This window comes from Pteropus medius, unplaced genomic scaffold (assembly GCF_902729225.1).
Source record: "Pteropus medius unplaced genomic scaffold, Ma_sr-lr_union100, whole genome shotgun sequence".
Lineage (NCBI taxonomy): Eukaryota > Metazoa > Chordata > Mammalia > Chiroptera > Pteropodidae > Pteropus > Pteropus medius.
Window position 1 is genome coordinate 7,111,835 of NW_024342471.1, and position 68,970 is coordinate 7,180,804.

At 50.2% G+C, this 68,970-nt stretch overlaps 4 protein-coding genes across 5 annotated transcripts in view; all 4 read left to right on the plus strand.

Annotated features, from left to right (window-relative positions):
* BPIFB2 (BPI fold containing family B member 2) overlaps nucleotides 1-10,556 on the plus strand; it is a 16,775-nt gene extending 6,219 nt beyond the window's left edge. Inside the window, exons 5-15 of the mRNA XM_039863682.1 lie at nucleotides 140-194; nucleotides 1,583-1,643; nucleotides 5,374-5,465; nucleotides 5,706-5,891; nucleotides 6,117-6,170; nucleotides 6,677-6,847; nucleotides 7,365-7,432; nucleotides 7,610-7,655; nucleotides 8,406-8,469; nucleotides 8,810-8,886; nucleotides 10,515-10,556. Coding sequence (XP_039719616.1) covers nucleotides 140-194; nucleotides 1,583-1,643; nucleotides 5,374-5,465; nucleotides 5,706-5,891; nucleotides 6,117-6,170; nucleotides 6,677-6,847; nucleotides 7,365-7,432; nucleotides 7,610-7,655; nucleotides 8,406-8,469; nucleotides 8,810-8,886; nucleotides 10,515-10,556 — 916 coding nt within the window. The remainder of the gene's footprint in view (nucleotides 1-139; nucleotides 195-1,582; nucleotides 1,644-5,373; nucleotides 5,466-5,705; nucleotides 5,892-6,116; nucleotides 6,171-6,676; nucleotides 6,848-7,364; nucleotides 7,433-7,609; nucleotides 7,656-8,405; nucleotides 8,470-8,809; nucleotides 8,887-10,514) is intronic.
* A 6,561-nt stretch (nucleotides 10,557-17,117) lies between these two features.
* On the plus strand, nucleotides 17,118-29,069 carry BPIFB6 (BPI fold containing family B member 6). The gene is made up of 15 exons (XM_039863683.1): nucleotides 17,118-17,217; nucleotides 18,480-18,579; nucleotides 19,650-19,754; nucleotides 20,198-20,347; nucleotides 20,507-20,570; nucleotides 20,958-21,018; nucleotides 21,820-21,911; nucleotides 22,726-22,902; nucleotides 24,069-24,122; nucleotides 24,490-24,663; nucleotides 25,395-25,462; nucleotides 26,918-26,963; nucleotides 27,777-27,840; nucleotides 28,254-28,330; nucleotides 28,989-29,069. Exons 1-15 carry the CDS (start codon nucleotides 17,118-17,120, stop codon nucleotides 29,019-29,021), a joined length of 1,365 nt encoding a protein of 454 aa, XP_039719617.1. The 3' UTR covers nucleotides 29,022-29,069.
* A 7,919-nt stretch (nucleotides 29,070-36,988) lies between these two features.
* Nucleotides 36,989-53,806, plus strand: BPIFB3 (BPI fold containing family B member 3). 2 transcript variants are annotated; one of them, XM_039864080.1, is made up of 14 exons: nucleotides 36,989-37,212; nucleotides 39,797-39,901; nucleotides 40,353-40,493; nucleotides 41,973-42,036; nucleotides 43,859-43,919; nucleotides 44,674-44,765; nucleotides 44,904-45,083; nucleotides 46,782-46,835; nucleotides 48,748-48,918; nucleotides 49,836-49,903; nucleotides 51,239-51,281; nucleotides 52,041-52,104; nucleotides 52,627-52,703; nucleotides 53,518-53,806. In XM_039864080.1, exons 1-14 carry the CDS (start codon nucleotides 36,998-37,000, stop codon nucleotides 53,545-53,547), a joined length of 1,365 nt encoding a protein of 454 aa, XP_039720014.1. In that variant the 5' UTR covers nucleotides 36,989-36,997; the 3' UTR covers nucleotides 53,548-53,806. The 2 variants fall into 2 exon arrangements, with proteins under 2 accessions (XP_039720014.1, XP_039720013.1); XM_039864079.1 differs by lacking the exons at nucleotides 52,627-52,703; nucleotides 53,518-53,806 and having other exon boundaries at nucleotides 52,041-52,335.
* A 6,111-nt stretch (nucleotides 53,807-59,917) lies between these two features.
* BPIFB4 (BPI fold containing family B member 4) overlaps nucleotides 59,918-68,970 on the plus strand; it is a 23,508-nt gene continuing 14,455 nt past the window's right edge. The window contains exons 1-8 of the mRNA XM_039864081.1: nucleotides 59,918-60,381; nucleotides 61,356-61,418; nucleotides 61,829-62,348; nucleotides 63,279-63,383; nucleotides 64,202-64,345; nucleotides 66,144-66,207; nucleotides 66,661-66,721; nucleotides 67,835-67,926. Of these exons, the coding sequence (XP_039720015.1) occupies nucleotides 60,276-60,381; nucleotides 61,356-61,418; nucleotides 61,829-62,348; nucleotides 63,279-63,383; nucleotides 64,202-64,345; nucleotides 66,144-66,207; nucleotides 66,661-66,721; nucleotides 67,835-67,926 (1,155 nt within the window). The 5' untranslated portion in view covers nucleotides 59,918-60,275. The remainder of the gene's footprint in view (nucleotides 60,382-61,355; nucleotides 61,419-61,828; nucleotides 62,349-63,278; nucleotides 63,384-64,201; nucleotides 64,346-66,143; nucleotides 66,208-66,660; nucleotides 66,722-67,834; nucleotides 67,927-68,970) is intronic.

Consider the following 68,970-nt stretch of genomic DNA (forward strand, 5'->3'; position numbering starts at 1 on the left):
GATGGCAGGGTGTGAAATGGGAATCACTGACTCCTGCCTGAGAAAAGACTTCTCACCCAGATGGGTGGCTTTGCCAAGAGAGACAGGACCAAATGCACTGACTCAGAGCTAAGGAGCCCTTCTCATGTCTCTTCCTTAGCACGGCCTTGCTGGTCCGGGTGCAGCGTCACATCAAAGCTGTCCTGCGTAACAAGGTAAAGGGCCTCCTGCCGATCTCTCAGGAAGCAGGGCATCACTTACCTCAGCAGGCATGGCGAATGAATGGAGGTTTGCAGGCATGGGGAGATTGGAATGGTTACTGCCTTACTATCTATCTATCTGTCATCTCTCTCTCTTTCTCTTTCTCTTTCTCTCTCTCTCTCTCTCTCTCGTCTATCTATTATCTATTTATTTACTTATTGAATGCCCTTCATGGAACTCCTCCGATTTTCCCATGAGGGCAGGAAAGAAGCTGCTCCAGGCCAGTGACAGGAAGGCCCAAACAAGGGCAGTGTGGGGGGATAACAAGGGAAGGAGGCTCATCCTCTTGGGCAGCCCCAATTCCATGCTAAAGGGTGGGATGGGGGCAGTGCTTTCAGAGGCCGTGTGGCTAGTGAAAAGATGACAAAATGAGAGCGGACAAAGACATGGGCACTGGAGCCGGATGGGGTCCGTGTTCCGGTTCCCCTTCTTTCCAGCTGTGAACTGGACAGGTCGCCTAACTTCCCTGTGCCCCCAATTCTACATCTGCAATGCAGAGAGAGTAAATGTCCTGGTGGGCTGGCTTGAGGGTTGAGCGCATTAAGATCCACAAAGAGTTTAGGACAGTTTGGGCAGGGTGCTGCCATTACTGTTTATATTTTAGCTCTTGTTATTAACTGCCTGTGGTTGACTTGGTGAGAGATGGTGCCCAGAGGCCAGGGTCCTGCTGCCAAGGGGGAACTAGTTCTTCATCTCTACCCCTTCTCACCTCACTGCCACCTCCTTTAAGGGGCAGCAGTAGAGACCAAATGAACCCACTGCATGCCATCCCACACCCCCCCGAGGCAGGCCTTAGCACGCTCATCTTTCAAATGAAAAAACTGAGGCTCCAGAGTGGAAGGCAGTACAACCTGACCTGGCCCTCTCCTCCGCCACCTGGCCTCACCTGGCCCAGCCTCACCAGCTCTTGCCTGGACCAGGCAGTGACCGTCCCCAGCCTTGCAGTCTCTCCTCTGCCACCTCCATCACAGTGACTCTAGCTTAATATGTTTCTCTGGCTGCCACTCTGCTCAGGAGAACTCTAGTCTCCCTTGCCCGGCTTGCCGACCACTGCCTGCCTCTACCTCAGGTAACACTCTTCCACCAGCTGGCCCTCTGGGACCCGATGCAGCCATCACCCAGGCCCAGCTGTGGCCACCTCTGCTGTGTCCCTCAGCCCCTGTTCTTTCCTCAATGCCCATGGATATTAACTTCCCCTCTGACTCCCCAGTGCTCAGAGGAGATGCCCAAAGATGCCCTCTGGGTGATAGATGAAGGAAAGGATCTCAGGCCTTGGTGTCCAGGCTGAGGGAGGCTTCCAGACCCGAGTGCCCCTGACCCAGCCTCCTTTGTCTTGCCGCAGCTGTGCCTGAGCGTCTCTAACCTGGTGCAGAACCTCAACGTCCACCTGGGCACTTTAATTGGTAAGACCTGGGAGCCCAGGGTTGTGGAGGGACCTCTGAGACCTTCACAGGCCCCCAAGACTCTTCAAGACTCAACTCCTGGATGTAGTAGGATGACTAAAAAATTACTGGGAATCTCCATATTCTAGAACCATGTCTTTGAATGAATGTTTGGTGTGTGTGTATGTGTGTGTAAGGAGGAGTATATGTAGTTTGCAGTTGCCTCCTCCTCCACCTGGAGATTCAGAGACTCCCTCCTCCCATGGTTTTGCTCCCACATCTCTCACATTCTTTGCTAGACTCTCCTCCCTCCCCACTTCAGGGCTCTGGCCCTTATATTTCATTTCCTCCTGGACACCTCCTCCTGGAAAGTCCCACAAGCTCCTCCCACTCAACATGTCCTTGACAGAACTCAAGCTCTTCTGCTCCCAAGTGCCCTTGATCCTGTTTCCCTTCTCAGGGGCCACCCACCACCCAGAGTCAAGGCTTCCTCTCCTCTCCACTGTCAGGCTCATCCCACCTCTCATTTATCCAGAAGTCTTACTTATCCAGGGAGTACTGGGAGTGTACTAGCAGAAGGTCACTGTCTAGGCTAATCCCCCAGAAACAGACCTTGAAATGAGGATTTTAGTATAAGTGACTCAAACCGGGAGTGGAGGAGAAGGTCCTGGGGGCCACTGGTTGGGGCGGGGAGCAGTGATAAGGGAAGGAAGATGTGTTAATGGGTAGGTAACTGCTGTGGCTTCTGGGGCTCACTCCCATTGGAGAGCTCTTGGATATAGAAAAGAACATGCCTAACCTTCTCCTCAAGAAGCAGGGCTATACATCCACTGACTCCCATGAGTCATTGGTCACCTCACCACCACTCTACATACCTTGCTCTTCGACGGCAGATGGAGTCCCAGGTGCTTGCAGCCACTATGCACAGTGGCCACAGTGCGTGCTAAACAAGGCTCCATCACAACTTTGTCTTACAACTTGAAATTAAAAGCTATGAAAGTAGGTCAGCTTCATTTCTTTTCAACAGTTTCAATGTGTATCGATATTTGAGAACTACCTGGCAATTACGGGCCCACCCCTAGACTGATAAAAGAATGCATCCTGTGTTGAATTGGGGGATAATATGTTCTCACTGAGCCCTGAGCGTAATGCAGAACTTCCTCTGTTTTTTTCACAAGCCTATTTGGAAGCTTCTCCTGTTTGAAGCACATCTTCTCCTATCGAATGGTCTTGCCTAGGGTTTTAGTGTTTCTCCCACATTGCAGTCATCAACTTTGTGAAATCCAGAGCTGGTGGCTGTTGGCAGCTGCACTTTGCGATCAATTGGCTTTGCCTTTGAGTCAGGGTTTGCCACTAACTCTTGCCCAGCCTGTGACAGGTGTGTGGGGGTTGAGGGGACGAGATTTAGGACCAGCATGCTGGTGTTAAGCCAGGAAAGATGTCTGGCAGGGTCCACGCTTATCCGTGGTGGGTTCCTCGGTGAATATTGTCATATCAAGGTAACTTTGTTTTCCTTGTGCAAACTTCTTCTAACAGTCCTATGAGGTGGCGTTTTTTTATGCCCAGTTTATAGATGAGAAACCAGAGGCTCTGAGTCTAAAATCCTCAGCATGGTGCTAGAGGCACCCATGAACCAGGTCATTCTGGTTTTCTACTTCTCACATGTCCACCCACTGCTCTGCCCACATTTCACAGCCCAGCTCAAAGTCCCCTTGTCTGGGGAACATTCTTTGATTTCCCTCACTCCCATCACTGCCTCAATCTCCATATTACCTTAATAGAAGGCACCAGGAGGTCGAAGAAATTGGACTTGGAATCAAGGGACATGAGGGTAATTCTGGCACTGTTGCTCACCTGCTTTGTGACCTTGGGGGAGTCACCCATCTCTCGGAGCCTAACCATTCCAATCCAAAAATGGGAATCAAAATTTCACTTCTCCATGGATTGCTATAAGACAGCACAGGTTAAGGGCCTGGCATAAAATAGACTCAATAAACATTAGTCTCTCCCATCTTCCTTAGCAGGGTTTTCTCCATCATGATGACTTGTAATTAGGTTCATACCAAAACCAGCCCTTGCCCATGTCTTTGAGGAATTTAAAAAAAAAAAATGAGTAAAGGAAATCTAAGTGTCCAACCCCGGGAGACTGTTTATATGAGTCATGTATACCTAGAGCATGGAATGATAGGAGCCATTAAAAAGCATAGTTTAAAGGGGGCATTAACCTAGCAATATGCCTGGCAAAATACAATATAATAAAAGCTAATATTTACTGTAGTGTTATTAGCTCCATTTTACAGATGAAGAAACTGAGGCATTCCTCCTTGAAAGCCTGTGGTCTTAACTAACGTATAATGTCGCTCTTTAAAGAAAAAAGAGGACACAAAGATATATATATATATATATAGCTTCATTCCAGTTTTACTGAGAGAGTGAGAGAGAAGTTTATCTCTGCATAAGAAAAATACCGAAAAAGAAATAAATTTGAGATTCTGGATTATATTTCTTCTATCTTTAAAAAATGTTCTATATGTTCACAATGAATATGGACTATCATTTAAAGTTTTTAACTGTTTAGTCACTTTAAAAACATAGAGTAATTCACCCTCTGCAGTGTCGACTGTGAGTTTTGACAAGTGCATAAAGTCATGTAATTGCCACCACACTTGATACACAGAACATTGCACCAGCCCCTAGAATCCCTTTGAGCTGCCCCGCTCCACCCTCCCCGATCTTTGACAACCACTGATCATATTACATTGCTTTTACAATCATAAGAAATCCCCCAAATATTAGAGAAAATCAAATTAAATGCAGAAGAGACAGTAGAAAATCAGAAAGAAATCTAAATGGACACATACACACATAGAGGCATTAAAATCTGTGTTATGCAGAGCCTTTGGGAAGGAGCTGTTGGCCTTCCTGACAGTGGGGTTGAGGCTTCACCTGCTTGTTGTCTAGCCTAGCTGTGTCTGGAGATACGGTTCCCGCTAGAGAGTCACACTGTGCAACCTTCTCAATCCGAATGTTCTGAGCCTTGGGGGAACTTGCCTTATAGGCATCGGGCTTTCAGATGCATCTCCCTGAAAGTCCCCTAAGTGTCTTTAGGGGTGCAGGCACTGATGTGCTCTGGCACTGAATGACCCAGGGGGCTGTGCCTTTTGAATTCCTGTAGGAGGCTGTGTGATTAAGTGGAGAGAATGTACCTTTGGAGTTGGATGGACCAGGCAATCCAGGGCACAGCTAAACTCATCAAATGGTGTGTGTGTGTGTGTGTGTGTGTGTGTGTGTGTGTATAAAATGGGCTCTTAACCCTACAGGACTGGTGAGGACTGAACACGACGTTGTAAGTCAAATGTCTGAACCTCAGTATATGTGAACTCCCTTCTTTTCCTGTGGTTCCTTCTTGCCTTTGTCAGGGAGTGTTTGTGCCTAGCGTGACCTTTCTCCTTCTTTCTTATTTGGGGTCTCTAGTCATCTATCGACTGGGAACAGAAACCAAAACTGTTAGGATTGTATCTAAACTAAGAGTCAGATTGTGGGTGGCTGGATTTTAGATGTGTGCACTTTGCAACTTGTTTGCTCACTCATGGGCTTTTTCCTGTTTGTTTTTTGTTTGTTTGTTTGTTTGTTTCTTGGCCTGGGTCTGGTGAACCAATGTATTCAGATAATTGAGTTTTCTGCATAGATGAGGCACTGGTAGACGTTGCTAAGTGTGCCATCTTTTTTTCTTCATTCTGGTTTCGTTTAGGCCTCAACCCTGTGGGTCCTGAGTCCCAGATTCGCTACTTCATGATCAGTGCACCCAATATCACTAATGACTACATTTCTTTGGATATCAGTGTAAGTACCTCCTTGTCAGCCCAGAGCTGAAGACTTGTTGCCTCTGGAGTCCTTGGTGTTCTGGAAAATTCCTAAAGGAGCAGGGGAGTTGATGGTAGAGGAGCTGGAATGACATTCCAGGTGTGAGGTTGGATGTGTGACATCTTGGAGTAGGCAGCATTTCAAAACCCAGGATCTGTGATGGAGCCACCTCCCTACTGAGGCCCCAGTGCTTGTCTCCTTCTCAACCTTCCCCTACAGGCTGTTCTCTTCCTGCTGGGCAAGCCCATCGTCCTGCCTGTGAATGCCACGCGTTTCATGCTGCCAGAGCATGTAGGCACTGACAGTGCCATGGCAACTGTGGGCCTCTCCCAGGACCTGTTTGACTCTGTCCTCCTGCTGCTGCAGAAGGCTGGTACCCTAAACATGGACATCACAGGGCAGCTGGTGAGGGCCAGATCTGCTGCCCGGGGCACGCGGGGCAGGCACACCATGGGCCCTGGCCTGGGGAAATCCTGTAGGGGCTAAATTGTGAATGGGTGGGGTGGCTGGAGTTTTGAGGTCACAGGGGCTGTTGAAAGGGTTAAATGGAGGTTTGGGGGAGGTAAGGGGTGGTCTAACTTGGGGAGCGATTGCCCTAAAACCTATCATGGCGTGTGATGCTGATTTCAGAAGTCAGATGACAATCCGCTGAATACCTCTGTGCTGGGCCAGCTCATCCCCGAGGTTGGTGAAATTTCTGGTAATTCTAGGAGCTGAGACCTGAGATCGGGGTCGGGGGGCTCTCTGGGCTGTGGGATCTCTGCTGGTTCATATCTGTCCCAAGTGGGGTTCAGCATCTACTCTTACATCTGCACCCTTCCATCTCAGGATAGCCCCTCCCACCCAAACATGTTATTTTCTCCTCTCTGTGGAGAAATGCCCAAGCACTGCCCTCCGCTTGGGATGTTCTTTCTGCTTCCTTTCTCTTATCCATCTTCAAGATCAAGTTCAGAGATTACCTCCTAGGGGAGGATCAAACCCCTAGTCTGGTCCAGGAGCATCCCTTTCTCTTAGCACAGGCTGTGCCTGTCTTCATGCCTATTACCCCAGACTGGGCACCCGCAAGGGTAGGGGTCCGGGGTGGTCCCACCTCGGTGGCTTGATCAGCATCAGAAGAATGACAAGTAGAGAGCCCACCCAGCCTTTGCCCCCAGGTGCCCTCCTCTCTTTCTCCCCCTCCGCTTTCCTAGATAACCCACCAGTTCCCCAAGCCCATGCCCGTGGTGCTCAAGGTGCGGCTGGGTGCCACGCCCGTGGTCATTCTCCACACCAACAATGCCACGCTGCAGCTGCAGCCCTTTGTGGAGGTCCTGGCTGTGACATCCAACTCAGCCTTCCAGTCCCTTTTCTCCCTCAATGTGGTGAGTGAGGTGGGCTGGGTAGGGCTGGCTCTGGGAGGGAGGCTGACTTGCAAGGAGACCTTACTTTCTGCTCCACTCTCTTCACCTGCTCTGTCCTATCTGCACTGGCCTAGCTGTTCCTTCATGAGCCAGGACATTCCTGCCTCAGGACTTTTGCACGTGTCATACTTGTGCCTAGGACACCCTTCCCCTGGCTCTTGGCGTGGTTGGCTTCTCCTCATCTTTCAGGTCTCAGCTTAAATGTTGCATCCCTCTTCAGGGAAGCCTTCCAAGACCACCCTGAGAAAGATGGTCCCCATCAGCCCTCTCCATGCCACCACTCTACCCACTACTCTCTGAAAAAATTCTGTTTGGTTGTTGTTCATCTCCCCTACTGGCCTGTACTCCACAAACACCTGAATGAGTAGGGGGATGAGTGGGAGGCTGGGGTCACTGACAGTGCCATGGCAACTGTGGGCCAGCTGAAAGCTCCCACATGGCTTTGTGCCCTTTGACCCTGTTCTCCCCATACACTCAGGCAGTGAACCTCAGCCTCCAGCTCTCCGTGTCCAAGGTGAAGCTTCAGGGGATCACATCTGTGCTGGGGTAAGCAAGGCCTCCTGGACCCAGAAGCCTCAGAGTGTTTCTCTGTGCAATTGGCTTGCCACCACCCTTCATGGTGTCACCTGTCACATTGTCTGTCAGAGGAGCCTGGGGTGTAGGTATGGTATGGGTGGTGATGGGCACTAGGTCCCATGCCTAATCCTCCTGCTTCCATTTCAGGGATGTCAAGCTCACTGTGGCCTCTTCCAATGTGGGCTTCATTGATGTGAGTGTGGGGCTGAGGTCTCCAGAGGTCCCCTCACTGGGCGGGGGAGGCCTTACGCCTGGAGAAGGGGTATGTGTGTGCATGCCTACTTGTGCATGTATGTGCCTATATGTGCCACCATAGTCAGGCTTCTGCCTGGGGTGCTTGGAGACAGTGGTCAGTCAGCGGTCCATCCATTGGACAGTCTGTCTTTCCCAGGCTGTCTGTCCACTGGCCAGCTGGTCAGTCAACCTCACCTTGCCTGTCTGGTGGCTGGTGACTTGTCAGCCCCCAAAATCTCTGAGACCACTGATAATTGGATAAGCCAGCATTAGGCAGTGTTAGCTGCTCCTTTGGTCATGCACGTGGCTGGGCCGCCGTTGTTGGTTGGCCTGTCAGTCAATATGCCCCATCAGTCTATCCAAGGTCAGTCTATCTATCAGTCAGTGCCAACAGGGCAGCTAGCCACTTGACATCAGATGGTCTGCCAGTCACCTGTTGGTCACACTGTGAGTGAGTATCAGTTAGTCAGGTGCTAGTCTCTCAGCCTCCCCTCAGGTGAGTGGATCCTGGATGCCTAATGCTCAGAATACTGACCTGGCCCCAGGGGTAGATGGTCTCTGCTTGAAGGCAGGTCAGGGATGACATGCCTTCCTTCCTTTCTCTGTGCCTCTGCCATCCATGTGTCCATCTGTGTGGCCTGCCTATCTCTCTCGGCCCCTTGCTGGGGCGGGCCTACGGTCACCCATCTCCCTGGTTCCACGGCTGCAGACAGATCAAGTGCATGCACAAATAGGCACCGTGTTTGAGAAGCCTCTGCTGGACCATCTCAATGGTGAGCCCTGCCCTCAACCCCAGTGTGGCCCCTCTTGTCCCCTCCTGTCCCACACCACTCCAGGCTTCAAAGATTAAGAGGGTGACCTTTGGAATCCAGCTGCCTGTGAGCCCGTCTTAGCTCAGCTGTTTAGCAACTGTATGATCGCAGCTAAGTTTTTTTCCCTCCCTAAGCCTCAACTTTCCCTTCTGTAAAGTGAGTGCAATAGTCATGGCTCCCACCTCCTGGGTGTCTGGGACTTGGTGTCATGATGCACATGAGGACTTCAGCACAGGACATGCTCCAGCAGTGCTGGTCACTGCCTCCCAACTGAACTTGGTTTCTCCTTTCCCTCCTGCAGCTCTCTTGGGCATGGGGATTGCCCTCCCCAACGTGGTCAGCCTCTACTATCTCAACGCTGAGATCTTTGTCCATGAGGTGAGAGTCTGTGGGTGTGATCAGAGGGGACTCCTCCACCCTTGGAGGGAGGCTGGGATCAGGGAGATGGGAGCCACTTCTCTCCTGTGTCCCTGCTAGTGCAAACAATGTGGTCTTAGGGTCAGCCAGGCCTGGGGGCACCCCCACTCCTGCCAAGACTACTCCACGAATCCTTAATTGCAATGAGATGCAAAAGTCAGGATATCAAGAGACACTGGTGGGCGGGTTTCACCACCCTTCAGTCCTCATCAAATATCACAACAGGCCACACTCAGGGGCCTTCGGTTGTCCCTTACTTCTGTGCTCTGGAATAGGCATGGTCATATTGGTTTCTGGGCGAGGGTGACAGACGGGTTCCTTCCAGCTTTGTACACAAACCACTGTAGGCTGGATGAGGGAGGGGCCTCCTGACTCTTCTAGAATCACTTTCCCTGATCAGGAATTGTGGGCCCAGGGTGAAATTCAATCATGACCACTGCCCAAAGGTGAGATCCTATAACTTCTTTCTGTTTCATTCAGGACATAAAAAGATATATTCTTCCTAATTCATATAACAAGGTATGCACAGGACAGAAAGCTTAGCCAAGGTCCCTCGAGCCCAACATCAGTGTGTTATTCACACTCCCACCCCAAGTGGGACCCACTGATGTCCTTCTGGGGAGGATGCCCTCGTTGCTTAAGGACCATGGTCCCAAGGCACTTGGGTGATCCACCCCTTTAAGAAGGAATAATAGGCACATGGAGGAGGCAGGGTTATTAGTAGAAATTTCCCTAAGACACCCCCATACAAGCACGGTTAGCGGCTGACCCACCTGGACACAAATCCAGCCAAGTGGGTCTGAAGTCAAAGGTCCCTAGACTAGCACAGTTCAATAGACCTTTCTGTGAGGATGGAACTCTGCACTGTCCAATGCAGTTGCCACTATTGGCCACTGGGCACGTGTGACTATTGGGCACTTGAAATGTGGCCTGTACAACTGAGGAGCTGAATTTTAAATTTTATTTAATTTTAATTAATTGAAATGTAATTAGCCACATGTAGCTAGTGGCTATCATATTGGACCACATAAGAGCTACATTTGGGTAGGAACTTGATCTGGCTTGTTCTCTGCTGGATCGCCAGCACCTGGCATAGGGCTTGGCTCATAGAAAAGGCTTGGTGAAGATTTGCTGAATGAATGAATGAATGAATGAATGAATGAATGAATGATCAGCAGGCTCCCAGGATGTTTCTGCGGTACAATGTAGAGAGCAGAGGACATGGTTGGGGCGGGAAGGGGTGTCTGGCTCTGCTAGGGAGACTTGGACTTGGAGAAGATACACAATGATCTGGACTCCTAATCATAAAATGGCGATGGTACTGACCATGTAGGAAGCACGCATCAACTGCTGGTCCCATGCTGAGGGCTCTACCTGCATGGTCTCACTGCATCCTTATAGTAGTCTTTTGAGGTGGGTGCTGTTAATGACAAATTAGGAAACTGAGCCCAGAGAGGCAAAGGACTGTTCTCAGGACACACGACAAGAGTGACACAGCATGAACTCAGAGCCAGGCTGATGGGGCAGCTGCGGGTCCTACTGGTCGTCATGTGGCTTCTGACCTGCCCATGGCTTTCTTTGCCTTTCAGGGCTACGTGGTGGTATCCAGCAAACTTCTCTATGAGCACTGAGGCGGGACCACTGGGAGAGCTGAGTGGGCCAGCGCACTGCCTGGCATGAGGGCCAGGACCCTTGCGCCTGAAGCCACTTGGAAAACTGAGGCAAAGCCACACTTAATCACTTCCAGCAAGCTGGATGGCCCAACTGGGCTCTTTAATCTTCGCTGTATGCCTGCGTTCCCCTGCCTCACTTCCTCCTACCCCTCCCCTTTCCCCTTCTCTCCCCACTTCTTCCCTCACCCAGCCCCTTCCTCCATTCGCCTCCTAGTGGGGAGCAAATTGCTTCTCCAGGCTTACAGGCCTGTTCTTTCTTGCATTAAACATCATCTCTTGAGCTGCAATTTCCAGCCAGGCCCTGTGAACTTTTTGCATACCTGAGGTCAATCATTCCCTACATGTTGTCCCTGGGTCCTGTCTGTCCCTAGAGCCACCGGAGCTGCCTAGAAGAGGAAGAAGATGTGAATACATCTCTGGTGGCCTTATCTGTTGATCCCATCACCCTCTTGCCCAGGGGAGCTCATATTTTGAGAGATCCCTGGAGAGCGATATAGACAACCTAGAAGTTACAAATGCCATGGTGGCACTTTAGGCATTGTGCCTTACCTGGAGGCATGTCCCATGCCTTTTCCTCTCCACATTGTCACATCTCAGCTTGTTCCCGGAATCTCATAAGAGCCCTGTGAGTCAGGCATGCAGGGTATGGAGTCCCCTTTCACAGATGTGGAGACTAAGGGCCAGACTAAGAAATGTGCCGAGTCTCTGGCAGCAGATCCCTGGGACTGCAACCTTCCTAGAATCCAGACGTAAGGTGTCCAGTTCCCTCTTCTATCACCAGCACCCCAACCTGGGGTTTGTCCTTGGGTCACAAGCCTCAGGTGACAAGGAGTTCCCTGCCTTCTCAAGCAGCTTCTCCATCTTTGGTTTACTCAGATCATGAGCAAGTTTTTTTGTTCGTTTGTTTGAAGGAAGCAGAATCTGCTTCCTGGGCCTATGGCTTCACTGAATATGTCTAATTCCTTTTGCTTCCAAAAGCTCTTCAAACCCAGTGGGTCATATACAACAAGATGGCCTAGGGAAGACTGAGGATGCAAACATTAGCAAAGAAAGCCATGTGATTTTTCTCCTCTCATTTTAAGCTAATCTCTTAGCCAGAGATAGTATTCCTTCCTGCCCAGATATACAAGATTCATGTTCTGTCTATATTTCGCTGGGGAGTAAAATGTGCCTGAATTTACACCGTCAGTAAGCAAAATCTTTGGTAGTGTTTAACACTAGCCTCTCTTGCTATATAGGTTACAGGTTCATCTGTAAAATCCCAATGCAACAGGCTGAGGGGCCTGGAACCTGCCCAGAGTCTTGGTGGTGGGAAGAAGATGGGGTGGTGGTGAGAGAGTAGAAAGGGGCAGACTGTAAAATCCAACCTCATGGTTGTGCTCAGGACGGCATGGCTTTTATTTCATTTGGTTAGTTAACTAATTCATTAATCTTACTTTTATTGCGACTTAATATCAGCTCAGCCCAACGCTAAGTATTTTAGAATATGGGAGACAAAAATTTTAATACATAGACACAGCCTATAAAGGAAGTAATGACCTAGAAAAAGATCATATAGAGTCCGTCCAGTGATGGATCAGTGATCAGCTTCCCCACCTTCCATCTTTATTTCACTCCCTCCTCCACTCTCTCTCTCTCTCCTCCTTCTGTCCAGCCTGCCCTTCCTTCTCCTTCCCTTCTCCTTCCTTCCCTTCCTTCCTTTCTTCCTTCCTTCTTTCCTTCCTTTGCTCTTCCTTCCTTCCTTCAGCTAGCTGCTTCCTTCCTTCCCTCCACTATTCATCTACCTACCTATCAATCCATACACCCACCCATCCATTTGTCCATCCATCCTGTCATTCACACATCCACTCATTTAGCCAATCATTTGCAATTGGCTAGGTCTTTGTTCGTACCCATGATATTACCAGTTCTATAATATATGTTCTTTCAAGATGAGGGGACCGAAACACCTGAATTAAGCTCTGCTCCCACAAAGAAGCTGTGGTCTGCTCACAGGAGCTGGTTTGACTCTCATGGGACACCATTCAGCCATTCAGTTAGGGGCCTGCGGGCTGCGGAGAGGGACAGATGAGGGTAGCAGTCTGGGTCCAATCAGAAGGTTGAAACCACATAGTAGCTTAAATAGGGAACATTTAATATGAAAAATTATTAACTATGGTTAAATTGTAACTATAAGCCAGAAGGAAACTCTGTGATACTCTAGGGCTCAGGGAGAGTACCCAAGGAAAGAAAAACTCACACGGGCTCAGACCTCACTGGAGAGGGTGTTGTTCAGCCTATGGATATCAGAGAAGTTTGCTGGCTTGGCCAGGTCAGAGCTGGCCTGGAGTTGCTGGGCAAATCAAAGGCAGCTGAGACATTCAGAGCCTAGTGCAAGTGTCTTGGAGGGAGAAGGAAGGGAGGAGGGAACACTGGGGACAGGTGGGGTTGTGCTTGCAGATGCGGCTGTTTGGTGTGTGACCAAACAGGGGCACTTACAGAGGAGTGTGATCACTGGATGGGTCAGAGAGGTGGGAGTGTGGTGAGGGCTTTGATTTCTGTTAGGAAAGGGCTGCATGTGGAAAGGCTGTCCCTAGTTTGTGGGTGTCAGGTTGCAGAGGGACCACATTCTGGATCTCTCTGTTTCCTTAAAATAATTTTATTTTTAGAGATCTTCCCACCTATCTGGCCATTGGAACTTGGCTGGGGCCATTTTACTTTGAACTTAGTGGAACAGAAGATGGCATGACTGTCTCTTTCCTGACAGAATTACTATTATTATTCTGCCCCATCATCATAAAGAAGGTAAAACAGTGGCTCAGAGAGATCGAGGGAGTCACCCAAGGTGACACAGCTTGTGAGGACAGCTTGTGAGGACAATGACACATCTTGTGAGGACAGAGGACAGCCCTAGCCACTGTTCAGAACTCTGAACCCACACAAGGGGGTTTCTCTAGCCTCCCCCAACCCCATGTCCTTCATGCCTCCCCTCCCCACTCAATACCCAAGATGGCCTTGTGGGGAGGCAGTGGGGGCCAAGTGATAGGTGACCAGAAACATACCAGGTGGATTTGCTTGTGGAAGGAGGTGAGGCCTGCCTGTCCCTCTGTCTGTCAGGGGCGGATCTGCAGGGATAAAATGATGCTATCTGTAGACCGGCTCCTCTAGCTCAAGGCCAAGATCAAGATGGAGACTGGCTGGGCTGACCTGGGTTCTTTTTTCTCCCTGTCCTAACCCTGGCTTCAGCCCACTGCCCTCAGGCAGGCCGTTGCCTCAAACTCCTGCCACGGTGGCTCCAAATGCACAATGGAAAGAATAGCTTCCTTAGACCTGTGGATCCCCTGTATGGTGGATGAGGAAAACCTCAGTCCTTCAGCGGCCCTCTTAGGACTGTCCATCAGCCTTGAGGTGACCTCAAGGGCCTCATGGAGAGCAGAGCAGAAGCTGGGCACCCCAAGGCCTGGGTTCTAGCCCTACCTCTGTGGTCAACTTACTGTGTGGCCCTGGGGTCACCCTGCCTTCATTACCTTTCAAAGCCCCACCCTCCCACCCCCAGCATTTACCAGTATCTCCTCCAGGAGCATCCCTCTGAGGCTACCCCACTGGACAATTGGCTCCTCATGCCCCTTGTGAATCTCAGAGGGGTCACAAGGCCTGATGGTCCAGCCGATGTCTCCCAGGCCTTCGCGCTTGCTGCTCCCCTCCTGAAACACCTTCCCCTTGCCTTGCAGAGCTGGCTCTGCTCACCCTTAGGTATCAGCTCCAAAATCCCCTGCTCCAGGGGTCTTCTGCTCTGATGATAACCACATTCTCTCCCTGCCCATCCCCCTGGTTTGGTGGCTTCCACTACCCTTTTCTCCCCAAGAATGACCTGGCTTTGTGGTGTTGACTTGCATAGTGCCTGTCTCTCCCTGTAGGCACCAGGAGCCCTCTCAGGATAAGAATCTCAACTGCCTGTTCACTTGTGGGAAGGGGGCAATGTGAGCCTTGATGCCCGCTCCAGTGACCACATCCCTCCCGCCAGTGCGTGTCCTCCTGCAGCCACCTGGGCTCCTTAGCCACCTTCATCCTCTGTGCTATTTACATTGGAACAGACTGAAGTGTCACGTGAGCATTGGGGCTCCTGTTCTTCAGTCCTTTAGATAATTATCTGGGCCTTAATAAACCCTTAATTATCCAAGTAGCTAATCAGGCTCCTGAATATAAGGGCTTCCACATCCCTAGGTCTAGAGGTAAGGGTCAGTCATCTTCAGGACGTCCCCAGGCTTGGCAAGGTAAGGACAGGCCCCGCCTATGGAACTCTCCCCAGAGAGTGTCATATCCAGCCCTGTCATTTTACAGATAAAAACACGGATGCCCAGAGAGGGGAAGAGACTTGCCTGAGATCACATAGCAAACAGGTCACAGGGCCAGGGCTTGGTTCTGTGGCCTGACCCCTGCCCAGTGCTCCCTACATGACAGGAAGCCACAGGACATTGCAACCTTCTCATACTGTAGGACTTACGCAAGATCAAGGAGACAGCAGATATGAGGGCTTCCTTGGGCTCCACTGAGGCTGAGGGGAGACCAGAGAAGCCCTGATTTGCAGGAGCTCAGAGCTGAGTTGGGGCAATGGGGCAGGGATGGGAGGATGGAGAGAAAGGTTGTGCATCTAGGAGCATCAGCCAGTTAGAGAAAGGGAGGGAGGGACTCCAGGTGGAGAAAAAGTGTGAGCAAAGAATGCATGTGGGGGCAGCAGGAGACACTCATCTTGGGGTGGGATGGATTAGGTAAACAATCAGGTTCAAACTGTGATCTTTAAGGATGGGGGCGGTTGGGGGTTGAGGGGAGGGAAAGGCTGAAATTAGGACTTGAAGGATGAACAGGTTATAGATGTGCGGGTGGAGGGCATTCTAAGAGGGTAGGACGGCTTAGACAAAAGCACAAACACAATCAGAAACAAAACTCTGGCACTGACTGTTTGTCCCAGAAACACCCATCTGATCATATTACCCCAAGCCGCTTAGTATACTAAGATGGCAAAAAATTCTGCCCGGAGTGGCCTTAACACCTGGCATCCGTTCTGGCCTGGGATTGAGGGAACAGGGGTAGTGTTCAGTCTTAGGGCTCAGCTTCCCAACTGGAAGATGGAGCTGGGGCTGGAGAAGACCATCACCAAGCTCCTTCCAGCTCTGTCACTCTGGCCCTGAACTTCACAATCCCTCTGGGGATGATTTTCAAAGAGATTCGGTATTGGGTGTGCAGGTGCCCGGCACATTCCCATAGCACACGTGTGTGTTTAAAAGTTTGAGGAAACACCAAGAATGATTATGTTCAAGCTCAGACAGATATTTAAAAACTGAATGGGATGAGAGAGAAATATGTACTTTCATTTAGCAAATATTGATTGTAGGCTCGAATGGTCTCTTCTGGCTTTTTAAACACTGGCTGCTTCTCATCCTTTGTGTCTCAGCCTAAATATCTCTTCTCCAGAGAGTTCACCCCTGTTCACCTCCTACTCCCCCACCCCCACGCACAGTATCCCATTATTGCTTCTTTTTAAGATTCAGGAGGAGCAGGACATCTCTGCCATGTCTACCTTGTAGCTTAGTCTGCCTGGCACACTCAGTAAATGCGAGATGAATGAACGAATGCACGCATGCATGCATGCATGGGCTCAGAGTAGGCGCCCATCTCTGTGGATCAGGGGAACCCTCAGTGGCCCGAGCCTGCTGTCAGCGGGAGTTCAGCTGGAACTCTCTCTCTCTGGGTGTCACAGGCCAGGCCCTGCGGCTCCTCCTTGATTCTTTCAGCCACAGCTCAAACCTGAAATAAGCACTTGGCCTCTGGTTGGGAGAATTTCAGTCTTGGTAAGTAGGAGGGAGGGATTTCTGGGGGTCCAGGGGTGGGATGGGGCTTTCCTGGGGACTTTGAAGAGTTTGGGGTGGGAGGTCCTTACTCAGTTCTCTGCTCACTGGCTGCAAGACCTTGGGTGTGTGCCTCAGTTTCCCAATTAGTGAGGCGATGTCTCAAGGGGCCTTAAAGGACTATGAGTTGAGATTTCCGAAAATGAGACTGAGCTGGAGGAAGTGGGGATGCCATTGGCTATAGTTTCAGGGTGGAGGGACCAGGAGGTGTCTGCATTCCCACACTGCAGTGGGAGTTCCCAGAGTCAGGACCAAGTCAGAATTTCCTCTGCGGCTCTAACATTGCCTGGCACTGAGCTGCACTTGAACTCATGAAAAACTACAGCTGAACCTCCCACCAACCCCATAGTGCAGACTGGTTAGAATGTATCATGCCCACGGATGAGGAAACTGAGGCTTAGAAAGAGAAGTGACCTGCCTCGTATGACTCCAGAGGCCCTGTGTTTAATCTGAACACTCTTTGACCCCTCTGGAAGGCAGTAATGAGGTTTGCTGAATTGGCTGGAGTTCACAGGCTCCTGGAACCCAGAAATCATCAAAGGGGCCTTGTCTGCTCTATTGCATGGGGGATCTCCACGGGTAACAGGGCCTGGTGGGCCGCACCCAATTCAGGCCCCACGGCGCAGGTGGAGCCATGCTGCGGATCCTGTGTCTGGTGCTCTGCGGCCTGCTGACCCACACACGAGCTGACCCTGGGGCACTGCTGCGGTTGGGCATGGACATCATGAACCACGGTGAGCTGGCTGGCCTGAATGTGAGGCAGGGTGGCTAGACAGGGGGTAGGTGGTAGGTACGTAGTGACTGCTTATTTTTGCATGGCTTGAGCATTCCGCGATTCTCATAATACAATGTTATTATTATTCCTGAGAAAATGGGGTGACTTGTCCAAGTCCCCCCACAAGTTGGAGGCACAGCTGGAAATCCTGCTTCATTGTAGTCTCTCCTTGGCCCTGGAAGCAGGGGTTGGTGGCCACGAGTGGGCTGTAGGGGTGGCAGACAGAAGCCAAATCCCAGCTCAGCCAATAATTTTCTGTGTGACCTCAGGAAATTCACTTACCCTCTCTGTGTTGCTGTTTCGTCATCTGCAAATATAAAATGTAAAGAAATGCTAAATAGGGTAACTAGTCTTTACCTGGCAGGATCAAATGAAATATGAGATTAAAACTGCCTGGGGGGGGGGATTTGATTTTAAAATTTATTTTTCACCTTTGAGCTCAAGAGTTCAAGAAAAATGAAGTCACATCCAGGTGCAAAGGGCTAATGACAGTTCTATCAGCTCAGTATTTGTCTCTTTTCTGGGAATTAACCCGTGACCATTATGGAGGCATTTCTGGCAGTGTCATTCAGGGTTGGGGCCTCCAGGCCAGAGGAATCTGAATATCTTGGTTTCAGGCACAGAATCTGCATTTTAACAGGATTCCAGATGAGTTCCCTAATCATCCAGGTATAAGAGTGGCTTGGAGTTCAAGGCCTCCATGACGTGACCCCTGCAAACTGCTCCAGTTTTTCTCTCATATTTCTCCCCCCTCAAGCCACGCTGTATTTCTCACATTCCCCTCATCATGCCACCTTCTTCCCCCTTTCCCACCTTTGTACTTGTTGTACCCTCTGCCCAGAGTAGCCCCCTTTATCCTTTTTCTTCCTGGTGAAAATTCCTATCCCTCCCTAAAGGACCAACTAACATGTCACCTCCTCCTGGAAGCCTTCCCCAGCTCTTTTTTTCCTGGCTCAAACCCTTCATGTGGTTCCTCCAGCTGCCTGAGCTTATTATGGCTCTTGTCGCTCATTACTGTCATTGTTCCTGACTGTCTCCCCCATAAGGCTGGAAGAGGGCAGAAGCTGGGCATGACTCATCTCTGGGTCCCTGGATCACCCAGCTCAGGGTAGGGCACAGGGGCATGTAGTGGTGCCATTTAGGGGCATGAGAGATTGGTCCAGGGCGGGGAAGCAGTGAGGAGCCCAGCTGAGTGTCTCTCTGGACCCTGCTCCTTTCCAGAGGTCCAGAGTGCCATGGATGAGAGTCATATCCTGGAGAAGATGGCAGCCGAGGCGGGCAAGAAACGACCAGGAGTGAAACCTATTAAGGGCATCACAGAGTGAGCAGGGGAGGGGCTTCAGGGGAGTGATGGTTATCATAGAGGGTGGTGGGGAGTGCTGTGCCAGGACCTGATAAGTCAGGTGGGAGTACAGGGTTTAGGGCCTCTTTCCTGCCTTATTGCTGGCTTGCTCTGTGATCCTGGGCAGGTCACTGTTCCCGCCTGGGCTTCAGTCTCCTCAGTCACCACTGGGGACAACTCCTGCCTGGTTGTGAGCAAGGATATTGGGAGGAGGAAGTGGGGTCGAAAAGTCCAACTTCAACTCCTGCAGGCAGCAGGGGTCACGGAATATACGTGCAACTAAATGAAAAAATCCTTAAAAGCCAGAGCTAGAAAGGAATCAACAATCATCTAACAACAGAGGCAAATTAGTTCAATGGCAAGTGGTCTAAGGGGTTATTAATTAATAGGGGCTGCCTGGAATGATGTACTGGGGAGGCACTCTCTGGACCGAGCAGGAAATAGGACTGTGATCAATTAGCAATGTCTGCCAAGAGCTCAGGATTAGCAGGTGAAGGTAGATGTGCCACATCTCCGTTATCCTGGATCTTAGACTGTTGGTTCTCAGCCAGGGGTGATTTTGCCTCTAAGAGACATTTGGCAATGTCTGGAAACATTTTTGGTTGTCATGCTCTGCATCTGGTGCCTCTAAGAGGGTAGAAGCCAGGGATGCTGCTGAACATCCTACAGGATGACTAGGACAGCCCCCCACAACAAAAAGTTATCCTATTCAAAATGTCAATAGTTCCACTATTGGGAAACACTGATCATAGCAAATCTCCCCATTTTGCCAATGGGGAAACTGAGGCCCACAGGGTAGGGTGCAGGCCAAGGTCACATCGTCAGCCAAGTGTCCCAACTTACACATGATGAGTGTTTTCTGTACACATATTGGGTTCATGTCCAGCCTTTTGTTTGTGTTTCATGATGGTCCCACAAAGCAAGTTTATCCTGGTGGGATAGAGAATTTACCCAAGCCTCCCAAGCAAGGTGGTAGAAGAGCAGGTTGAGGGCCTGGTGAGGTCTCACCTGCCAGGTTCTCATTGCTGTGGATGTCTGTCCCCTCCCAGTATGAAGGTGAAGGATGTGAAGCTTCCTGTCATCACACTGAGCTTCACACCTGGGGTGGGCATCTTCCAGTGTGTATCCACCGGCATGACCATCACTGGCAAGAGGTGAGTATGGCAGATTAGGAGAGGAGGGAGGGAGAACGGCTTCCTTGTCTCACATTTATTGAATACTTCGTACCACCGGGATGCTGTGGTCTGAGATGATGCAAACTGGATTCCTACCTTTGATGGGAGCTAGACGTGAGCACAGACAACCACAGACTGAATGGTTAGCCTAGGACAGAGGAAGCTTTGGCAGTATGAGAGGATCAGAAACAATAACAGCTGAGCAGGGTTTTGAAGGATGTATAGGAGTTCACCAAAGTAAGAGGGAGAGAAAAGACTGGTTTTGTAACTTTGGACAGGTCCTATCCCCTTTTCTGTCTTATGGGGGTGATCCCCCACACTTTTACCCTCCTAGAGCTGCTGAGAATGTGGGCAGAGAGGAGACAAGGTCAGTGGCCACAGCGGCAGAGATGCCCATGATGTCCACTTGCCCTCTCCTCTAGCTTCATAGGTAAGAACATGGAGATCACTGTGGTCCTGAACATCACAGCCACCAACCGGCTTCTGCAGGATGAAGAGACGGGCCTCCCCGTGTTCAAGAGTGAGGGCTGTGAGGTCATCCTGGGCAGCGTAAAGACTAACCTTCCTAGCAAGTGAGTGGCCCTCTGGCTGGGGAGGAAGGCTGGGTCCACATTGTCACCCTGGCCCAGTGTCCCACCTCCTGAGCCATTGCACTTCCTTGTCCATGGCCCTGTTTGTCCTGTGCCTAACCTCCTGCCATCTATGCCCCTGTCCCCATCCTCTGCATCCAGCATGATGCCTAATGTTATCAACAAGTTCCTGGACAGCACCCTGCACAAAATTCTCCCTGGCCTGGTGAGTGCCTAGAGCAAGCCTCTACCCCTTGTCTGTGTGAGTGCTTAGAGCAAGGGTTGGCAGGTGCATTTTATCTTAGGTGCTGAGCCTGATTGACTGATAGTAGCTGATGAGGACATGGCAGCCTGCACATCACAGCTTGCCAACCCTGCCCAGATTTTCAGTCACTGTGGAATAAGTCCTCATTGATTTTGTAGGCGGTGGTCAAAAGATCTGAATTCTAGTCCATGCTCTGCCATTGACTTTCTGTATGACTATAGCCTCAGTTGACCCTCTAGTCCCTGTCCCTCCAGGGCTCTTGGGACTCCCCATGAAGTACCATCCAGCTGTGAGGAGTGAGGTCATCATGCTGGGGCCCCTTCAGTCCAGCGCCTTCTCTGCTTCCAGATGTGTCCAGCCATTGATGCAGTCTTGGTGTATGTGAACAAGAAGTGGGCCAACCTGAATGGTGAGTAGTACTAGCCATGCCTCGCTCACACATGGGGATATTAGGATGGGTGGACTTTGATACCCTACTCTTGATTCAAGTGCCTGCTCCCAGCCCAGCCTTGGTACTAGAGGAGGTCTGAGGTCATGGTGTCTGTCCATCCTCTCACTGTCCGGATGGGAAGCCCAAAGCCCTGAGGGACTCTGGGGTCCTTGCCTCTCAGCCCCTTCATCCATTGTTCTATCCATCATGCCCCCAGACTCCAAGGACAGCCCCGTTGTGGGCTCATCCATGCACCTTGCACCCCAAATAGTAATCCCAATGATGATGATACCTCTTCTCTTTGCCAAGAGCATCTGCAGCCTTCATCATCTTGGGGTCCACAAGGCTCCTGAGTATGGGAGAGAGGAAAGCCCAATGGCTAGAAATGAAGAATATAGGTTCATGTGCCCAGCAGTGTGGCCTGGGACAAGTCCCTTCACTCCTCCGAGCCTCAGTTTGCTCATCTGTAAAACAGAACTGATAATCCTGACACTGCCAGTGTGTGGTGAGAACTGAGTTGTGACAACCCTTGGTGAACTCTCAAGCTTTGTGCCTGCAGGGTGATGGGAGGAGGCATGATTTTCCAGGTCAGGTACCATTGCCTCCATTCTACAGATGAAATTACTGAAGCCCAGAGATGCTAAGTAATTTGCCTTGGGTCAAACAGAGGGCCAATGTTCCTGGCACCCAGGCCAAGGTCAGGTAGAAGCTAGCTGGTGCCAGGTTCTCTGGGTTGCCCCAGGTTTGGCACCTCTCTGAGTGGAACCTCTCTCTGCACAGATGCCATGCCTATAGGCCAGATGGGCACTGTTAAGTATGTCCTGACATCCATACCAACTACCACAGCCAACTACATCCAAGTGGATTTCAGTGTAAGCACCAGGGGGTGGTCACCAGGGGCCTAAGGCCTCAGGGTCTCTGGCCTGAGTGGTGGAGGCTGTCTAGGGCTATGGATTGGGTGGGGGAGCAGGGGGGGGGTGGGGCTCAAACCCTTGCAGACTAGGCCCACATTGAGAGTTTTCCCCGACGTTGGGGCCCTCTCCTTTCTGCACCCAACTTGAACTCTGAGTCTCTGAGCTGATTTCCAGGACTGCCAACTCTCAAGGCTGTTTGCTTTTCCCAATAAGTGGTTCACCCAGTTACACCCTACCATTGTACAAATGGGAATACTGAGGCCTGGAGGAGGTAAGGCTTGGCTAGGGTCCCACTGTGAGCTGGTGGCAGAGTTGAGTCCTCACCCAGGTCTCCAGAGCCCCAGGTGACTAGGTAAGATGCATCTTCCAGGAATGGGAAGGAAAATCTCATGAAGTTATCTCCATGCAAAGCCTTCCTACAGTATGGTTCTTACAGGCCCCATATTATTTTCTATTTACTTGAGAAAGAGAAAACACATTCTGTATAAATGTGGGCTCAACCAGCCAGAGTCAGATTAACCGAGGTTACTTAAGCAGTCGTAGGAGGAACCATCAGTGGTTTAGTGACTGATTTCCTTATCTTCTTGGGCCTCAGTCTACCCATTTGCATCTTGGGAGCATTGAGCCACTGTAGCCTGCTCTGGCTCTAACATCTGATGACTTGCTGTCTTAGGGCTGGTTTGAGTGCCATTAGTTCGGAAGACTGAGACTCATTCCCCAGCCACTGTCTTTCATGGCCAAGGCCGAGTGTCTCTCTTCTACTGTCCCACAGCCTGTGGTGCAGCAGCCAAAGGGCAATACCATCAAGCTTGCTGATACCAGGGAGGCCCACGAGTTCCCTGACGACTATGCTGAAGGCTCCTCACAGCTGCTGCTCTCAGCCGCCTTCCTCACAGCAGAGCTTGCCCTTTTGCAGAAGTCATTTGATGTGAACATCCAGGATAAGATGGTGAGCTGTCCAGGGCCATCCCCCCGTCATCTGCCTCTGCCCCCTTTAATAACAGTCCCTGCCTGGTGTGTCCATTCTGAGAATTATCCTGGGGTTGTGGGCAACACTAGAACTGGAAGATGCTGAGATTGATATATGTTTCTATTATTAGTTTACCTCACCATCTACCATCTCTCTGTTCTTGTAACCACCAGCTCAACCATCTATTCACTTGTCCATACAACCAGCTATTTATTCATCTACCTACAACTTTCATGCATTTCATGCATTGGTCAACCATTTACCTTCCTTTTATCCAATCATCACACACCCATCCTTCTACCTCACTTCTATGTATTCATGCCTTAAGCTCTATCCTTCCAGCTAGCATCCATCCATTCATTCATATCATCCACACAACATCTAGATCATGACCTGATACTACTGAATGAGTGAATCTATGTATCTTCCATTTATCACCCAAACACCCATGTATCTATCTACCTAACTCTCCATTATCCATCCTTCTACTCTTCTACTCATCCACCCTACTATCTATCCAATCCATCCATCCATCCATCCAGCCAGCCAGCCAGCCAGCCAGCCACATTGATCCATTCATTCATTCGTCCATTCACCCACTATCCATCCATGTACCTTCCCATCCATCCTCACACCCATTAATCCATCCATCATCCATTGTTTCACCATTTATCATACAATTCTACCATCTTCCCATTGACCTATCATTTCATGTATCATTCTTTTCATTATTACCTACCCATCCACCTGCTAATCTATCATTCATTTTCCTACATAAACACTCATCCCAGCCACCCAGCTACCCAGCCACTTGCCCACCCATCTGTTTATCCATTCCCCCATCCATCTATCTATCCATGAATTCCACTTACCCCCCTCACCCATTACACCCACTCATTCCCATCTATCTCCCCACTTTTCATCCAAAAACATTTTCTCAGCATTTGACCTTGTACTAGGAGCTATGGGCATTGGAATGTGTGAGCCACACTCTGGGCTACCCAGAAGTTTATTATTTACTTAATCACAGAGTGACAGTGTTTTGATGAAGAGAACCTCAGAAGGCACACCTTATCTCCATAAGGTGATGTTAGGAGGGGTCAGGGAAGGCTTCAGTAATCCTAACCTTGACTTTCATTTTGTAGATTGGTGAGCTGCCCCCACAAACCACTAATACATTGGCAGGCTTCATCCCTAAAGTGAGTGCCCTGAGTACCCATGATTACTATGTCCTGCTCTGCCCTGTTTTACAGTCAAAGGATAAGGGACTTGGGAGGCAGCTTTTCCATACCACATCTCCTTTGTCCAATGTAGAATCATCCCACCTTCTCCATGAAGTACCCTTTGGGTCCAGCATAGAAACAGCTCAGCATTTGTGCATTGTAATTTTTATGTCCAATACAGAAATAGTCAGATTGTCTGTTTTGTTCCTTTTATTTCCTGATAGACATATCTCAGCTTTTGCATGTTGTACTTCTTGTGCCCAAGGTAGAATCACCTATTTCATGATGGACTTCTGGTTTCGACTGAAGCCACCAGTCTGAGGGAGTTTCCTGGTTTTTGTAGGTTGCTGAGGCCTATCCCAAGTCAAAGCCCTTGATGACCCAGATCAGGATAAACAAGCCCTCCAAGGTGACCATGAAGGCAGGCAAGAGCCTCCTGCACTTCCATGGCACACTGGAGATGTTTGCTGCTCAGCGGCGGGGCAAGGCTCCTGCGTCTCTCTTTCTCTTGGAAGCTGTGAGTAGAATCTGTTCTCCATTTAGGCCTAACCTCTTGAAATGTGGGATTTTAGTTGGTAGTCAAGTAATGGATTGAAGGGTTCTTAGTTAATCTCAATTGTCCTAACCTCCCAGACATTGTCACCTAATGTCTGATCCTTAGCTCTGACATTGAACCTTTGAATGGCTAGAAAGATCAACAAACTGAGGGTCAATAGTTTAGTCCTTCCTTTTCCTAACCTCCCTCCTTTGCTCCCTCTCTCCTTCCCTCCCACCCTCAAACATTCATCAGCATCTATAAGGACAGCAAAGGGCTTAACCAGGGGACTATGGAAACCTAGAGAGATCCCAAAGTCAGTTTGAAGAAATCAAAGAGGACTTCTCTGAGGAGGTGATGCCTCCTCTTCCAGGGAAGGGTTGATGTTGGGGAGGCTAGTGATGGAGAGTACTCCAGGCAGAGGTTACAGGGTGTGCAAAGGCCGGGAGCAATAACATGGTGTGTGCAGAAATCTATAGACCTGCCAGGTATTTTTGAGGGTGCCATCCTGGGCCAGGTACAGGGATGGATGAAGAGCCTGGGCTAGGGGCATGAGGAGACCCCTAGGTTCAGTTTCTGAAGGTATGATGGACAGAGAGGAGACCTCTGTTGTCTTGGCAGTGGTGATGGTACTGGGAAGATGGTAAAGACTCTGGTTTTACCAGCCCTGATTGGGGGTGCCTATTGCCTTCTCCCTACTTCCCTCATGCTAGCACTTCAACCTGAAAATTCAGTACTCAGTGCGTGAGGACCGGCTGCAGATGACTACCTCTCTGGACAGGTAGGAGTCTGCTGCCCACACTGGCATCCCTGCACCCCTGCATGGACATTACCAGTACCATTTGTTCTCCTGCTCCAAGGTTTCTCCCTGATCCATCCAACACAGTCTACACTATTAGGCTGCTATGATTACTATTCCTGCTCTAGAATCCTCAACAGATTTCATTGTCTGCATGATCTTTTGTCAAATCTTAGCCTGGCATTGAAGGCTAATGCTAGTAACTTTTCAAATTCTCCCACACTGCTCCTACTATTCCACTAGGGTCTTGCACAGTGAGTCTAATCGTGCGCCCATGAGCCTTTTTTCATTTAATAGGCTTTTGCCCATGCTGTCCAAATGCCACCTATCAGTCAGCACCCAGCTCAGATGATATCCCCTTCAGGCAGCTTTCCCTTATGCTAATAACAGCTAATAGTTATAGAGCTCTGCCTGTATGCGAGACACTGGCTACCTACATTATATTCATTATCCCACTTCAACATCCTAGCTTTACCCTTCAGTTACTCCTTTTTGCATTTGCCTTAATCTTTGATCTGATTTGTATTAGGCCAGGATCCTTTCAGTTGCAAGAGACGGTTTCAACTTTAACTGACTTAAGCCCCAAAGGAAATCTTTTGGCTCATATAATTAAAATTCTAGAAGCAGACTTGCTTTCAGGCATGGCTAGACCTAGGTACACAAATAAAGTCCTCAAAATCTGTCTCCATCCTGCCTTGGCTCTTGCTGTCCACTTTGTTGGCTAGATTCTCAAGCAGCCTCTTCCCAGGTGGTGTCAAAGTGACCCCAACAACAAGAGAGGCCTTTTGTCCAATGGTTCTAATAAAATTACCAAGGCTGCTTCTCATTGGTCTACCACAGATCATATGACCAACCCTAAGTTAATCACAATCTCTTAAGAGATAGAATGTTCTGATTGGTCAGGCCTGGGTCATGTGCTCACCCTGGGGGCTCTGGGTTCATCTGAATGCCTTGGAATGAGAGCAGAAAATAGAGGGTCCATTACTGGAATAAGAATAGATGTTGGGAAGATAAAGCCACCAGATGACCATCACATGGCCTGTTCTGGTGCCAACATGGATTAGTGCCTACTGGAGACTGTGCAGGGAATTGGGCTGGGTAAGGGATCCTAACTCTGTCCTGCAAGCATCTGGGACTAACTTTTTGGGCTACAAATATCTGCATACCTGGCCTTGGACAGGAGCAATATACTGGGGGTCCCAGAGGGAAAAGTCTGGACCAGTAGAGGAGGCAGTGGTTTGAGCTGTGGGGAACAGAATGGGCTATAATGAAAGATGGTGAGTGCCCCATCAAAGGTAGCATGCAAGCAGAAACTTATGAATACCTGGTTAGAAAGCATCAAGGAGGGGTTGGGGTGTTTGAGATCCTCTTTCTCCAGGACCAGGAGCAGCGGCTCTGACCACCCTCATCCTTTTTTTTTGTCTCCTCCTCTCACAGATTACTGAGCCTGTCTCGGAAGTCCTCATCGATTGGTTCCTTTGATGTAAGTGCTTCTGTCTGGTCTGGTAAGATTGGGCCTATTCTCTCTTGGGACTGCTGGAAAAAACCCCGAAATGGAGGTAGAGTAAATAGAGCAGGTCATTGTGGGATCTGGGGCTCTTGACTTGCTATGCGACCTTAGGAAAGTCACTTAGCCTCTCTGAGTCCCTGTTTCCTTTTCTGGATAGAATCTAGACATCTCCTTGGATTGACTTTCAAACACTGTCTTGTATAGCAGCAGCCTGAGCTGGCTTGGTTGACCCAGCTGTCATTTTTATTAGTCTCTGTAGCCTCAAAGCCCAATACAGAACCTGATGCAATAGGTGTTAACAACAACAACAACAACAACAGCAGCAGCAGCAGCAGCAACCACACTTACTGAGCACTTACTCTGTGTTATGTGCTTTAGTCAAACTCATTGAACCCTCACGGAAACCCTGTGAGTAGGTGTTGTTATATTCCATTTTCACAGATGGGAAAACTGAGGTACAGAGAGGTAGTGAATTAAAGCCACTGAGTTTTGTGTAGGAGCAGCAGTGGGTTCCACAAACCACCCAATATCTCCTCAATTCCTCCATGCCTGTGCCATGACCCAAGACCCACATGTCACCCAAACAGGGACTAAGCAGAGGTGAAGAGCATTAATCTACAGTCAGACAGGGTTAAGCCTCGTTTTTATGCTAGCTGAATGATTTGATGTCTCTAATATTTATTCTTGTGGTCTCAAGATTCATTTAGAGTGAAGGCTAAAAAAAATCTATTGAATTGAATTGAATGATGGGATGTGGGTATTTTCTCTCTTTCTCTCTTCCTGCAGGAGAAGGAACTGACTGGCTTTATCACTGATTTTCTCCAAGAAGCCTACATCCCAGCTGTCAATGGTAAGGTTGCCAAACAGATTTTGATTTTGCTAGTGCCAGGATGCGCTCTAAACAGGAAGGGATGCCACTTGGGCGGTCTCAAAGCCCCTTCACTAACTCCAGTAGGGAGAAGCTGAAAGGGAGTGAATGGTTATTGATGAATCCTTGAGATTAATGTAGTCTTAATGTTACCTCTCTGAGGATAAAGGCCCCTGCCACAATTTGGGACCCTTGATCCCACACCATGAGTCATATCTTGACCCAGACCTGGGATATATATACATGGTGATTTGGCCTATGCTCTCTACGCCTGGGCAGCTGGCAGACATCACGAATCAATCACTGCACTTTTCCCCACTGTTCTGCTTCAGGCAGCCACTCCTTAATCAATTGCAGAGCAGGCAGACTAAAATGACTCTTACTGTATTTCCCAGATGTGCTCCAAGTTGGGCTCCCGCTTCCAGACTTTCTGGACATGAATTATAACCTGGCAGAGCTGAACATAGTAGAGGTGAGGAAAGGAGCTGGGAAAGGCCATGTCAGTCATCACTTTTGGCCAATGAGTGATGAGCAAAAGCCTGCCTCTCTCAGCCTGAAGGGAGTAGGGCTGAGGAGGGCACTGGCCATCAGTACAATCCTGCCAATCCCTTGAGCAATATCCCACCCCTCAAAACCCATACTCCTTCTTCTTGGCCAGGGGCTCCCCAGAGGGAAACATGAATTCTGCTACTCTTTTTCCCTGCCACCTTGGACAAATTACTTTATCTTTCTCTATGCCTCTATTTTTCTATGCTGAAAATGGGGATGATACTATGGGTATCCATCTCAGAGAGCTGTTGTGATGATTTATTGAGATAATTCACTTAAATGCATTCAGTTAGTGCTCAGTAAATATTAGCTTTACATTGCATGCCGAGGCTTGTGCTAGAGTATTAAATGTGCATTTTGCTCATTCGATCGCTCTACTCTGGGAGGTAGAGGTAGTGCTTGTTTCCACTTGATTGTTGAGAAAATTGAGGCTCAGCGAGGTGAAGGGTCACCGGTGAATCTAGTTCATTCTCTGTTCTTAAATACTATGCTGCCTTCCATTTCTGGCCACAACCCTGGTTCATCCCATCCTGTGCCTGAGTGGCTCCCCCACTTACATCTGGTCCTTCGCCTCCTGCCAGAATGCCCTGGTGCTGGACTTGAAGCTGGGCTGACCAGGGCAGGATTTGCCTGCCAGCTGCCTGCATGCTGCCAGCTGGCTGCACCCCATGGAAGAGCCTCTGACTGGAGCTGGGTGGACTGGGCCCCCTAACACCGCTGGCTGATTCCTTTGACAAGGAGTGAGCAGGGCAAGCTTGGGCTGGGATCTTGGCAATAAAAAGGACAAAGGCCCCCACAAACAACTAATGTTTCGACCTCATTATTTGTAGTAAATTAATGTGTGGCTTTTTTTCCCTTTCGGTGGGTTTTGGGGTCTAAGATCAGCTTGGGGTCAGAGAAAAGCTGGTCACAGCCTTGGGGGCAAGCTTGAGCATATATTGAGTACCTGCTGAATGCTATGCTTGGGGCTTGACTTGTACCAGCTCATTTAATACACATAATAATCCTGTGTGGGGAGGGCAACCTTCCCATTCCCACTTTATAGTTGAGGACATTAAGGCACAGCAAGGTCAACTCCCAGTTTAGCAAGTAGCAAAACTCTTCTCACCCCACCTTAGCTACTTGCCCCCAAATCTTGGTAACTTAAGGATGGCCCTATTCATAGGGAGATTGTAGAAAGCCCAGTGTGCTCCCAGGAGTCCTTCCTGTGTCACCTCCTTTAATCCTCACAACAGTTGAGGGAGATGAGGACTGTCCCCAATTCACAGATGCAGAGACTGAGGCTCAGAGAAGTGGGACAACTGGCCCAAGACCACCTGGTAAGTCAGGAGGCAGAGATGGGTTTGGAATTCTGGAGCCAGCCTGCCTTCGTCCCAATCCTAGCTCTGCCGCCTCCCTGGTGCATGCCCTGGGTGAGTCGCTTCACTCTCTGAGCCTCAGTTTCCTCACCTATAAAATGAGAATGATAATAGTACCAAAATCTGCAGGGTTGTCACGAGGCACAATGCCCAGCACACAGTAAATGCTCAATAAATATTAGCCACAGGCATGTGCACGTTGGAGTCGGGAGTAGGAAGTTAACTGTGCAACACCATGTGCCAGCATGTGCACTTTTGAGCAGCTATCAGAGTATAAACAGCCTGTGAATCAGGGCAACCTGGATGTCTGTGCAGACATGCTGTCCAATTGTGGAGGTTCATGTGTGAAAAGATCTCTAGTGTCCATTCATGTTTCCGGTGTCTGTGGGCTCCCATGTTCACTCATACGTCATCTGAGCTGAGGATGTTTCCATGTCTCAGAGATGACATTCATGTAAGGATCAGCTCTCAAAATTTGTCACATCTGCCCCATCTCCTCTCCTGGGGTCGATACTGATATTATTCTTTAAAGTGACTCCTTTTACAAGTAAATGTATGTTTATACATTTAACTATAATATAGTTAAAATACATTTTAAAGTAAGTGTATTCTATACAGTCCTGAAAATCAGTATCATTTGCTAAAATGTAATAATAATAATAATAATAATAATAATAATAATAACTTTGAAAAAGAAATGTACATCAGAGGCCTCTATGATCAGTTGGTACTCCAGCCCTGGAAATTATTGGAGTGGCAGCCATATGTTAGGGATCCATGTCTGGGCATATACAGGTGTCTGTGGGTGCTATGGTGTGGCCAGAGGCCTGGTCAGGAGGCCAGTGCTCCCAGAGCCCACGGTGCCCTGGCAGGTCGGCACTATCACAGCCTGGCTCAAGCCTATGCTGCAGAGGAAGGAGGACCTGCCCTTGCCTTGGCCCGGATGCCAGGACCATCCCCTTGTCCCTCACCGTTGGGTCTAATTCCATCACCCATCATTTTCCTGGCTCTGGGACAATGGCAGCTTTGAGACAAGCCTGGCAAATACAGACGCCTAGGTAATCCATGGGTGGCTGATGCCCAACCCAGGCATGTCAGAGCCACCCACGTCTCTCCCTCTATCCTGCCTGTGGATGTTCACACAGCACACTCATGGCCACCTAAAGCCCCTTTAACACCCTCCCCAGGCCCAGTGCACGGGTGGGGAAACCAAGGCACAAAGCTATAAGAGTCAGGAGTCCAGGGTTCTCACCTTGGTGCAACCAGGGACACATTGTGTGGCCTTGGACAGAACATAGTTCCTCTCTGAACTTCAGTTTTCCCATCTGTAAAAATAAGAGTCAATTACCTCAGATTTACCCTGGGCAGAACATTTTAGCTGGTCTGGCAAGGGAAGCCCTGCACTGTGACTCCACCCCCTGGGGAGGCAATCATGATGGTTCTGTGCCTGTGGGCACTGCTCATCTTCCAAGATTCTCCCAAGCCTAGATGAAGAAGTGGCAGCTCTGAGAGATGAAGTGACCTGCCCAAGGACACACACCTATGTGGAGCTAGGACTTGAACCTTGTCTGACTGAGTCCAAGTCTCCCTCCTTGCTCCTTCACACCACACTCAGCAGTGGGGTGCATCATCTTCCTTTAAAGAAACTGAGAGCCAGACAAGTATATGACTGACTCAAGGTCACAGAGCAAAAAAGGAGCAGAGCCAAGTCTTTGATCCTGGGCCCACAGCTATCGACCCCCAGGGGCCTGCCAAGCAGCCCACACCTGGAAAGATGAAGATGATACAATGTTCCCAGCACCTGTGTCCACACCAGCCACCAGCCACTAGCCACCCTACTTCTTCCTTTCTAGCTCAGGTACCTCTGGAAAGGTCTCCCAGGGATCTCTGAATTTCTCTGGTACTCTTGGCACCCCTCCTTCGATGCCTGAAAGTCCATTCCCAGGATACCTGTCCTCATAGCCAGACCAGTCAGGTGAGGGTAGGCATCTTTAATATCAGTCCATTTTGCAGATGGGAAAACTGCAGCTCTGTGAGGTAAGTCACTCAATAGTGAGTAACAGAGTTGGGATTTAAACCTGGGAATTCCAGCTCTATAGCCTTCGTTCTCAGAGCTAACGCCCAGAGATAGTTCTCCTCATCAAGAACCTCCCCTGCTCTCATCCCTTCCTTGGCTCTCCAACATCGTCACCAGGAATCTCAAAAGGGCTGCACATCAGTTGTCCAGGAGGCTAGAGCAGCTAACTAGGGCAGTTCCCAGGCCCTAGACCTGTTGAGTCAGGGATGCAAAGATACATTTTTTTATGAATCCTTTCCCATGGGCAGGCCTGATCCTTGACTTAGCTTCAGTGTCTGAGGGGGCTTGCAGGTGCCTGGGGAGCTGGTGAGAGTCAGAGTCCCCTCTGGGGTGGGGTCTGGAAGGAATTGGGGAAGATAAAGCAGGTCAGAAACTAGGTAGCATCTTCCTTCCCAGGGGCTAGGCTGGGCAGTGGTTAAGATGACGAGTGTTAGAGTCAGATGGACTGGCTGGACCCCTGTGTGACCTTAGACCAGTGGCTTCCCCTTGCAGAGTTGTGGCTCCCCAAGCATAAGATGGGGACATAATGACAGTGCTAACTTCATGGGCCTTTGTGGTGACTATACAGATTCACACGTGTCAGTGCCTTATAGGCAGTAAGTGCTCAATAAATACTAAGTGCTAATTTTCCTTCCTCCTCCCTCAAACAAACGCCTTAAAAATATTGGTGATACCCAGTGCTGGCAAGGATGTGGAGCAACAGTGACTCTCCAGGCCACTGGCAGCGTCCCAAAGGCAGAGCCACTTTAGAGAGCCCCAGCAGTATCTGGGAACGCTGAGCCTGTGTACACACTACTATGATCCAGCACCCCTGCTTCTGGCTAGTTACCCCAGAGAAATGGAAAACAAAAACGTTTGTCCATAGAAAAACTCGACAAGAATATTCATAGCAGCTTTATTCATCATAGCCAACAACCGGAAAGCTCAGGTGCCTCTATACAGGAACACGGATAACAAACTGTGGTGTGCTTACGTAATGGCGTGGTAAACAGCAAAGAACAAATCATTGCCTCCCACATGTGAGTGAATTTCATAGACACTGAGTGTGAGGGAAGCTGCACACAGAACACCACACATGTGCCATTCCATTTCTATGACCCTCAAGAACATACCAGACTCATCCACTGTGTGAGAAGTCAGGATGATGGTTACTCTTGGGGGGCAATGACTTGGAGGGGACACCAGGGGGCTTCTGGAGTACTGGGTTTGTGAAAGTACATCGAGCTGTACACTTGTGATCTGGTCTTCTCTGTATGTGCTTTACATTTCAATAAAAAGTTTATTTTAAAAAAAAGTAGGGTGTGTTTCAAGAACCTGACTCAGTTTCTAAAGCCATCAAGATGGATGTTGCATTGTTAGGGGTTCTGAGGTGATGAGGTAAGCGAGGCAAATACCGTCCTTCCTTCCCATCTCATCAGGCAAGGGCTAAGGGTCACATGCAGGAGACAGACCCACAAAGAGACAGAAACACGGTTCTAGGCCGGCATGTCACAGACTCTGGGAGAGGAAATCTGAGGGAGTGGTGAGATCGCAGCCAGTTTGGGGGTCCGGAGGGCTTCTTAGAGGAGGGGATGCATGAGCCAGTACCTGCAGAAGAATTGTAGATAAAAGCCAAAGTCTGTAAGTCTGTACAGTAACCTGCAGGGCCCATTGATTCCTCGGCCCATGTCTCCCACTGCCCTCCACCACATGGGCCTCCCTGGGGTTCCTGGACACGTCACCTCAAGGCCTTTGCACTTCCCTCTGCCTGGCCTTACTCTTCCCCCCGATATCCACCTGGTCCACTCCCTCTCCTCCTGCTCCAATGAGGCCTCTGCTGACCATCATGTTAAAAACTGCACCCCCCCCAGCACACTCATTTATTTCTGTCATCAGCCTCTGACGTACTGTATCATGTGTTTATCTGTTCCTCCTAGAGCTGTGCTGTCTAATACGATGGCCAAAAGCCATCTGAGGTGACTGAGTGCTTGAAATGTGGCGAGTCCAAATTTGCTGTCCTGTCAGTGGATTTCAGACTTAGCAAGAGGCAAAAATACAGAGTATTTCATTAATAATTTTATGTTGGTTAAATGTTAAATGATAATATTTTGGATATATTGGGTTAAATAAATTATACTATTAAAATTAATTCACTTGTTTCTTTTTACAATGAAAGAATGCGACTATTAGAAAAATTTTTAATTGCATCATATTTTTACTGGTCATCTCCTTCAGGGCAGGGGATTTGTCTCTGTTTACAGCTGTACCCTTAGCACTTAGCAAACAGTAGGTGCTCTACAAATGCTCGCTGAAGAATAAATAAATGGATGAATGAATGCATTTCTCTTCACCGTCATCAACAACAGCCACAGGAAGGGGACAGAACAGTCTGCTCTGGAGCCCAGAGACACTGAGACTTGGGAGGCAGAGGTGGAGTTGGTGCCCCCCACCAAGTCAGCCCAGAATTTCTTTCTCCAGTCCCCAGAGCCATCTCCATGCCAAGCCTGGGTTGGGGGCTGGCAGAAGGTTAGAAGACCCAGCAGCATTAAGCTCCTTCCTTCCCTCCCTGGGCCTTAGTTGGGATAGGTGGGGAGGCAGGGTGGATTCTATGTCAGTGGGGTGGCCCTCGGGGAACCCTAGAAGGAGACCCCATAGTGGGCTGAATGCTCCACCCCTGCCCCTAGTTCTTGTGGGGAGGAAGCTGCCTCTACAGTCCCTGGGCACCTACTCCAGCCCCCTCCCACTTCCCCCTCTTTCTCCCCTCAGAAGGAAGGCTTAGCCCAGGCCCGCCGGGGAAAACCGCAATTTGCTCCTGACATGACACATTGACGGGTTTCTGGCGGCTATGCCCCCTTTGTGTCCCCAGAGCTGTTGCGGACATATAAGAGCCGCTCCTAGGCCTGAGAGGGTGGAGGAACCGATAGGAGGCCAGGAACCCCCACCCACCTTTGTGGAGCTGTAGGAGCAGGTAAGGCAGTCCCCGCCTTATCCAGGTCTTCACCCATTGACCCTGCAACCTTCTGCTGTCCTATTTGAATAATGGGCACAGATAGAGTTCACCCTAAGAGGGCACTGAGGGGGTACCTGGAGGGTAATGAGAAAAAAAGCCAAATTTACAGATGGGAAAACTGGGGCTCAGAGAGGGGCAAAAGCAGGGGTGGGTAGGCTGAGGACAGAATCATCTTATGGACAGGGCTAGAGGGGTATCTGTTTTACTATAAGCCACGGAAACCAAATGGGAATCTTTCCTTCTGTGACAGACCCTGGGGATACTGGAGCCACTTTAGGATGAGTTTTGGGGAAAGCAGACAGACACCGCCGAGACTGCTGCTGAGTCACACGGCACCCATATGCACCTTTGTGCAAATGAGGAAAAGGTGCCTTCTCTGGGCAGACACGGCCAGCACCACGGCAAATTGTGGGCCAGTGAAGTAGGGTTGGATTTTCATCCCCTCTCACCCCCTCAGCAGGCATCCCCTCCAGTACATAACCATGTCAGAGGCTCCAGACACAGTCCCTGCCCCCTGGGAGCTTACAAGGCAAACAAAGACACAAACACAATGCCTAATTGCAAATTGCGAAGCTCCATATCTGCAAATTGTGATAAGCATCTTCAAATAAATATTCTGGATGATGTTTAGTGACAGAAGGTCTTCTTTAGACAAGGTTAAGGAGAGAGGGTTTTCCCAAGAGATGACATTTATTCAGAACCTGAAGCATGAAGAGTCGGTCATGCAAAGAACCAGAGGAAGAACCTTCCTAACAGAAGAAACAGGCCGTGCAAAGGCCCTGAGGTGGGAAAAGGCTTGTCCTGTTTAAGACAGAGGCGGTCAAAGAGGCAGTCCGGGTCCCAGTGGGTATAGGTAAGGAGCCTGCGTTCTATCCCCAGAGCAGTGGGGACTGGGGTTTAAGCACGGGCGATATGAGAGAGGATAGAAGGGTATGTGATTGAGTGGGCAGATATGGAGCTTCATAAAGAAAAATCCTACTCTATGAAACGGGTAATTAGCCATGCTCTTACCTCCCATCTCACTCCTTTCTTTAACTTCATTCAGGATGGAGTTGGAAGAGGAAGAAAGAAACAAGATATTTCAAGTCAGATGAACTAGGGCTCAAATTCTGGCCCTGTCACTGATTAGCTCTGTGACCTTGGTCAAGTCCCCTCCCCTCTCTTGGCCTAGTTTTCTCATCTCTGAAATGAAATCCCATGAGGGAGAGGCTTGGAAAGTGCCCTGGAGACTATAGAGAGCAATGGAAACTGTACCATGCTGCGCATGTTTTAGCCACTGCTGGAATTTGGATGGAGAGGGTCTTCCTAGCAATGAAGCTGGACTTGAACTGGCTGGAGGGAGAGCTGCAGGCTGCTGATGGAGCACAGGGAAGGGAATGGCTTGGGCACGAGGAGTGTCTCAGACTTCCTGCTTGTGCCCCTGATAGGTGTACCGCTGATGATGCTGGGCGTGTGGTCTCTGCTTCTCCTCTGGAGTCTGGCAACTCCGTGCCAGGGGCTGCTGGAGACAGTGGGCACGCTTGCTCGGATTGACAAGGATGAACTTGGCAAAGGTGAGCCGAGCCCATGGTGGGCAGTCTGTGAGGGGTCCTGCTGCAGTGTAAACATCCCCGTTGATATTCTTAGAGCATCTGCTTTCAGGAACAGATGACAGAACAGGTTGTGAATCTCAACTGTTTGGAGAGTTATGGTGGTTAAAGGTTTGCTTGCAGGCTCCAATGAATGATTAGTTCACTTCTGAGAGGCAGAGTGGGTGATATGGGCTTGGGTGGTGAGGGGCTGTGTCTGCCTCTGGGATGGGGACAGATAGGTTGGGGAAGTCGATGGGAGGGTGCTGGCTTGGCCAGTGTCTGATCCACATTTCTGGGGTTTGGGAACTCCACTTGGCATTTGATGCTCCAGGGCGCAAGGGCCCAGAGTGACAGTCTCATGGGTAGAGTAGATCAGTCATGAATAGAAAATGCTTCAGGAAGGACACCTCCACCTCCGATCTCCGTAAGGTAGTCCCTTTCCATCTTGCCCTTCTCACGGTCTGCACAGAATCATGCCGGGGTGCCCGGGAGGAGCAGAGGTCACCTCCTCCATTTGCTTCCTCCTTTGCTTCTGCTCTCCCTTTCAGTCCTAATCTGATTTGCTGTGTGACTTTGAGCAAGTCTCTGCCCCTCTATGGGCCCTAGTTTCCCCATCTGTAAAATGAACCTACCTTCTCCCACCCTCTCTGCAGCTATCCAGAACTCGCTGGTTGGGGGGCCCATCCTGCAGAACGTGCTGGGGACGGTCACAGCAGTGAACCAGGGCCTCCTGGGCTCCGGAGGTTTGCTCGGAGGAGGTGGCCTGCTGAGCTACGGTGGAGTGTTTGGTGTCGTTGAGGAGCTCTCTGGGTGAGTCCCCAAAGCGTGGCCCCTCAACTGCCCACCTGCTGTGTGCCCTACAGCAGCGGTCTCCAACATTTTTGGCACCAGGGACTGGTGCTCCTATGAGAATCTAATGCCTGATCATCTGAGGTGGAGCTGAGGCAGTGATGCTGGCGCGGGGGTGTGGCTGCAAACACAGATGAAGCTTCTTTTGCTTGCCCTCTGCTCACCTCCTGCTGTGCTGCCTGGTTCCTAACAGGCCACAGATTGGTACTGGTCTGAGGCCCAGGGGTTGGGGACCCCTGACTTACAGGAAGACTGGTCTTTTCTTTAGTTCAGGGAATAGAAGAGAGATTGTCTGTCTTTAATTTGTTGGCAGGCAGTGGGAGTGAAGTGGTGAGCCCTGGGTAGGGAGTCTCAGGACCCGAGTCAGAAAATGAATCTCCTGCATGACAGGCAAGACAGGAATGGCAGCATGCCCCTGTGGTTGAGGGTTCCAGCTCTGGAGTTGATCCCAGTTCTCACTATGTGACCAGGGCAAGTTGCCTAGTCTCTCTGGACCAATCCAGATGTCCGCATGCCTCCTTCCCTCCTCTCCTTCAGGTGATCTGCTCCAAAGAGCTCTGCCATGACCAGCCCCTCCTTGTCCCTTCCCCTCCTGCAAGTTCTCCAGGAAACTATCATTCTCCTGTACCTCGTATATTTTACTGGTTTGTTTCTTGTCCCCCCTGCTAGATTATAAACCTAGAGGGGCTGGGACTTTTGTCCGATTTTACTACTATGTCCCTAGTATTCTAAATAGTGCTTGACACATAATAGATGCTCAAAAAAATTGTTTTGAGTGAATGAATGAAATTACATACTAGCTACTATGTATAATTTAATGACCACCTCGCCAGAGTTTTCTGTGTGCCTGGTACTATGCTAAGAATTGTAAATGAATTATCCCATGGAATCCAGAGGGAGGATTATTATCAACTGCATTTAACAGATGAGGAGATGGAGGCCCTGGGCAGTGAAGGGACTTGCCCAAGCCCACCCAGCTAGGGATTGGTGTTGGTGTGGGGGTCTAGGTGTTCATCACAGGTCACACTGTCCTGGCAACAGCCCCGCAAGTAAAGTGCTTGTCGTGCAGCCAATAAAAGCCAAATGATTCAAATCCTAGCTCCACCACTAACAGACTGTGTGACCTGGGGCAAATCGCATTGCTGCCCCATGCCTGTTTCCTCATCTGTAAAGTAGAGATATTGACAATATCAACCACAGAGTGACACATAGTGATCCTTGCGCAACGTCAGTGTCAGCCCTTACCAGTTCCCTTCTTAGACATCAGTTTGCTGTTTTGGAAGGTGGGCATCTGTTCTCCCTTTTCCCCACAGCACTCCATTTCCTCCTGTGCATTGATTCTTCCCCATACCCTGGTTCTTGGCCTCCATCTTCAGTCTTGGAGCCTGTCATTTGACCTTCCCCTGATTCACCACCAGCCATGGACTGGTTGCCACCTGCAGGCCATATTACATATTTTACAGATGGGGAAACAGGCAAGGAGCAGAAATGTGATTTGCCCAAGGTCACACAGTCTGTTAGTGGTGAAGCCAGGACTTAAACCATTTGGCTTTTACTGGCTGCACTATGAGCAGTTACTCATGGGGTTGTTTATTTTGGCTACTTGACACAGATTAATTCACCAGGATAGTGAATTAATCTGTGTCAAGTAGCCAAAATAAAGGCTGGCACACACTAAATGCTCAATAAATGTGAACTATTATTATTAGTATTAATAGATCCAGTCCCCCTCCCACTGCCTGCTATAGAATCTGCCTGCTGAGGGAAGCCATGGCCTCAGAGATGAACCAGACATTGCCTTTGCCCCAAAGAGCCCCCAGTATGGGCAAAGCCCAACAGTGATGATCCTATAAGCTCAGGGCAGTGATGGAGGCCGCCCAGTGAGCACACGGGAGCTGTTCAGAGAAGGGCATTTACCTGAGTCAGAGAAGCAGGAAAGAGGGCTTTCTGGAGGACAGGATGCCCTAGCTGAACTTGGGAGAGTCAAGAGGTGTCAGCTAGCTGAAGTTGAAAGGAGAGTCAAGGGAATGGTATTCCAGACAGAAGAAACAAACCAGGGCAAAGGCCCAGGGGGCAGAGAAAATAATGAACCGTGGAGATTGTGTTTGAGAACCCACTTGGGTTCTGTGTGTACGAGCCTGGGGAGTGGGTGTGGGGGGACAGTGATCCAGGCCAGAGACTGAACCAGGACTGAGGCCATGGGGAGAAGGTGGGGACAACACTCATTCATGGAGCTTCCAGTGGGAATGACGATACTACATTTATTGAGAACATGCTGTACCAGCTTCAGCAGTTACATGGTCTCATTTGTTTTGTGACATTGCTATGAGGTAGGTACTAGTATTGCCCCATTTTACAGATAAAGAAACTGAGGCCCAGAGAAGGGAAGAAACTGGTCCACAGTTGATTTTATGGTTAGCGGTAGGATGGGGGATATACCCAAGAGAGGCTCTAGGCCCCACCTGGTCTCGGGGGCCCAGGCCCCAAAGGATGAAGCTGGGGGGTGTCTGGAAGTGAGGGGCCCTCCTCTGGACTCCCATCCCAGGCTGAAGATAGAGGAACTCACGCTGCCTAAGGTGACGCTGAAGCTGCTGCCTGGGTTTGGGGTGCAGCTGAGCCTGCACACCAAAGTGGGCCTGCATGGCTCCGGGTGAGTGTGCCCCTGGGAACTTCTACCCCACTGCTCCCCACCCCACTGCCCCTTGGGGACCCCTACCCTATTGTCCCCCACACCTACCCCATTGCCCCCTTATTTCCTCCCACTCTAGTTCTTCTCCAAGGAATTCCTACCCTACTGTTCCCTTCCCGGATCCCATGCCACTATCCCTCCTCAGGAAATTCCATCTCATGCTCCTTGGAGACCACTACCCCATTGCTAGAGCTCACTGGAGGGGGTGGGGGAGGAGGGCGCAGGGATGTGCAAATGGGGGAACCGCAGGGAGGCAAGGAGGGAGAGGAGGGCATGGGGACTAGGCCATTTGCAGAGGCACCCAGCTCGCCCCTCATCAGGGCCCACGCGCCCCGAGGTGGGGGTGACTAAGGCAGGCCCTGGTGGGTGGGGTCTGGCTTCCTGGCCACGCCCCCAGCGTGGGGTCTCGCAGCCCCCTTGGGGGTCTCCTGCAGCTGGCGGCTGAGGTGAACGTGTCGTCGCGGGTGGCTCTCGGCGTGAGCTCGCGAGGTACACCCATCCTCATCCTCAAGCGCTGCAGCACGCTCCTGGGCCACATCAGCCTGCTTTCGGGGTGAGTATCCCCGCGTAGCGATCTGCTCGGGCTCACCTCTGGCGCGTGCGCCGGCATCTACTGGCGCTCCCTCCCCTCCTCCCCTCCACCCCCACTCTCCTCCAGCCTGAATTCCGGCCCATCCCGCCAGTTCAACGTGCTGCACAGACCAGCAAACCGAGACCTGCTCCGGACCGGGACTTCGGTCCAGCCCACAGTCTGCACCACCTACTCCTGGGCGTCCCCCTTCTCTGGCCCCTGAGATCCTGCCGTCCTCTTTCCCACGTAGAGCAGGGATCTTCTGTGGTACTTGCTCTCAGCGTGTCAGAGAGCCAGCTCTGCCCCTAAATTTTTGTGTGACTCCAGGAGAACCCCCTCCTGTCTGGGCTTCAGTATCCCATCTGTACAATGAGGACTTATATTTGATGACCCGGAAGGCTCTGGCACTTTCATATCTGTCTCTTCCCCTAGCTATTCAGGACACAGTGGCCCTCCTCCGATACACTTGTATCGAATCACCTCTCCAGTGGGACAACTGAAGCCCAAAGAGGGCAAGGGACGTCCCCAAGTTCAAACAGATTGAGGCAGGGATGGAGGTGGGCTGTTCTCTGAACCCAGGTCCAGGGCTTTTCCCAGCTCTCTGCACCCACCCTCGGGGGCTCCTACCTCCTCCCCTGCCTCAAGCTTTGTGTCTCCCCATTAGTTTCTACATTGCTGGCCAAATCTCCCCACCCCCTCTTTGCTGAGTGGCCCTGAGCAGTGATGGGTAATCAGGGTAATCAGGCAGCCCTTTGTTAGCCCCCAGGAGTAGGGTGGCCCAGAATCGCTCCTGTCTTTAGAAGGGCCTTAATAAGGGGTAAGGGGATTCCAGGAAGGGTCTTTGAATGTCTCAAATCCCAGCATCTCCATCCTGCTCCTCTGGGCTAGAGGGGACATTGGAGAGAGTGGATGGCCAACAAGATGGTGCCCTGTGGTTGTGGTTCTGTGGTTGTCACCCCTCCCTCTGGACCCCCAAAGTCTCCAAACGGACCTGAGCCCATCTACATATACTTCTCATCTGCAGACCACCCTGTCATTCATTCGTTCATTCATTCGTGCAGCAAATATTCATTCATTCGACAAATATTTATTGAACTCTCACTCAAAGCCAGGTGCTATTCTAGGCCCAAATGTCACCTGTCTACAAATGTTGGAGGAGATGAAGGGAACAGATACTTATCGAGCACAGACTGTCTACCTGAGACGTATTCGCTCCCATTTAGTCTCAGCAGCAACAACTCTGTAAGGCAGGCACCACACAGATCGGAAAACCGAAATCCTTCCCTGGGCCCCACGGTGAGGCAGAGCCAAGATTTAAACCCAGTCTGCAAAGCCCCAGCCAGCGCCACAGAGAACAGAGGCAGAAGATATCCAGAGCCACCAGTGCCCACCCTGCCTGTCACCTAGGTTGGCACTGTCCCTAGGTGGTGGCCACACCCTCACCCTTCTCACTCTGCCCAGGCTGCTGCCCGCTCCGCTCTTTGGAGTCGTGGAACAGACACTCTTCAAGGTGCTGCCGGGACTGGTGAGTGGCGGAGGTGGAGGGGCAGGGGGGAGGGCGTGGAGGGGAGGTGGGAGGGCGGGGGAGGGGGCTTTACCCAGGCTGTGCCTGTCCTCCTCCAGCTTTGAGTAGATCTGGGCGCCAGCGGGATTAGGCTGTCCTTCTCTTCCACGCCCACTGCCCACCAGGTAATCTCATCCTGGCATGCCTGCCAGCCTCCCAGGTGCCACGTGAGAGTCTGTAGAGGGGCTGGCACAGTCCCTCTCCAGACCTCTGAATCCTGAATTTACAGCTTCATATGACCTGAGTCCTCTGCTCTCAAACCCAAGTTCTTTTCTGACCCCCTGCTCTGTCTTTATGACCTGTATTATTATTGACTTTATACTTTAAACTAGCTTTGAATTCACTTTGGGCCTCTCAGTGATTTTCAGCTAAGCCCTGTGCTTGGAATGCATGTCCAGAAAATCACATACATCTATATTAATACCTCATAAGTGAAACACATTATGATTAAACTTATGCTCCAGGATGTTTGTCCATGGCCGGCCCCAGACATCCTGGCTTCCACCAGAGCACACTTGAGAAAAGCTGGTCTGGCCAAAGGCCCATTTCATTGAGGCTGGAGATGGGGAGGGGGTTGCTGGCCATCACACAGCCAGCACAGGGCAGTCAGCCCTCCTGACCCTCAGTTCTGGCAAGGTTAATTCTCTTGTGAGTCCTTGTGAATGACACCTGTGGAGGTAGCAAGAGTGTGGGGGCCTGAGGTTGGCAAAACTGCCCTGGGCTTGAAGGAGCCAATAGGAAAGAAGCTCAGTAGGAAGAGGGAAGTTCCCGGATGCAAGGACCCCAACCCGGCCCATCTCAGGTGGATTTCAGCAAGGGGGTTGGTGCATTTAAATTGTGGCCCCTAACTGGGACAATTGGCTACAAGATAAGATTTATGTGACTCAAAGAGGTTTTAAAAATAAGAGTTAATTACTAGCATTTAGAGATTGGAGATTTCTCTTGAGAATCTGATTTCTGGATTCTCTTGTGCAATCAGCCACCCTGGCCACAAGGTACCTCCTTCCTGCAGGTCACACACTGGTGCCCAGGGGGCTGTTCCTCCCACCCACGTAGTCCCTCTCATTTCCGTGACATGCTGACTCCAGGAGGCCCTTGAGTTTCAGGCCCCAAGTTTAAATGAGAAGGCAGTTTTCTCTTGTCTTCTGAGAACAGCTATGGCCTCAGCTGCATAATGCAGGGGCTGTATGTATGAAAGGCCTGGACTGGGCCACCTCTGAGTTTCCTGCTCTGGTGGGCTGTGAGACTGAGATTCTGTGATTTCCAGACTCAAAATTCTGGAAGCTGAACCACTTGTTCCCTGTTCATACAGCACAAGGGTTTTCAGTAAACACATGGCGGTGTGTGTAGTGAATGACCTGGGTTCAAGCCTAACTCTCTGGATGGAGGGGAGGAACATTCCTCTTAGGAGTCCAGATGCTCAGTCTCTCAATGCAGGAGGATGGCAGAAGGAGCCTTTGTCCCCTTAGGGGAAGGCCTTGTCCACACGCCCCACCTGGCCTCTGAAATGTGTCGCTCCCGCCCTCCCAGCATCCTTCAAGGTTTTCTGAGGGGACCCACGTAACTAGCCCTCTGCACCACCTGCTCCATCTTCCAACATGTCAAGCTTCAGCGCCTCTCATGCCTCCCACCCATGCGTGTGTCCCCTGTCAGTCTCCACGTTCTTCCTGCCCTTGGTCCACTGGACTACATAGCAAATCATTTGTAGAAAATGCAACTGTCCCCTGTGCCAGACTGGGGACCACTCTTATTTTCCTGTAATACCTGTCTTCTCTGGACACAGCTGTGCCCTGTGGTGGACTCTGTGCTGGGTGTGGCGAATGAGCTCCTGGGGGCTGTGCTGAGTAAGTTGAGGCCCAACCCTTTTCCCTCTGCCCCTTCTCCTTAACCCCCTTCCATTATCTCAATGGGTGGGGGGCACCAGGAGAAGAGGAAGGGGCAGAATTCTGGGACCTTTCACTTACTTCTCAGACTGATGAGGTTGCCACTTTGAGGAGGCCTAAGTGGGGAGGTCTGGGCTGAGGCCAGCTTAGCAGAGCGTGAGTACTCACAGCCATCCAGTCTGTATCTTCTGGGGGCTTCATGCCATTTATTGAGCACCTGTGGTATGTCTAGCACTGTCAGAAACATGATGCGTATATTATTATTATCTGGACAGACAAGGTGACTGAGGCCCAGAGAGCTTAAGTAAGGACCCCAAGGCCCACAGCTACAGTGGCTGCCAGTCTCTCTGAGCACTATGGAGACATGAATGCCTTTTATGTTCACAGAAAGGCTTTGAAAAGTCTAAAAAGGTATAACCAGGATAAGGACAGAAAACTTGGGGCAGATATGTCACATGCGGTGGCATTACATGAGAGAGGTAGGCAGCAATGTGATTAGTGATACCAGCTCTGGAAAACGGGAATCTTGACTTTAGCTTGGGCTGGTGACTTCCTCTATCTGAGCCTCAGTTTTTTTAATTTGAAAAATGGGGATGACAGTAGGGCCCAAGCGAATATTTAGTAGAGTGCCAGGCACTCAATAATGGAAGAAGGACCTATTATTATTGGGGGCTGGCCTCATGGGGTCTTTCTCCCCACCCCTCTCCCCATGCAGGCCTGGTTCCCCTTGGGACTCTTGGGTCTGTGGAATTCACTCTGGCCACACTGCCTCTCATCTCTAACCAGTACATAGAGCTGGACATCAATGTGAGTGTCTTCTGAGGCCCTTCCCACTATTAGGGGTACGGTGGGGTAGTGGTAGAGGTCAAGTAGGACATGCTGGGTCAAAGCCACATGGGTGAGCAGCTCCAAGACCTTCCCATGCCCTGTTTCCTGCCCCTGCAGCCCATCGTGAAGAGCGTAGCTGGTGACATCATTGACTTCCCCAAGCCCCCCAAACCTATCAAGGTGCCTCCCAAGGAGGACCACACATCCCAGGTGATCGTGCCTCTGTACCTCTTCAACACTGTATTTGGGCTCCTGCAGACCAACGGTGCCCTTGACATAGATATCACTCCTGAGCTGGTGAGTATGGCACCCTGCCCCGCTGTGTCCTGGAAATGCTAAAGATGACCCAGTCACATAATCACTGATCAGCCTTGACGAGCCCTTTTCTCTACAACTGGACAGAGCTGGACAAGTTTGTAGCACGCACATGCCCACTCTTGTCCTTGTAGCAAACATTGCTAATCGATAATGGCTCTCTAAATTGGCTAAATCTAAATGGGACTTTTGATCCTTCTCAACATGACACTCCAGGAACTTACTTTCAATGAGTCAGAACTGCTATATGAAATATAGCCAGCTTTCCATCCTTGCACCAGATGAGCCCTTCTAGAGTCACGGCCAAATTTTACACTTAATGTGTGAATGGCTAACATTTCTACTGCTCTCTCAAGAGCAGACTTGAGTTGAAGAAAAGAAAACTAGGATTGGACTATACCAAAGGTCACTTAGACATTCATTCCGAAGCCTCTGAGACTTCTCTGCTTCCATTCTAGACACTCTCAAACCTCACAGATGTCTGGAAGGCCCAGCCCCCAGAATTCTCACCCAGAGGCATTTTCTTGGTCTTAGCCCTCTCTAAAGGCAGTGAGCTCTAAGCCACCTGCCCCTGCCCCAATCTGCAGCTCAGACCCAAGGGAACAGGGTTTGATCACTTACTTCCTGCATGTAGGGTCCAGAGAGCCCTGGAACAGACTTCTGAGCTGGGAGACAGGCGTCTTCTACCTGGAGAGAGGTGGCTATCATAGCTAGGCGGAAGCCGTGTGTGTCTGAGCAACGAGTGTGTGTTTGTGCGTGCATGTGCGAGTATGAGGCAAGAGAGGGATCTCAGAGGCCAGGTACTGTTGTCAGGTGCTGTCCACCCCACCGGGTGACAGCCTTATGTTGGGTGAGAGTCTGGGAATCCTCTGAGTAGGAGAGAGTGTGTCCGTATGTTTATCCTGTGTGAACGAGTCTGTTCTGAGAAGAAGAGGTTTGCGGTTCAGGAGTCTCAAACAGCAGAGCCCGGGGGGCTGGGCCATTATCCATTAGCAAAATAAGGGAAGCAGGTCTGGTGGACTGTAGCAGACTGGGGAGCCTGTGCCCCATTTCTTAGGCAGATGCCACTCAGCTTCCCCAAGGGGAGGAAGTATAGGCCCAGTGTGAGCAGATTTTCTAATTTTTCAGCCAAAAAAATGGCAAATTTAAATGAAATTTTCTGATTCGTAAATACTGGACACAATTTCACAGCTTTTGAAAATGTCGTTTGGGTGAAAGGCAAAAGTGCCTGGGGTCAGATCTCTGGCCTTCAGATTGTGAGCTCTGGCAGAGTGGTATAGAAAAGCATAACTAGAATAAGGACAGGACGAGGACATCAACTGTAGGTTCTGGAATTAGCCTGCCCAGGTCAAATCCTGGTGCCACCACTTACCAGCTTACGAGCCTGGACAGGAGACTCAGCTTCCGTATCTGTAAAATGAGGGTAATCATAGCACTCACCTTTTTGAGCTGTTGTAAATGTGAAATGAGCAAAGACATGCAAAGCCCTTAGCCTGTGCCTGGCATGTAGTAAGTGCTCAGTAATCACCGGCCAATCAAAGGAGCATGAGTGTTTGTAAAGATGTGTATGTAATTGGTGGGAGTGGGGTGAGGTGTGGACAAAACTACTTTGTGTGTGCTGAGGGATCCCTGTCCTGCCTCTGTGTTCACCCCTCTCCTACCATTTGGTTTTGGATGCAGGTTCCCAGCAATGTCCCATTAACAACTAAAGACCTGGCAGCTTTGGTCCCTGAGGTGAGTGACCCTCTCATGAGCTATGATTTCTGTAGCTCTTTCCTAATGACCCTGAATGGACTGCAGAATTGTTCTCAGTATAGTTCTCCAAATAGCTGCAATTGAATGTTGAATCTAATTTCACACTAAAATGTGAATGGCTAACATTATATCCTTTCTCGATAGCAGAGCAGAAAGGACCAGGGTTTAACTGCCCCAGAAGTCAATTGGGCATTTGTCCTATAGTTGTTCCTTGTCTATCAAAGAGAGGACAGAAAATTTTTCTAAGTTACTGAATCCTCTCTGTCCAGATGCCTTATTTTATCTTGGTCTTGGTCTTCTCTGTTCCCAGAGAGAAGACTCAGGGCATTGGCCTTGGGGAGGAAAAAGAAAGGAGAAGGTTCAGGGAGGTTCGACTAGTAGACAATTGTACACGACTGAAGGGTCTGGCCTCAGCTTTCCTGTCTGTTCAACTGGGCTGGACCAGATACTTTCCAGCTTGAGAATCTGAATTCATATCGAAATTGAAATGACTACTACAAGGTCTTTACATAACAGCAGATTCTGACAGAGGTTGGAAAGAGGCCTGGAAGAGCCGGGTTTCTACCAGAGAGGGTGAAGATGGAAGCTGAGTTTGGGGATGCAGAAAAACTGTGAATCTCAAAGGTGGTGATTTAAACCAGCCTTAGTGGGTGTGGTTGGGGCCCCTTCTTCTTGGAGCCCTTGGTTAAAGGGCATAGGAGTCTCAGGCAAGGGAGGAGACTGAGGCTAGACATTCAGAAGCACCTCCTGAGGGCAGGAGTTCTAAGATGGTGGATAGAGACTTGAGGGAGGCAGAGGTGGCAGGAGCAGGGACCCATGGATGCAGCAAGCCGACCGTGTCCTTGCAGCTCAGGGAGCCTGGGCCTGTCTCTGGAGGCTGAAGCCCTTGTTCTTTAATTGCTAGCCTTGCAGTGTCAGAGCCTCATAGCCCCAGTTCTAAGTCTGGTTCTGTGGCTTCAGAATCTATACACACAGGAGGGCGGAATCTGTGTGATCCTGCAACTGTGGGAGTCTGGGCTTGAGGAGCTGGTCCCCAGATTCCAACAATCAAGTGACTCCAAATTTCTGTGACTCTGTTTTCTGGCACTTCTATAATTTCATGATGTCATGATTATGAGACTCAGAATTTTGTGATTGTGCGATTCATTCATTCATTCAATTAATATTTACTAAGCATCAGCTACGTACCAGGCCCTGTGCCGGCTGCTGAGCATCCAGAAGGGGCAAAAGGTGAAAAGTAGATAAGTCTCCATGTTCAAGCTGCTGCCATTCTGGTGGGGGTGACAGACATTGAACAAATAAATAAGTAGAAGATGCACAGTGTCAGAGAATGGAGTGTCAACGGTGGATTGGGAGCACAAGGGGTAATCCTTTAAATTGGGTGTTCTGTAAAGCCTCACTGAGGAGGTGGCGTGTGAGCAGAAGGATGAAGGAGGTGAAGGAGGGAACCATGCAGGTATTTGGGGAAGACATTTCTCGGCAGAGGGAACTACTAGTGCAGAGGCCCTGAGGTGGGAACGTGCTTGGCAGGTTAAAAGGATAACAAAGCAGCTGGTGAGTCTGGAAAGAAGAGAATGAGGTGGCCAGAGATAGAGGTGAGATGGAGAGGAGGGCAGAGGAGGGATCACACAGAGCCTGTGGCCTTTAGGGGGATTTTGACTCCGAGTGAGACAAGAGTCTGATTCCGTTGTTCCGTGGATTGGTGTCTCCCTACCTGACTGTCAGCCTTGTGGGGGCTGAGACCGGGCCTGTCTGGTTCAGGCTGTGTTCTCAGTGCTCAGCTTGGTGCCCAGTCGGTGCTCAGTGAGTGTTTGTTGACTCACTTACCGATTCTATTAGCGGGGCATCTAAGCAGCCCTTATGACCCCTGCTCTGGCTTACCTCTCTCCAGGCCCTGGGGAAGCTGCCCCCAGACCAGCAGCTCCTGCTCTCCCTGCGGGTGAAGGAAGCACCCACAGTCATGCTCCAGAACAAGAAGGCCATTGTCTCCATCCCAGCTAACATCCACGTGCTGTCCTACCGTCCTGCAGGGACCCCTGAAGCCCTCTTCGAGCTAAATGGGGTGAGTGGCCAAGGGATGGGAGCCCAGCACTGATGGGTTGTGAGTGGGCATGACCCTCCCTAGTCTTCTGGGAGGTTGTCTTCCCCCTGATTTCAGAGTGGCACAGCACAGGAAGTCCCTCTGCTTCATTGCCATCATCTGAGCTGAGACCCGAGTGCCTGCTTAGATTCCTGCCTCATTGAACGTGTGACCAGGCCCGTCTTATTCACTCAGCTTCCTCAGGATCTCAGGAATGACTTCCCATCTCCCCAGCCTCTCTGTGCTCAGATTGGATGACCCTCCAGCTTTCTCCTGACCCGCCCCCCAACTCCAGTCTGCTCCCCTCCACCTCACCTCTACCAGTTTTCCCAAACATACATCTGAGCAGAGATAGGTCCCTCCCCTGCTTACTCTCTCTGCCCCAGCTCCCCATTTCAAGCCTAGCACCATTCACTATCCCCCCGCCTCGCCCCATCCTCTGCTTTTCCTGTCTTTGTGCCCTAAGGCTCAGTTTCTCAGGGCTACCAGGTCCCACTTCCCTGCCTTTGTTTGCACAGGTCCACCACCTGCAGTGCCATCTCCCCGCCTTCCCTTGGCTGCCTCATCTTTCAAGATTCAGCTCTGGTGTCGCCTCATTGGGGATACCTTCTCTTGGCCAACTGCAGGCTGGATAGAGGGTCTCTCCAAGCTCTTGCAGTTTCAGAGCTTCCTTTCGTACAAGACTGATTGCCCTCAGTTTTAATACTCTGGTTCTTGAACACCAAAACCTTCAGATTACCTCTTCACAGCCCAGCATGGACCATAACACACAGTAGGGCCTCAGTAAGAGTTAATAGAGAGAATGGATGGTGGAAATTCACCTGTCAGCCAAGGCAGACCTGTCCTCAAGCTCCTTCTGCCGCATTTGAGTCTAACCTCTGCCTGCCTTTCCCCTGCAGATTATGACTTTAAATGCCCAGCTGGCTCCCTCCGCCACCAAGCTGCACCTGTCTCTGTCCCTGGAACGGTAACATGGGATCCTGGGCCTTGGCTATAGTTCAAACTAGGTGTTTTGAACAGGAATTAGGAAGCAACAGGAACCTCCTCCCATTTATTAAGCAACGACTAATTTGCAGGTGTTTTTACGAGCATCTTCCTTGCCTCCAGGAGCTGCCGGGGAGGGACAGTGTTAGCCCATTCTACAGATGAGGCATCTGGAGCTCAGAGGAACGGGATCCAGAGCAGGCTTTTTTCACTCCACCAGCTCAAAACCTAGTCCTGGAGATAAATTTGCTGCCAGGATAGGGAGTCCAAACTCCTGAGTTATCAGCCCCAGAAGCTAGCTGTAGAGATACCTGTCTTTGAATGTTGTAAAATGCTTTATTATTTATGTAGACTGGTTATTTCTCTAATCTCTCTACTCCCATGAGAACTAAGGCTCAGTTACTCAGGGCTACCAGGTCCCACTCCCCTTCCTTTGTTTTGGTGCTCAATATGATTATCAATATGATCATCCTAATATTGATAATCATATTGATAATCATAATAACCAAGATGATGATGTTGATGACAATCCTTCCTTACATAGGCATGGCACTTTACAGTTTGCAAAGCCTAGGCTGGCACAGTGGGTTGTCTCTGAAAGCAGGTCTGTGGTCTGGGTCTCCATTCTCCAGGCCCAGTGCTGTCACTGTGGTGGGCCACCTGTCTCTCCTCTGGATGCGGGAGTTTCCCAGGGATCTCTAGGATCTGCCCATCCTGATCTGTAGGCACCCAGTACTCACCTGACTCCATTTTAGTTTCCCAGGCAGGCCCCTCAAGCTACTTACTACTGCCCCCCTGCAAGGCTCCGCTGCTGCCTCATGTCTAACCTCACCCACTGCCCAGGTTCATATCCCCTTCCTGGTGTTAGTCCATACCTCATCCCTTCAGGAGATGGAAATCAGTGTCCAGGCTCTGGCCCTGGACCCGTGTTTGGGCCAGCTGTGATTCACTGGTGGGTTGCTACCTTTAGTTAGCTTATTGGATGCAGGACACCCTCTGGTCAGTGCTTAGAGGGCCTCTTCTTAGAGAGGTTTGGCTACTTGCTCAGGGTCAAACAACTGTGAGTCAGACCAAGATTCCAGGGCCACTGAGTGGAGGTGGTAGTCATGACATCTCAGATGGAGATCCCTCCAGGTCAGGTGGGAAAAACCGAGTCTCCAAGTCAAAGCTGGATAGAGATAGAGTTGGACCTGTAACCCTGTTTCCTGATCCTGGAGAGCTAGGGGTGGGCAGGCTGGGGTGGGGGTGGGACAGAGCACCACTCAGCAGGTGGTGGGGTGGAGGCTGAGACCCCCAACATCTCTCTTCTCTCCACCAGGCTCAGTGTCAAGCTGGCTTCCTCCTTTGCCCACGCCTTTGATGTAAGTTCCTGAGAGGGTGAGCAGCTTGGTGATGGTGAGGAGGCACGATGAGACATGGGCCATGTGACTGAGCTAGTCTCAGCCTGGACTCTGCCTCAATAAGCCAGAGTGGGCAAATATCAGGACAGGTTGTGTGTGTGTGTGTGTGTGTGTGTGTGTGTGTGTGTGTGTGTAAAATAGTCATCATCTTGGGACAGTGAATCTCATGATCTTCCAAAGTCTTAGAACCTCACAAAATTGTAAACGTCTAGAAGCTCACAAGGGTTCAATATTCTTGAACTTCACACAAGTTAATAAGGTTCCCTAACTCAGAAAGCTCTAACATTTCAGAGCCTCACAGAGCCCTTAATTTCCTGCTTCTCACAGAGTTCTGAGGCTCTAGAATTTCATGATGGTCTGAGGTTCTAGGACATTCTAAGGATTCCTAAACTGATAAGAATCTGAGATCAGACCTCACAGAGTTCTGCTAGAGCGGGGCACATTTTCTTTCCTCTTTCTCAGGCACAGCTTCCCACTCCACCCCACAGACCCTTCCTCTAGGAAGGCAGCTCTTCCAAGTTCATAGCACCCAGGGCAAAGCCGTCCTAAATCAAAGAGTCCCCTTTGGGGTCATTGGTGGACAGCCCACCAACGGTTGTGTCCTCAGGCATGGGGGAAGCTGGGGCAGCTGGACCCCTGGATTTCCCTCTCTGGGAAGAGGTGTATTGCTGCCTGTAAAGCCACACCTCCGCCCCCTACCTCCCCCGTGCTCTGTTGCAGGCATCTCGTTTAGAAGAATGGCTCAATGACGTGGTCCGGGTGGCATATGTGCCGAAGCTCAATGGTAGGCATGGCCTTCGCTGTCTTCTTGAACACGTGGAGTGTCTGAATCTGGAATTGTTGAATCCGTTGCCTCTCTCCATTGTTCTGATAGAAACACTGAAGCCGGACAGGACTTGATCCCCATTTCTAAGATGCAGAAACCGAGGCACCAATGTTTCCATTCAAACAACATTGATTAACACTTACATCACTCTGGATTCTGGGCCCCAAGAGCTATCTGACCTCGGTCCCATCCTCAAACTCACAATCCAGAGGGAAATAGTCATATAAAAAATGGTTAGAATATCTATGATGCAGTGTGCAGACTGACAGAACCTCGAGGAGGCTTTGCTGAGGGGAGCCGCTGATGACAATACAGAAAAAGTGTGTTTTTGTATGGGTTTAGTACGATAAGTAGGAGTCTAAGGGAAACTGAGTCTCCAAGAAGAGAAATGGCTGGTTCAAGGAAAGGGATGGAGTAGGGTCGGCAGGTTCCACCCTGGCCCTCAACATATCTTTGCTGTCGACCATTTCCTTTTCACAGTGGACCTGGATGGTGGAATTCCCCTGCCTAAGGTTCTCAATGTCAATTTTGCCAACGCAGTCCTGGATATCATAGAGGTGAGTTTCCCATGCAGGTGTGGTCTAGATGGGCCTTAAACTTATCTCTGGAGGCTCCTGCTTGAAACTCAGGAGGGGAATGCTCTGCCTCATCATCTAGTTTATCTCTGCACCATTTTCTAAATTGCTCAGGGAATTACAAATTACTTGGAAATGGCAAATAGATGACATATGCTCCTTCCTTACTTGCTCCTGGCAGACATTGTGAATCCATCATCGAGTTCTTCCCTGATGAATTCAGAACCATATCTGGCCTATAGAATGGAATCTCAGATTCACTCACAGAATCAGTTTCTCTGGTCCAGGGGTAGCAAATACATGTGCTGTTCCTCTTTATCCTGTGCCTGTGGCAGATATGGCTAATAGGTCATGACACTTTTTCCTGCTGAATATGGACATGGCCTCACAATCCTTTTCAATCCAGCACAACTTTGAGTCTTGGGACAGCTCTGGGACATGGGCAGAGCAGGGAGTTTGGACCCATTTTTCAAATGAGGACCAAGGGTGAAGGAGGTCAAATTTCTTCCCCAAGATCACACAGTAAACTAACAGGAGAAACGGCACTTGAACTTGGGTTTCTTAACTTAAATCCTAAAGTCAGTAACCTCTCCCACACTGAATATCATTTATTCATCATTCATTCATTTGTTCGTTCATTCGTTTAGTAAGTACCTGCTGTGTTTCAGGTACAGTGCTAACCCGAGGGCACTGGTAGGTAGGGGGGACACAGAGTTGCCTGCAGGGATGAGAGTGTGGCAGAAGTGTCGGGTACAAGAACTCAGAGGGCCTAACCAAGAACTGTCGCTCCCTGCAGAATGCTGTTGTGCTGACTGTGGCATCCTGAGGCTGAGAAATGGCCACCACCCCTCCCTGCTGACTGCCAGAGTCCTGTTCACCTGTCTACTCTGCCTCAGTTTCCTTCCCAGTCTCTAGCTTGTGTCGGTGACAGCATAAGTGTCTTTTATCCATCTAGACCCACTCAGGTGCCCTGGCCCTGCAGCTTTGCCCCAGTCTGGGGACTGCATGGCTAGCCACAAGACTTGCTTTGGAGAGCTCCGGGGCCTCAGTGGCCAGTCCTGAGCTTTCAATAAACTACTCCTCTGTGTCAGCACCTCCTGGCTAGTCTGTTCCCCAGTCATACAGGGGCCTGGCCACCTTGGCCTCTGCTTCTGGTGCCCTCTCCAGCCCCAGGAAGGGGCTCCTGGGAGGTAAGGGGAGTTGGAGCCTAGTCATTGTAGATTTGCATCCAAGCTGACCTGGTTGGCCTGGACAACCTCTGTGTCTTGTCCTGCCTTTCTCTATTTCTATCTCAAGCTCTGTGTGTCCCCTTGCCCTCCTCTCCTCTCTCTTTCTAAATACTTCTGTGTTTCACTCTGTCTCTCTGAGACTCTGTCTGTCTGTCTCTGTTTCTCCGACTTTGGGATACTTCTCAGAAGTGATGTCTGAGCTGAATTTTGAAACATGAGCAGGAGTTTTCCCAGGAGAAAAGGAGCTAGCATTCCAGGAAGCAAGGATGAGTGAGCCCCAGTCCTGCCCTGGACGGGTCCCTACTGGCTGCATATCAGCCGTGGACACACCTCAGGACAGACCTCAGAACAAAGCTACACCAAATGCTTATAGTGCAGATGGGGAAACTGACATCAGAGAGGGGCCTGGGTGGCTCAAGGCCACACAGGGGTAGAGTTGTGATGGGAAACTGGGAGCCCACCTTTTGGTTCTGGGTTCTTCTCCCACTGTCCAGATTGGGCCTCCTTTGTTCTGGGGAATGACTCCAAGATGACACTTACAGTGGACCTGAATGAAGAGATGCCAACAAAGTTTTGGGAACTGGCTCAGAGGATTTGTGGGGATTCAGGAGAGTTGGAGCCCATCTCGAGGTTTGTCCACCAATAGGAATGACCCTGCGACCATCTTTCCTTCCACCCATCCATCTATCATCTATCCATCCATGCACCCACCCATTTATCCTCCCATCTATTCATCTTTCCTTCTTCCTTCTCTCCCTCCCTCCCTCCTTCCCTCCCTCCCTCTTGTCCTCCTTCCCACTCCTGTCCATTCTTCCATCTTGCAAATATTGGCACCTGCTAAATGCCAAGCCCAGTACTGAGTGGCTTTCTTATTTCCAGTGTTTCCTGACTCCTGTTTAGGGCAGTGTAATGGTTAAATGAGTGGCTTGAGTTATCCGCCTGTTCAAATCCTATCCCAGATGCTGACTAGCCATGTGGCCTCTGGCAAGTCATTTAATCTGAATCTCGATTTCTTCATCAGTAACTTGGGGATGAGAGTAACAAAGTTTGCAGGTTAACCAGCACTCAGGATGGTGACTCACCCATAAGAAGCCCTAATGCTTCTTACCTGTTAGCTCATGTTACTACTGCATTATCCTCACTGAGCCTTCATCTGTTCCCTCCTCTCCATCCACTCTGGGCACACCCTCCTTATTTCTCACGAAGATCACACCTGCCACTCCCTGACTTCCTACCCTCCTCTTTTCTGTCCCATCCTCCTCCAGCCATCTTTGACCTCATTTGACCATCTCTTAACCACCTTTGATAGTCTCTCGATGGCTGGATTCTCACTGCCAACAGGAGATTACCTAAAGTCTCAGGTTGGCATTCAAGGCTGCCTATGACCTGACCTCAGCTGACCCCTCCTGGATCATGGAAAAGGAGCAGAATTGTCTCTGTGCCCGGGCTCTTCATCTGTGAAGTGGGAACACTATAGGACTCATTCATAGATCGTTTGAGGATTAAATGAGACCATCATTGTAAAGTACTAAGAAAAGTGCCTGGCACGTGTAAATGTGCATGATGGGTAATCAGACCTTTGAACAGTACTTGCCTCTTCCCGGTGCATTCCCTATCCCTAAGTGTGCCTGGCAAATTCCTACCATCCCTCAATACGGAGGGCACGCGCAGCCTCCAACCTCCAGAAGTCCTAGGCAGGGCCCGTTATTATATTTGCCACATTGAATTGTCACTGCCCCAGTCCTATTCTCCCACCTGACCAAGAGCTCTTCAAGGTTAGGAACAGTATCTGCATCGCTGCAGTGAGTCCTGTGGCTGCACAGAATAACAAGAACAGCTAACTTCCACTGAGCACTTATTGTATACTGGACCCTGCATTAGAGGCTTAACACCCCCTTAGCTCACTTAATTTTCACAGCAGCTGTAATCAGTGGGTATTATCACCCTATTTACATATGAAAAAACCGAGGTTCAGAGAAATGGAATTGGACAGCTCCTAAGTGGCAGAGCCCGGATTTGAACCAAATCCTTCTGACCCTAATTCCAAAGCCTGGGCTTTTCACTGCTATGCTATCGAAGTAATTCTTATTTCATTTATTGTATGCTTACTAAGTGCTAGACACTATTCAAAGTGCTTTAGATACTTCATGTCATCGACCCCTTGAGTCAACTCTGCTTTCTAGGAACTGTTTTTACTCTCATTCTACGGTTGAAGAAACCGAGGCACAGAGAGGTTAAATGACTTGTTCAGGGTCACACAGCTAGGAAGTGACGAGGTCAGGATTCAAACCCAGGTTCCTGACTCCAGAGCCCGAGCTCTGAACTGCCGCACTTAGGATTGGGGGCGGAGTGGTGGTGAAGTAAGATGTGTTGGGAGCCCCTAGGCTGAGCTCGCAGCCCAGGAGGCTGACAGTTCACCAGAGAGACAAGGCTGAGTGGAGGGGTTAGAGGTGGGTCTGCTTCTATTTCCTGGTGTCTGCAGCCCCCTGTGTGAGTTCTCCCACATGACCCCCTGCATGGCTGACTCACCTTTGATTGACCCACCTCCCAGGGCCTGGTCTCTCCAGTTGAAGACAAAGGTGCTTTTTGGACGCTAAGCTCCGGCGATCTCGCTGGCGCCAGAGTTACACTAATCCTCTTGAGGCCCAGGGGGGTAGGCTGGCTTCGTGGCCACCAAGGCCTGGCTGGTCTCAGGACTGAGGATGGGCACAGAGCCGTGGGTGACAATAACCACCTTAGTGTATGCACTGCCCTCTACAGTTTACAATGTGCATTGGTCTCTGTGGGAAAAGGCACAGTTACCTTCTTTACATTGTATTTCAATTTAAAACGGTAATATATTTGTTTAACAAATACTTACAGCACACTAAGAACCAGGTAACAGGGGAGCAGAAAGGGGACTGCTGTTTACTGAGTCCCCATGAGGCTCCAGGCACATTCCTGATGGTTCTTATGTAACCCTCGAAACCCTGCTGGGGAAGTGCAATTATGCCCACCTCTCATGGAGATGTCCAGACTGAGGTCCTGGAGGAGAAGTGATTATCCAGGGCATATAGGGCAGATGGGAGATGGGAACACAGGTGCGCATGACTCTTCAGGTCCCTGCTCCCACCCCGCCGCCCCGCTGGCTCTTCCAGGCCCCACAGGTGGTGGGGTGATGAGGTAATCCAGGTCCAGGGCTGAGGCACCTCCTCAGACCCCTCATGGCTTTCACAGACTTGCTGCCACAAAGAGCCAGCAGAGACACGGGACGATGAGGATAAAAATGCCATCTACGAAGCACCTACTATGTGTGGGCTCTGTTCTCAGTCTGCATGATTAAGTCACTTGACCCTCAAAACATCCTTTTGAGCCTGCGTTGTTCCGGTCACCATCTCAAACCCAAAGAAACAGGATTAGAGACCTGGCAGCATAATTCAAACTTAGCACCCAGTTCCAGAGCCTGCTCCATTAATGTGTCCACTGCAGATGGGGAAAATGAGTCTCTGAGAGGGGCTGGCAAATTTGACGTCAGCTGTGCCTGCCTTCAGAGCCCTCGCTGCCTCCAGGGAGGGAGGAGAAAGCATCTCCTTGCAGAGTTCGGGAAAACACATTTATTCTCAGCCTGACTTGAGAGCAGGCCTTGTGGAAGAGACAGAAATGCCCCCCTAGCCCTAAAGGAGTTCTCCGGTGGACCTAGTGGGGGCAGGGAGGAGGTAGCATCAAATAAACGTGGAGGTAGGACTCAGGCTACGGTTGGGGATGAGAAACAAGGAGGACTCAGAGAGCTCCTGTCCAGCGGAAGTAAGAGCATTCATGCATCCGTTCATTCGCTACACTGGCATCTGTGCCTGTGCTGGGCTAGTGGTGGGGTCCAGGCCTGCTTTGCTTGGTTTGCCCAGAGCAACACCAACTCAGTATGGGCTGCAGAAACCCCTGGTGGTCCAAAGGAAGGGTCAAGGTTGGGAGTCATCACAGAAAGCTTCTCAGAGCAGCTGACATTTCTGCATGAGTTTGACCAGTGGAGTCTGGAGAAAGAGATTCTAGATGGCAGGGATTGCATGTGCAAAGGCCCAGAGGCAGGAGGCAGGGGCAGGAGTATGGAAGGGAGATCGACCTTGAATGCCAAGGAAAAGGTCTGGGCTGTGTTCCAGCGGGTCTTGGAGAAGGCAGTGGCTGCCTCTGAAGGGTGGTAGCTGGCATTGACTAGGAAGGGGCAGAAGGGAATGTTCTGGAGTGATGGAGATGCTCTATATTGAGATAGAGGTGTGGGCTATGTGGCTGTATAAAGTTGTTAAAACTCAACAAATAAAACTTAAGATTTGTGAATTTCACTGTATGTAAATTCACTGTATACAAAAATGCAGCTTTTCGCCTCCAGTCTCAGCCCCTATCTCATAACTTATGAAAAAAATCGTAATAGCTTACATGTTGAAGTGTGTAGAGGAAGATGTATTGTTGCCTGCTACTTACTTTGAAAGACATATATTTAAAAGATGGATTGACAGATAGATGGACAGATATGTGATAAAGCAAGTATAACACCATTTTAATGGTAGAAATAGCTTGTGGGTGTAAGGTGTCAAGTATATGGGTGTTTACTGTACAATGATTTCAACTTCACTATGTGTGAACATTTCATAATGAATTACTGGGAAAAAACCTGCAGGTCAAAGAAAGCCCAGCTGCTTGTTCTCTTCACACCAGCCCCAAATTTGAAGAATCAGATCTATATACATCTCCCTGAATCCTCAAATCAGTCCTGTGAGGCAGGTATCATACCCATCTAACAGATGGAAATAACAAGAGGCACAGAGAAAGGAAGTGGGTGGCCCAAGGTCATGCAGTGAGTTGGAGGTGAGGAGGGTTTGAACCTAGGAGGGTCAGCCTGATTCTGAGTCCAGTCTGGGCACATTCTGCCTGTCCAGGCCACCTGGAGTGGGCAGTGCCTACCTTAGAGCTGGAAATCAGATGCATTTGGGGGTGTTTCCAGTTCACCCATCTGGGGGCCTACCTGGGGTCTCCAGGAATGCGTCCAGACCAGGGGCTGATAAACCCCAGCTCATGTGACACCATCTGGGGCTGAACACAGCTCTTGGAATTAGCCACAAACCACAAACCCTTGTGGTTTTGGGGCTCAATGCCCGATTCCGGTCTCTCATAATTATACGGTGTTTCCCTCTCTGGGTGCAAACTCGAACTCCAGCTGCTATATAAGGGACCTGTGACCCGACTCAGCCCAAAGCAGAGGGCCCGGTGAACGGAACCTCTCAAGACTGAGCTGCAGGGATCTCCCAGGGGTAAGAAGGAGCCTCTCCCCCTTTGGGCCTGACGGGGGGAGGCCGAGGCCTGCTGCTTGCTGATGCCAGAAATCCCTTCATTAGTGCCCATCTTTTTAACTGAAGGTGGTGATACCTCTTTGAACACAGAACTCTGGGTAGTGGGGTTAGGTTGAGGTGAGGAAGACAGAAAAAAAATTCTTACACATATTAGTCCTTCATATTCTAGTATAAATTAATACCTCTGATACTCTCCTGGGAGCAGAAGGGAATCGGGAAAAAACATGGGGGCTTGGTGAATTTCAGGAAAAATGGGAGCAGGGAAGAAGGAAGAGGGTGCATAAGTGGAGAGAGTTGAAGTCAACAATTTCACAGTTTGGTTCGGATGATGGGAGGTGCTGATTCTCTGAGGCTGGTGAATGAGCAAACTGGGATGATGGAGTAAAAGAAGTGAGACAGCAAAATCAAGTTTCCTAGAGGCGGACCAGCTCATCCCAAAATGCAGCTTCACCCCTCCAATCTCAAGCCCTTATTTCATAACTTAAGATCTACTTCGTAGAGGTCTGAAATAATAGTCCCAAAACTATAACAATAGATGCTATTTATTGTCTATTATATACCTGATACGATGTGTTATGATTAGGAAGCAGAGGTTCAAAAAGGCAGTCTTTTGCCCAGAAAGCTCTGATTCAGAGCCCTTAACCTTAATCAAATGGTGTAGAACCGTCTCTTGCAAAAAGGTGGGAAAGGGTGTTTGCTGGCTGGCTGCATGGAAGGGTGGCTAGATGAATATGTGGATAGGTGGATGGACTGATGGATGGAAGGATGGATGGAAGGATGGCAGGATGAATGAATGGAGTTTTCAGTTTGAAAGACTCAGAAGGTGGTATCGGCAATTCTGGACTCCGCCCCATTGTGTGACCAGGGTTCCCCAGCCTCTGGGCCTCAGGATCCTGATGTGACCCTTGGTAGGGGGGGCGTGCCGAGCTCCACCTGCTGGCCAGGGTGGTGATGGCCCGCCACAGCCATCTGATGCACCGTCTTCCTAGCAGGGAAACAGTGCCAGCATGTGGACGGCTTGGTGTGTGGCTACTCTGTCCGTGGTGGCTGTGTGTAGCACCCGCCAAGAGACAAACACCGTCCTCAGGGTTACTAAAGACGTGCTGAGCAATGGTGAGTCCAGCCCTGCCGGGGATTAGAGGGTGGCATGAGGAGGGCAGGGCAGTTCAGCCAACTCTGAAGTTCTCAAGGCCCCTCTTCCTCACTGGTGGATTCTACAATGAGTGGATGGGTGATTTCTCTCTGGGCCTTAGTTACCCCCCATTCCTTTTGGCTACCATTTCCTGAGCACCTACTATGTGCCAGACACCACACTGGGGACTTTATACGTGAGGCAGTAGAGAGCAGCGATTAAGAGCTTGGGTCCTGGAGTCAGCCTTCCTTCAAATACTGATTATGTGAGCTTACGTCCATGACTTGAGTTTTCTGAGCCTCAGTTTCCTCATCTGCAAAATGAGTGTAATCACAGTCACCATCTCACAGGACTGATATGAGAATTAAATGAGCTGACCTTTTGAAAAATAAGCACAACTCCTAGTACATAGAAAGCCCTCAAAAATTGGAGCTATAATTATTCCTGTCTCTAATCCTTGGGACCTCACTTTTGGCAAATGAGGACACAGTCCCTGTTCCAATTTTCATCCAAGGCTATTATGAGAATGAAAAGGAGATAATTTCCTATCTGAGTATCGCAGGCCTCAATTTCTTTATCCATCGAATGGGGACAATAATTCTGGCCTTGACCATTTCCCAGGAATCAGTTGGAAAGGATAATGCATGAGGAAGTAGGTTTTTTAAGCTGCAAAGTGTGGAGCACTTGGATTTGAGGGTGAGGAAGAAAATCTACGCAGGTTTGGCTGAACATCATCAAAATCTAGTTAAAATGCGAGAAGGTCAAAGCCAGCAGCCAATGAGCTCACCGGGACGTCAGAGCTGGACTTTCTGGAGGAGTCTTCCCATTGGACCTGGGCATTTTACCTATGGGGAAAGTGTGGCCCAGAGAGCCAGCAGTGCTCTGAGGTGGTGTCTAGGGGCTGGACGTGGAAGAAAGGGAGGAAACCCTGACTGACACCTTTGCTCCTCTGCAGCCATTTCCGGCACCCTGCAGAAAAGCGATGCTCTCAACTCAGCCCTGAGAGAGGTGCCCTTGGGTAAAGCTGGTGGTGATGGTGGTGGCCTCCTGGAGGTCTGCAGTGGACATGGAGGTGGAGGTGGTGGTGGGGGAGGTGATTCTGGGGCCTCTTGGTGAGTGTGGGGGAGTGGAGAGGGGGTGACAGTAGCCATTGGGTGGGAATTTGGAGGAGGTTTATTGGGTGGCAGTGGCAGCAACGGTGAGGCCTTCTGGGTGGTGGTGGCAGCAGTGGTGGTAGAGAACTTCTGGAGTAGCAGTGGCAGCGTGGGTTGCTGGTGGTGGCAGCAGCGGTAGAGACTAATGATGGCAGTGGTAGTCGGGTTGCTGGGTGGCAGTGGTGGTGTGGTCTCTTGGGTGGTGGTGGTGGTGGTCTTCTGGGCGGTGGCAGACACCATTACAATGACTACAGAAGCGTTGAATTCCCCCGAGGTGTCGGTGGCGTTCCCTACAACGATTTTCACGTCCGAGATCCCCCCTCGAAATATACGAATGGCAAACAGCTTGGCGGTAATTACAAGTATGGTCTCGTCGAGACCAATGAAAACACTGCTCAGCTGGGGGGCAAATACCGATACGGTGAGATCCTGGACTCGGACGGAAGCATCAGGGATCTCCGAAACGGCGACTACCGCAACGCCGACAATGTGCATGGCGGCCACAGGGGCCATGGGCGGTATCGGTCGGCCGAAGGTGGGGCAACTGTGGGCAGACTTCACCGGAGAGAGCTGCGGCCAGGAGAGATCCCGCCTGGTGTAGCCACTGGGGCGCTGGGCCCAGGTGGTTTGCTGGGCACTGGGGGCATGCTGGCAGCCGACGGCATCCTGGCGGGCCAAGGGGGCCTGCTCGGCGGAGGTGGTCTCCTTGGCGACGGAGGACTTCTCGGAGGAGGGGGCGTCCTGGGTGTGCTCGGCGAGGGCGGCATCCTGAGCACCGTGCAGGGCATCACAGGGTAAGGAGGGGCCGGGCTTTCCCTATCGAGTCCCTTGTGATGAACCTCCAAACAGAGGTGATCACCCCCAGAGGCCTGGAGTTGGAGGAGAGATGGTCTTCAGAGCCCCGTACCCTTCAGGGTTTGGCCTCGGGGCTGGGCATCTTGAGAATCCCAAGCTGTATGGTTATGGGTCATGTCATTAAACAGCCCTGAGTTTGAGACCCAGCTCAACCTTTTATGTTTATGTGTGACTCTGGGCCATTCTTTTCTGGGCCATCTGAGTCTCTGTAGAATGGTCATAGTAATACAGTTTAGGTGGGAAAAGCCCAAGGATCTAAAATCATACACGTAGATTATAATTTCAACTATGCCTAGTCTCCTCTTCATATTCACTATTTAATTCAATAAACATTTAGAACTCCCACTATAATTGGGGCACTCACTGTGTTGGCACTGGAGTCAGGGCCCCACGGTTAGCCAAGAAAAGACCTATCCCTTGTCCTTGTGGAGCTTGCAGGCTGGCAGGGTGTGTGGGCATTGGTAAGGAAGACTAGAAATCATTCAATTACAACAGTGGTAAAAAGTTCATGGGGAAATGAGAATGTGTATGGTGGGGGAGATCTGGAGAAGTTTCCTGGAGGAGGAGGACCTCGAGCTGAAATCTGAGAATGTGTAGGAGGGAGCTAGGCAAAGAGAGGCAGGAACAAGCGGAAGGAATGGCATCTTTAAATAAAACTTTTAAAAAAGAAACCCCAAAGAGTGGGCAGTGGAAGTAGGGCTCGTGGCATTTTTTTTGCCTTTAACTTCTCTGTGTTTTCCAAGTTCTGTCCACAACCCTCAGGTCTCTTTAGAGTCAGGAGGATGGAATGGGGTGAGAGAGGGCTCCCAGGTGAGTAGAGTGGCCAGCAGCGGGATGATCTCCCTCTCATCACTCTTGGTCCCCTGCAGGCTGCGCATTGTGGAGCTGACCCTCCCTCGGGTGTCTGTGCGGCTCCTGCCTGGCGTGGGTGTCTATCTGAGCTTGTACACCCGTGTGGCCATCAACGGGAAGAGGTGTGTGCCCTTGGCCCTGGAGGGGACCCCAGTACCCTATGTCCTGGCTGGGAGAGCCTGCGCAGGTTGTTTCCACTCCCTACACTTCAGCCTCCTCGTCTGTAATGCAGGGACTAATAAGGTCTACTGTCTTACCAGCACGTGCCTGGCTGATACCTCGGGCTCAGGTCATCTTGCAGTTCCTATGAGTAGTGAGGGTAGCCTGCGTGATGGGTCTTAAGACCTGGGAGGCTGGAGTCAGGTGATGGCCTGGGTTCAAATCCTGACTCTCTTTTAGGCTGTGTGACCACAGGCCAGTCCCTAATGTCACTGAGCCTTAGTGTCTACCTGCAATGGGCATAATGACACCTCCTTTTCCAGGTGGCTGCAGCCACATGTGAGGGAAGGCAAGCAGATGCCTCTCTGAATAGTGCCTGCCACCTAGTAGGTGCTTATCAGAGCACCTCAGAGGCAGACTTTTGCATTGATTTCTCCCCATGGATTGAGGTCATGTCTGTAAAGTTAGGTCATTGGGTGGTCACCTTAGAACCCAAAATTTATACATAGAGTTCATTTATTGACCCCTCTTCCCAGTCTTTGAAGCTCTCATAGACTGAGAGGGGACATAGATTTGTTCACAGATAACTTGAGGAACCAGGGAAGACTTTCAATTTGGGACCCCTAGAGGTGAGCAAGGGGCATAATAGATGCATAATAGCAAGGGGCAGGGACAGCAAGGGCGAAGCCCGGGATGTGAGATGCAGGGCAGGCCCGAGTGAGGCTGATCTGTCTCAAGGCTGGGGCTGACTTTGTCTCCTTAACCCCATGGTCTCCTCCAGTCTCATCGGCTTCCTGGACATTGCTGTGGAGGTGAACATCACAGCCAAGGTCCGGCTGACCATGGACCGCACAGGCTACCCTAGGCTGGTCATTGAGCGATGTGACACCCTCTTGGGGGGTATCAAAGTCAAGCTGCTCCGAGGGTGAGTACCAGTGGGCAGAGGAGTGCCTTGGGGGCACCCCTCTCTTATCAATCTCTTGGCCCAATCACTTCAACCCTCATCTTATCTGGACTTTGGGAGCAGAAAGACAGAAGAATTTCTGATTCATGTGAGCTTCTCTGAGTCTTTGTGTCTGCTCCAGGGTGGGTGGAGGCAGAGAAAATTGGCCCCTGGTGTTCCGGTGAGGAGGGGCGGGGAAGGGAAATGCACAGAAACCTCACGGGTTTTTTAATTCTCATTTTCACTAAAAAAATATAGTCGGTAATACATGGTTTAAAAATCTAAAAAGACAAAAAGCACAGAGTGAGGAGCCTGCCTCCCATCTGTCCCCTTCCCACCGAGTTTGCCTTCTAGTTCCTTGGTACAAACGAAGCAAACACGAACGTAGACTCTCACTCCTCGCCCTCTTCTTGACACAAATGGGCACGTACTATGAACATCATTCTGCACTTTTCTTTTTTCTCTTCCTCTATTTGGAGATTTTTCTGTGTCTGAACATTGAGCGCTTCCTCATTGTTTAACTTTTTACAGCTGCGTAGTATTCCATTGTCTGGATGAACCACCATTTCTTGGCCCAGGCCCCTATTGCTGGACACTGCAATTTGTCTAATCTTCTGCTCTGACAAATAAGGGTACAATGAATAGCCTTTTACATACATTTCACATTCGGGCCCATGGTCTGTTGGATAATTTCCCAGAAGGAAAAAACAGTTTGTGCCTTGAACGTATATAGATTAACTTCAAATGATCCCCCCAACACATGCACGTGCACATGCACGCGCGTGCGCGCGCACACACACACACACACACACACACACGGATAAACACACATGTGCATTATCATCTAAGGAGAACTAGAACCAAGACAAGGCCCCTAGAGGTGTAGATTCACTTAAAAAGGAGACCGAAATGCAGAATAAGCTTGGAAACATTCTAATTAGGATTTTACCTCAAGAAATTCTTTGCTTTGTCAAACTGGCACAGCATCGGATAGTCAGCTACAACCTGGGTGGGGACCCCTGTGGGGTCAAGCTGTCAGTGATGCTTTTGTGTTGAGATAACCATGTTTCCCTCATTTTCTCATCACTGCAGGGTCTCAGGAAACAAGCACTCACATTACAACTCTGTCCATCTATGTGTCTTGCCTATGCTACAATAATCTCTTTCCCCCTTAACTGGTTAAGAAAGTGAGTTTAGAGCTGAGTGATGCACTTAGAACTTGCTCCGGGTCATTTCTCTGGACTCAGTTTCCTTGTCTGTAGAATGGATGACATCTCTCAATCTTCTTGGCACCTTGTTTTCTCCTGTGGACCATACAAGCACAAATTATTGTCAGTATTTCTCCTTCACGCCTTGCCACATTTATTGAGCACCTTCTATCACTAGATACTGTGCTAGGTGCTTGGATAAAGTAATATATTCATTTTCCCTTTAAGAAGATCACACAAAGCTGTAACAAACAGCCCAATAGAAGGGCAGATGAGCAAGAGGGAACGACGTTTTCAGGAACATCCCAGCCCGGGCCTGACTCATTGTAAAGCTCAAGAAGCATTTGTTTGTGAAATGAATAAATGAGTGGATGGATGGATGGATGGATGGATGGATTTATGAACGAATGAATGAAAAGCCAAGCAATTTGCCTAGGTAGCTTGTCCAGCCAGGTCTAGGGTGAAGGTACACCAGCAGCAGAGGGTTCTCACTGTTCAGACAGAGTCTGAGCTAAACCCCCAAGTGTGGAAAAGCCTGGTGAGCCCTCATCATCTTGCTCGTCTCTCCTCAGGCTTCTTCCTAACCTTGTGGACAACTTAGTGAACCGAGTCCTGGTCAACGTCCTCCCTGACTTGGTAAGAACCTACTTGGCACAGGGAGCAAGAAGCATAGACTTTCCCCAGACCAAGGGGCCAAAGTCCAACCTCCATCCCTGTGGTCATGCAGGTGACCCAGAGAGATGAAGGGAGCCAGGGGCTGGGCATGCTCTCAAGGTCTGGGAAGGACCCTGAGGAACATGCAGGGACAGATTAGTGAAGGGAGAAGGAGGGAGGCTTGAGGATCGCACAGTTCTGAGTTTGAGTCCAGCTTGGGCACTTCCAAGCTACGTGACAAGTTGCATCACCTCTCTGACACTCAGTTTTCCCATCTGTAAATGGGGATTATGACAGAGCCTTTCCCATGGGGTCATGGGGGACAGTGCCAAACACAGATCAAGTCAGAAGACATTAGCTGTCATTGTTAGTTGTGTACCCCCTCATCAACCGCTTGCACGGTCACCAGAACTTCATGCCTTGTCTCCCCTACAGCTCTGCCCCATTGTGGACGTGGTGCTGGGTCTTGTCAACGACCAGCTGGGTCTCGTGGACTGTAAGTCCTTTCTGCTTTGCTTCATTTGGTCATCATCTACTAGCTCCTGATCGGGGCCCAGCCTGTGGAAAGCCGGGGACATAGCAATGTCTGAGAGGAGAGCTCAAGGTGGTGGGGGTGGCAGACCCACCCTCAAGTCCTTAGAGTGCTGTGTGATTTGAGAGAGAGTCTACCTGGCCTTTCCTCTTGTCCTTCAACATCCCCCCACCCAAGTCCCAGAGGGAGGAGGCTCCCACGTGGACCCAGGGAGCTACGGCTCTGGACTAGGAGTCCAGAGGCTGGGTTTGAGCTCTGGCTCTGCCCTGACAGTGTGTGGACTTGGAGAGACTCTTCCCCATTTCCTCATCTCTAAAATGAGGGGATCGGCTTCAACCCAAAGAGGGATTGGAGTGTCAGTAGCCGGAGACACCACGGAGACTGTCCAAGTCCTCAGAACCACACGCCACCACCCCTCCCCCCGCGATCCAGTGACCATCCCTGAAGGCTACCCCACCCCATGGATGTGCAGTTCTTGCGCTGCAGGATCCCAGGGACTTCCTTTCATAGAGTCCACAACATAATGGCGGTGCCTGGATTGTGCGGTGCACAGCCTCTACAGCCATACCGAGCAGCCCTCTCCCATGGTGCTCCCATTTCTCTGGGACTCCAGAAAGTTTGAGGATGACTTTCCCAGAGAGGTACAATTCACGGCCAGAAACAAGGGAGGAAGAGCCCAGATGGTGGGGCTGTTCATCACAAGCAGTCAGGGAGACGGCCAGATCCAATGAAGTACCACATTGTAAAACCTTAAAGCTTCTCCCCTGGTGTGTGGCACTTCACAGTTTACAATGCTTATCAATATCTAGGATCTCATTGCTCCCCCTCCAATGTAGTCCAAGGAGTTATGTTAAGCCTATTTTATAGAGGAGGAAACTGAGTTTCAGAGAGGTGCAGCATCTTGCCCGAGATCACACAGCAAAGAAGAGGCAGAGCTGGGATCTGAACCCCGAACTCTTGCTTTTTCCGGGGTGTCTAGAACTGGAGCATTGCTGTCCCACCCCTTTGGAGGTACAAAGAAGGGAGGTCTCTGGGAGTGTGAGGGGATCTCCCTGTGACTTCCACCTTTGCCTGCAGCTCTGATTCCTCTGGGGATATTGGGAAGCGTTCAGTACACCTTCTCCAGCCTCCCACTTGTGACTGGAGAATTCCTGGAGCTGGACCTCAACGTGAGTGCCTGGGCTTGGGAGTAAGGGGAGGTGGCCCTCACCCTACAGGCAGGGGTGGAAGTGACAGCCCCCCAGGGCTTCTGCTGAGTGCCTGGGAAGCAACATTTGAACAGGACCTTTTATGAATAGATGAGGACTTTCTAGGAGCAGTGTTAGAAATGCAGTCACGGTCAGCACTTATAAGTGCTCACTGCGTACCAGACACATTCCTCGTCTGACCTCACAGCAGTCATACGAGGTAGGCACTCTTATTGAGGAAACTGAGGCACATAAATGTTAAGCCACTTGCCCAAATGTTAAGGTCACACACAGCTGACAAAAGTAAACCTGGGATCTGAACCCAGGCAGTCTGACTTCCAGCTACTAAAGCTGCTGCTATGGGCTTGGTCTCTGGAGGCATGAATCCGGCCAGTAGTGTGCTGCTGGTAAGCATTAACAACTGGCTCTCCATAATTAAAAAGAAAAAGTCCTGATTTGTAACATTTGCTGGTCTCTGTGGTATAAATACTCCCACCATGGCCAATTTCAAGATACCAGCATGGCTCACTGAACACAGAGTTGGAAAGAGATGGCGTGGAGTTGGGTCTTGTGAGCTGGTGTGAGATGGCTCCAGCACACCACTGAATCTGGCCCCTAACTGTGCACAGGCACACACACATATATGTACTCCCCCTCAGCTGCATGAACAAGGCTGCTTTCCCACTTGCTCCATCAGATAGAGAGCTATAGGCACACACCCATGCTCTCATGTACACAGCACAGCTGTGCATTCATATACATGCACACCCAGTATATTCATAAACACATAACCATTCAAGAGATATTTGTTGGTCACCTGCTGTGTGCCAGGCTCTGGGCTGGGGCTGGAGGTACCGTGGTGCACAGGCAAGATTTCTGTCCCGACAGAGCTTACAGTCCTTGGGAAGGCATAAGCCATCCAAGAATCAATAACAGAAGTACAATTATAAATCGTGAACAACTATGAAGGAAGGTCTCAGGCTATCAGAGCCTTAAGCAGGAGACATGATGTACCCAAGGAGGTCC

Bases quoted from the DNA above. Each gene is read 5' to 3' on its own strand.
- BPIFB6 (XM_039863683.1), top strand. From the start codon at position 17,118: ATGCTGCGGATCCTGTGTCTGGTGCTCTGCGGCCTGCTGACCCACACA. The intron at 18,580-19,649 runs GTGAGCAGGGGA...GTCCCCTCCCAG, and splicing joins CCTATTAAGGGCATCACAGA to TATGAAGGTGAAGGATGTGA. The intron at 21,912-22,725 runs GTAAGCACCAGG...ACTGTCCCACAG, and splicing joins ACATCCAAGTGGATTTCAGT to CCTGTGGTGCAGCAGCCAAA.
- BPIFB3 (XM_039864079.1), top strand. From the start codon at position 36,998: ATGGGCCCTAGTTTCCCCATCTGTAAAATGAACCTACCTTCTCCCACC. The intron at 39,902-40,352 runs GTGAGTGTGCCC...GGGGTCTCGCAG, and splicing joins GTGGGCCTGCATGGCTCCGG to CCCCCTTGGGGGTCTCCTGC. The intron at 42,037-43,858 runs GTGAGTGGCGGA...CTCTGGACACAG, and splicing joins TCAAGGTGCTGCCGGGACTG to CTGTGCCCTGTGGTGGACTC.